This window comes from Astatotilapia calliptera, chromosome 5, assembly GCF_900246225.1.
Source record: "Astatotilapia calliptera chromosome 5, fAstCal1.2, whole genome shotgun sequence".
Lineage (NCBI taxonomy): Eukaryota > Metazoa > Chordata > Actinopteri > Cichliformes > Cichlidae > Astatotilapia > Astatotilapia calliptera.
In genome coordinates, this window is record NC_039306.1 from 13,455,723 (window position 1) to 13,527,811 (window position 72,089).

At 39.0% G+C, this 72,089-nt stretch overlaps 3 protein-coding genes across 4 annotated transcripts in view; 2 read left to right on the plus strand and 1 right to left on the minus strand.

Moving 5' to 3' along the window:
- The first annotated feature begins 5,071 nt into the window (after positions 1-5,071).
- pmepa1 (prostate transmembrane protein, androgen induced 1) lies at positions 5,072-45,393 on the plus strand. Of its 2 annotated transcripts, none has more exons than XM_026167316.1 (5): positions 5,072-5,295; positions 34,310-34,464; positions 36,981-37,034; positions 37,146-37,501; positions 37,889-45,393. In XM_026167316.1, exons 1-5 carry the CDS (start codon positions 5,199-5,201, stop codon positions 38,199-38,201), a joined length of 975 nt encoding a protein of 324 aa, XP_026023101.1. In that variant the 5' UTR covers positions 5,072-5,198; the 3' UTR covers positions 38,202-45,393. The 2 variants fall into 2 exon arrangements, with proteins under 2 accessions (XP_026023101.1, XP_026023102.1); XM_026167317.1 differs by lacking the exon at positions 5,072-5,295 and adding an exon at positions 31,668-32,020.
- A 12,145-nt stretch (positions 45,394-57,538) lies between these two features.
- Positions 57,539-62,913, minus strand: pck1 (phosphoenolpyruvate carboxykinase 1 (soluble)). The gene is made up of 10 exons (XM_026167318.1): positions 62,791-62,913; positions 62,036-62,318; positions 61,328-61,512; positions 60,750-60,953; positions 60,315-60,502; positions 59,998-60,160; positions 59,658-59,882; positions 59,205-59,336; positions 58,984-59,079; positions 57,539-58,735 (listed from the first exon to the last, which is right to left on the minus strand). Exons 2-10 carry the CDS (start codon positions 62,257-62,259, stop codon positions 58,278-58,280), a joined length of 1,875 nt encoding a protein of 624 aa, XP_026023103.1. The 5' UTR covers positions 62,260-62,318; positions 62,791-62,913; the 3' UTR covers positions 57,539-58,277.
- Positions 62,914-71,780: 8,867 nt separating this feature from the next.
- LOC113021661 (rano class II histocompatibility antigen, A beta chain-like) overlaps positions 71,781-72,089 on the plus strand; it is a 9,245-nt gene continuing 8,936 nt past the window's right edge. The window contains exons 1-2 of the mRNA XM_026166361.1: positions 71,781-71,836; positions 72,031-72,089. The exon at positions 72,031-72,089 is cut by the window's right edge and continues 55 nt beyond it. The gene's annotated coding sequence lies outside the window, so the exon portion shown is untranslated. The remainder of the gene's footprint in view (positions 71,837-72,030) is intronic.

Consider the following 72,089-nt stretch of genomic DNA (forward strand, 5'->3'; position numbering starts at 1 on the left):
TTCCATGTGTGTATGCCATTTTGTCTTTCTTAATACTGACAAATGTTTTGTGACTATATTTGGGCTTTCCCAAATTGCCACCTGGCTTTTTAATGTTAATGTCTGTGTGCTGGATGTTGTGTTGTTACTTTTGAAACTTGCAGCCATTTTGATAACTGGTTTGGGAATTATTTCATAATAAAAATATATGAACTCATTGAACACTTACAGATCCTTAATTTTCAGTCCACTTTAGGTCAGACAATGAAAACACATTCACGCAACAGCACTCGTTCTCTAAAATACACAGTCAGCTGCCTGATATTTGTTTGATTGATTGTTAGCACTGTTGCCTCACAGCAAGACGGTCCTGAGTTCAAGTCCACCATCAGGCCGGGTCTTTCTATTTGGAGTTTGCATGTTCTCCCTGTGTTTGCGTGGGTTATCTCCGGGTACTCTGGCTTCCTCCCACAGTCCAAAGACATGGAGTTAGTGGGGATAGGTTAACTGGAAACTCTAAATTGCCCTTAGGTGTGAATGCAGGAGTGAATGTGAGTGCAAGTGGTTGTCTGTGTCTATATGTTAGCCCTGTGACAAACTGGCGACCTGTCCAGGGTGTACCCTGCCTCTCGCCCTAAGACAACTGGGATAGGCTCTAGTTATGGCAGCAATAGCACTAAGGTTTAATTTGAATTCTTTAAAGCTTATTGTCTTTATGCAGATTATTTGTACTGTTATAACAGTACAAAAAAATTAAAAATTTTCTTAAAGCAATTTGAGTCAAATTGCTTTGCTCTTTCCATTCATACAACATGACTTAGTCCCATCTCTGTGCAGCCTTGCCGCTAGTCTTCAGCAGGGGGCAGCAGAGGCCCTACACACTTTTTAACATGGCACATCTAGTTTATTGGCTGGACAGTGATGCTCTGTAATCCTATCAGATTTGATTTAATTAGATGGATAGACTGACCTGGTTTTAGTTTATTATCTAATTTAAGTTGCTTTTCAGTGTCAATATGACACAAAGGATAGTGAGACTGTTTAATTGAATACAGTCCCATATCATATCATGTTAAACATGTTAAAAATCAGTTTACACAAATTACAATGAAAGGGGCACTCCTTTGGGGTGTTTGAGGTATTGAAATTTTGTATATTTCCCTTTTTACTTTACCTTGATTATCTATTATAAATTATGATAGTTTCTCTAATTTGGCTGAGATGACCAATTATTAAGTTAGCTATGATCTCATCTACAAATACATCTTCCGTGCCATTTTCTATCAAGAAGTAGAAAACTTAAATAATTCAACATTTCCAGCATTTTACCACCTGTTTTCCGTTTCAGAGCTTTGGAAAAATGCTGCCTCCTGCTCTGTTCATCTCACTGCTCATATTCACAGCAAACTGTAACATGTTTTAATCTATACATTTTTTGCTGTATTTTTTTTCCTCCTTCAGTTTTTTTTCCCTCTGTACATATTGAGCAATGTATTTTGGGTGATTAAGTTTTTTCTGTCTACATGATTAGGGCTTTGGGGAGTCCAGCTGGGCAATAAAACCACTTTAACATGCAGCTATAAACTTCAGCAGGCGTAATTAGACGCAGTTGACTCAGATGAGACATGCTGTTACAGTCTAGCCTCATTGGTCCCTGGGGCCTGTCAGTCATGGGGGCTGACGTAATGCTGTCTGGCTCTGTCGATCTGCTGCAACACTAATATTCAACATTTTGAATCAACTCTTATTGGACTTTTGGAATGATGAACATTATAAAGGTTATATATATATATATGTGTGTGTGTATATTGATGCACATGCAGTTATATTCCTAATGGGATTTTGCCTGCATGTCAGTTAGGTGAGCTCAAATTTTGGCAACACAGTGTTAAAAAAAAACAGCTTTAAATGGTGTGGGTTTGTGTATTTGTCATTTACAGCTTTACTGAAGTTCATTTTACCCGTATTTTGCCTGTTTCATTAGCGAGAGAAACAGAATGAGGGTAGAAAAACAAGCAGACACAAGAAAGGCTGGAAAGCTGCTGCAGAATCTTTTGAATTTCAGCTGCTGTGGTTTGACATTGAGGGCTAACTCGCTGCTTTTAAAATGAAGTTTGTCCTACAATCACACACTATCTAAAAAAGCTGCAAAAAAGACAGAAATAATGGATCATGAATATTCCTGCTTTTATCTGTTATTGAAATTACTATATCATATCATGTTTCTCTATTTTAATAACATGCATGGAAAACTGTTATTTATCCAAAATTACATTTCTTGATGCATCAACTGATGAAGTTAAAAGTTGATATGTAAGTGATTATGTCTGTTATAAATCCTCAAAATGTGCTTATGATTCTTTTAAAATTAAAGGGCAGGTTTTCATATCGAAATGCTTATATTGCTGGTAACTGTAATACTTGTATCTTTTTTTTTTTTTTTACAAAGTTCTGCTTTAAGCACTGAATGTAAACTGTATAAACTGAGGATTTACTCTGTTCATTTAAACCAGTTTACTGATCTATCCTCAGTCATTTACTTAGTCATTTAGCTTCAGTTCATATCCACATGTAAGTTACCTGCTACTGTATGTCACACCTGTACCATGAAAGGCATTAATCACGTCTTGACACATCACGTCTTACTCGACATAAGGCAGTTTTACCTTCATTTAACTTTAGATCAGTTTAAAATAAGGATAACAAGACAACACAGGTATATGGCAGTGGAATCAATTTCAAGGAGATTTCAACTGCATCACAGTCTTCATCAGTGGATAATTCACAGACTACCATGTATGCTAAGTGGGGCCTTAGTCACATATCGACACATATTTAAGTCTGTTAAAAACTCTGGTAATTGGACTTCAAGTTGTTTGTTTTTGTCAGTGCATTGAATTTTACATTCTGTGAATTTGCAAGCACAAATCAGTAATTCAGTAGGACAAATTATGCAACTTCAGTAGCTTGAATAATTGGCACTCTGCTTATTATCTGTGGCCATAAATTGGTGCACGGTTTTAGAATTGTGTCACTTGACTCAGGGGACGCATGTTGCACACATCCGAGAGCACAAATTAGTCATTTGTACACATGATTTAATTCAAAAGCAGAAATGATGTAATCTGGGAGCACAAATGTGTATGCACAGTCCTCAAGAGTAAATATTAAGTAATTTGCTGGTACATTTTTTAAACATATTGCACATATTTGTAAGGCAGGTTTATCTGTATTGCTCCATTCAGACACAAAGCCATTAAAAGTTCTTTGCAGAGGCAAATAATAAAAAACCCGCAAAAAAAACAGAAAACTGCAGAAAAAAAATAAAAAAGTTCAGATGATAGCAGACGTGATCCTTTTCTCATTTATTTCCAAATGGTAAAGTTTTAAACTCCCAGTTTTCTCAGGTGTTCTGGAAGTTTATTCCACTGCCGAGCAGTATGAAAACTAGAAGTTTGGTTTTTTTATGCTGATCCTGATGGCGAGAGGCTTCAAGAAACATAATATCATCTAAGGCACAAGCAAAATCAAGATGCATCTGGGCCTGAGTCCGTTTAGTACTCTGTAACCGGATTTTAAAATCTAGCCTTTGAAATGCAGAAAGCTGTGTGTTATGGAGCACAGACTACACTAATATGTTCTACTTATTTGGTGTTAGTGAGGATTCAGGCTGCTGTATTTGCATGCAAAAGCACCCAATAGTCTAACCTGCTGAGAATGAAAACCTTGGAAATGTTTTCTGCATAGTTTTAGTAGCAACATTTTTTCCTTGATACCTGCACTTCCATAATGAAAAATGAAAGAAAAAAAAAAGGTTCCATGCAACATTATTTAAGTGACCAACCCTGTGACGAAAAGTTATTTTGAATGGCTGTCTGCTTGTTTTTCCTCGTATATAAGTCAGTGTTCTTAATCAAAGCAGTTTAAAATATGAACAAAATCACATTTATTTAGACAATCACCCTGGTCTGTTAGTTTCTGCTCATTGTCATAATTAAATATAGATGAACAAGTGACTGTGTAATATTTTAATGAAGAACAAATTACAATGAATCCATCACAGTCAAGCTGTTTTCTCTTTTTTATCCTTTGTTTCTGCTGTGAGTCTGATTTAAGAAAAAAGAAGTCTTGCAGATATTTTTTATACTCAAGAATATTTAGATTGTTGCAGCTGTGTATGTCAAATTACTGCTTGGGCAACTCATCTAACAATTGACAATAAAAGCAAAGCATATAATGCTGAAAAATCACAACTTTAATTTACATAGCGTACATACATTTCCATTATCTTAATATTTAAAAGAAAAAAGTTGCACAAGAAGTCGACATATACATGGTGGGAAACATCTTTATGATTAAAAATCATGACAATGACGCGCATAAATGTACAAAATAGAACCCCTTGGTACATTTAAACCACATAAAAATGACAATAAAATGGATCAGTAAAAAAAGATATTTATGATTACAGTATTCATAATATGAAATAAGGGTCATGTGATTCTGCAAGGTTTGCCTCTCTGAGGAAGGCAAATGTGTGATCTTTGCTTTATCTGTGGTTTCCTCCCTGCCTGTACGACCTGGCAGATGAGCCAGAGCGAGGGAGAGAGCGAGGGAGAGCGAGAGAAATCCCTAGAGACAGACTGAGAGAGAGAGAGAGAGAGAGAGAGAGAGAGGGACAGACAGACAGGACCAGACAGACTCCCTCAGCAGTTTAGTCGCCGGTCACTCGGCGCAAAACGCGGATCCTCTAAAGCTGATTTGTTGTAAGGGACTGAAAGTAGCTGAAGTACATTTTTACAACGTTGAAACTACATTTAAAGGCTGCAGCGATACTTCAGCGGCACGCAGATAGATAGATAGATAGATAGATAGATAGATAGATAGATAGATAGATAGATAGATAGATAGATAGATAGATAGATAGATAGATAGATAGATAGATAGATAGATAGATAGATAGATAGATAGATTTTCGTGGAAGAGGAGGAGAAACCTCAGAGAGGAGGAGGAGAGAACCGAGACAGGAGGAGGACCGGAGGGAAAGGAGAGGAGATTGGAGAGAGAGCAGAGAAAAAAGGAGGATTTTTTGGAGGGGAGTTTGTTGTGAGATTTTTATTTTATTTTTTTTAGTCTCCTCTCTCTCTTCCGGTCGCCTCTCCTCCTCCACTCGTCCTCTCTGTCCCGGAGTATTTATGTCTGATTTTAGGAGCATTTAAATGTTAAACTTGATGGGTGTTTTAAACGCCACCGCCGCCAATGTCTCCTGTACTTGTAACTGCAAGCGCTACACCTCCCTCCAGAGCATGGAAATCAGTGAGTAATGACTTTTTTCTGCCTCTACCTCGCTCACTTTTTCCTTTCAAGTGTCTTAAAAATGCGTCTGTGAAGCTTCGCTGCAGGTACTCGGAAGAGTTTCTGTTTCCCTCTGCTCTTTCCACATTATTTCTTTTATTTAAACGACTGGAGTTAAGTCTTCCGTTCTGAGTCAGTTTAGAATCTGCTGTTAGTTTTAATATGTGTCATGGTACTCCCTGCAATTATTAACTGTGGTGAATATTACGTTACCCCTTCTCCTTTTCTAATAACGCCTCATTTTGAACTTAAACCAAAAACCTCAGGCTTCCCCATCTCTTCCTGAAGACTCGGAATGAAAAAGCTCTTCTGTTTGGTTTAATTTATATCACATCATGGCTGTTTCGAGCTGTTTTCTTCGCCATGTCAGCTAACTTTGACAGTTTGGGGTTGCTGTGTTTTTTTTTTGGTCGACTTTCTGAGCCGTTGGCGTTTTCTGTCTGCTTTTGAACTTAACGCTCAGCTGACTTGGGTTTCAGAGAAAACCTGCTCCTTCATTTTGGATTTTGACGGTGAAAGTAAGACTTAAAGTGCGACGAAACTGTCAGGACGTTACCTTGGGGGGACACTGAAAGCTGATGCCCTAGGAATACCTGGGTTTGATCGGTGACAAAGCAGGGGAGTTGGAAGTTTTGTCGTCGCTTCGTCATTCGAGCAAAGCCAGACGGCTGTCTAGCCGCCCGTCTGTGTGCGCGCGTGTGAGAGTGCGCGCGCGTGTGTTTATGTGTGTGGCCGTATCCGGGAAATCCCTGTGTTCCACTGCGTGTGTTTATATTGGCGTATACTTTGTGTCGGAATCTTTGTGTGCTGTTTGGTCTAGCAAGACAGTAAAGCAGCAGCGGTCCCTGCCTGTGTAGATATATATAAAATGTGTTCTTACTATTGCGTCGTAATATTGGAGTTATTAATGACTTAACTGCCCTGTCCATGGGACCCTTCGCCTAGCTGGATCTGACTCCCTGATTCATGTTTGACGACGGTGATTTAGGTCTTTTTAGCTGAGTAAAACTCACAGTCCCAGTATATTTAAATAAAATAAATCGCAGACATGATAACACTGGATCATAGTTCCTGATGCATGAGTATGATCTATAGTTTTTAAATCTTCAAAATATGTAACTAAACCTTTAAAAGAAATGCCATGGATCACAAAGTACAGTATTTGCACAGAAAATATAGAGTACACTGTAGTGCAATCTGTGCTTCATTAAAGTACTTGAGTGAAGTTATGGGGTTCTTCCAGCTGGGGACACCTACTATTAAAACTGCAAACAATCATAATGTTGTGAGGTCATTTAAGACATGAAAGCTGTGTGTGTGTGCATGTGTGTGTCACTCAGACAGCTTCAGACGCAGTTTAGGTTGTTGAAGAAGACAGTGCACACACAGACACTGCAAACAATTTAAGCCTATTGAGGTTTTTTAATGTGACGTCATGCACATGTTGCTCGATATTGGTCTGCCATATTGGATGTGATCCAACTGTCAGTTGCTGAGGGAAAATGTTTTTGTTCCCAAGTGGATGGCATTGGTTCTTGGAGGTTTCTGGCTCTCACTAGGTGAAATTGGTAGCTAAGAAGGCTGGGAATACTGATTTTTCCCTCACGACCAGTGATTACCAGATAGTCATGGACCAATTACCAAGTCTGTATTGGGTGTTATTTACTTACCCTTACCCTATATTATCACAATGATTGTCACAAGTAAAGCAATATATCTCTCTTAATCATGTTTGAGGTTCCAGCAGCAGTTTCAGATAGATGGCCTTTTCCTTTTCCACAGCACCTTTAATGTCTTTTGCTTCACCACTTATCCAAATCTTGTCATGTATGACGAATTAAACATTTAAGATCTAGGGCAAACAAATCTTTGCAGTTTTGCAGGTTTAAACAAGCAAGCTACACACAGAGCGCTTATCTCCACCAAGGTCAGTTTCAAAGAAAATGTTCTGCATTTGTACCAAAACTGAACAGCCTCCATCTTTGCTCATGTTCCACCTCTCCATCAGGTTTCATCAAATTCGGCTTGTGTAATCCTGCTGACACACACAGAAGCCACAGACAACATCTGCATCAACAGACAATAAAAACGAGTTATAGTGAAGAACCAGACAAAGTATAAATCACATCAGTGAAATGGTTATTGATGAAATGATTAAGCATTTGCAAGTTCACCTTCATAATTGGGAAGATGTATTTGTAACAATTGTAAAAATGATTACTTTTAGTTTTCATTCAGTAGATAAATCATACATCCTCTAAAGTGCCAGAAATAGTGATAAAAAGCCAGACGTGACGTTATTAGAAGTCTTATTTGATCTGATAAATAGATCAAAACTAAAAGATATTTATTCGCAATCACATCTGCAGAGCTTAATCCAAATGAGCGATTAGATGATGACGTGATTTGCTGCCTTTTAAAAACTGAAAAGCCTTTTGAGCAATGTGTGAGAGACCTAAACTGAAGCATTAATAAAAAGGCTTAATTTCTCCTGAAAGTGATTTTTCTGGATGGTTGAAGCAATATTTTAACAAGTTTTGTGTTTTTCTCATTTAAAATTTAGAAGCCATGATAATGGAGAACGGTGACTAATGTATTTTGTGCAGAAATGGTTCATGATGGTGTCACCTGTCATTTTTCCATGCTGCCATGTTGAGATGACATAAGTCCCAAGCAGATGCTGTCAGACCAGGTTTCCCAACAATAATCCATATTGAATATACTTTGATTCTGTAAATGCATGATAAATAAAGTTATGTGCAATGCCTTGAAAACATACAAATGGTATACTTGTGACAGTTAGAAAGGTCAGTGTGTCAGTGGCCTCAATGGAGTTACTTTTGTGATGTATAGATTTCAGCAGTATAGTGTAGAAAGTTGTGCACTTACCAAGAAATAACATTTGCTTCATATGCTGCACTTTGCAGATATTTACAATTTATTCTTAATGCACAAAACACCCAAGTTATTCCACAATGCGTGCCTGACAGACAGCTAGACACTCTAATGACATATCCCCTTCCAGCTAGCTCTCATGCTACATAGCTAAGATGACACGATGTGTTCCCTCAACTTTCTGGCTGTTATTATGGTTAGACATATATGAAACACTCCAAACAGCAAGTTTTAGTACAAAATGTAATGTGTGATGGTAGATTTCAGTGCTGGTTCATTCCCAGTGACAGCTAGCTAGCAGCTCTTTAGCAGGTATTACTTGATATAGCATTGTTTGTTGTTTAAGCAGGTAAAAACGTTAAGTGTAAGAAGTATAAGCAGACTATTGTAAATATCAGCAAAATACGGCAGCTAGCATGACAAGCGCATTAAAATGTTCAATCACCAGTTTGGGTTGGTGCACAACTTGACAAAGCACTGTAGTGCCGATCCAAGCTGTAGAAATGCAATAGCTGTAAGTCACATGAAATGTTTTGGTAATATAAATAGGATTTTTTTATTCTTAGAACCAGTCTGCGATCGAAATCTCCCAACTAGAATTCCAAGAAAGTAAGTCCATGTAAGCATGTAGTAATGTTGATAGGGGTTATGGCAATCAAGCCATGTGATAACCATAGTTGCCTCAACTTGTAACAGAGAGGCAAGATAAGAATGCAGACAGAGGCGCATACTCAATTCTTCTGTCTGAAAACAGACGTGATGTTTAGTCTGGAGGACAGGAGGAGGGAAACAGATAAACCAAAGAGGCAGACAGTGAAGAGTACTGAGCAGACTAGAGAGACAGCGGAGAGAGAAGTTAGCAAGAAGAAAATGTCAAAACTTTGGAAAAAGCAAATACGGTGTCTGTAAAAGAAAACGACAGAGGAAGTGAAGGAGAAATAAGAGGAAAAAAGAACGGAACAAAAGACATTCTGGTGAATTTTAGATTGCGTAGGAGTTGACAGACTGAAACTAACGATGCGTTGGCTTTTATTAAAAAACCAAAAACAATATCACATTTAAGCTTGTTCAGCTTTACTGGGCAGTAAGCACCGGAGTGTGACAGGAAAGATGAAAAGCACAGTAGAACAAAGTAAAAGATAATCCCCGTTATGCACTTGATGCGGTGATCAAAGGATGACATGATAGAAAAAGGAGGGGTTCCCTAAATTTTTTACCTCTGAAGATCTTAAAAATAGATCTGAAGAAGAAAGCACAGATTTCATAGCAGACACCTGACATATCTGTTGCTGCATATATTAAGGCTGCCTGGTTCAGTTCACCTCTAAAAAAAACTAAAAAAAAAACCCCATCTTTAGTCATTTCACTTGAGCGGTATAAATCAGAAAGTTTCAGCTTTATCTGTCCAAGTTTTTATATCTCTTTCTGAGATTTATAAAAGACGTTAACATGGTTGTGTTAATTTTGCATTAACCAACACAAATGGTGCATCTAACTAGCAGATAATTAAAATAGTATTTCTTATAGACACTTTGAGACGACCACTGGAAATGAAATTAAGTGAAAAGCAGCTCTCCTAGCTGAGTTCTAAAGACATAATGCATCTCAAACCAATTTGGCATCCCATACCGTGTACCTTCAAAGCTGGATTTGAAGCATTTAAACACTTTTAAGTCACTGAATTTAGATAAAAGCATTCATCTGAGATTTGTGAAAGAGCTGCAGATCCTCTGAGTCACCTCAGATTATCATTTATCTGTCTCGCTTCCTCTCATACGCATCCTTCCTTTGTCTCACAAGTTGTAATTGTAGGGTTTTGTGTACCTGTGCAGTCACACACACACATATGCAAAAACACATCTGTTCTGAGCAGCAGATATTGATAGTCAAAGCACATGACATCAGCATTACTCACAGACTAGCCGTGTGTATGTGGAGAGGGGGAGTGAAGTCATCGCTGGTATCAGCTTGTAAGAATCATTTCCTACCAGTAGCTCAGTTTCGCTATTCATTTGTTACTACATGTCTGGCTGCCTTAACATCAACACGTCCTCAGTCTGACTCTATAGCTGACATAAATGTTATCAATAGTGTGTGTCGAAGTATGTGTGAGTTCAGCTGGAGGGTAGGAGTGTGGGTTTTTTGGTTAACGAATTTGAGAAAAACAGTCATAGAGTTCCTGAGTGGAGAGGAGGATGACGCCAACGTTGGCAGGAGGAAGGACACAATGTGACCACGCATCATGTTCAGTCACAAGGTTGATCCTTGCAACAACCCTTATTTGATCACATTGTACTTTAACCTCTTAGCATCCACCAGATCGCCAGTGAACCTTTTAGTGTTAGGGTTAAATTCCCAACAACGCTTCATAAGGAAATGTTGTTCATCTGGTCGGAGATAAGAGGAGTTGAAATGCATGAAAGACAGTCCAAGATGACATCTTCTGCTTTTTGAAACTATGCTTGTTTAGCATGTTGCTAAAATGCAAGCTAATGTGGTTTGCTGGTGACTTCTTGGCTGTTAACAGGTTCATTGAAGACAGTTCTTGATTTTTTGTTCTTGCATTTAGCAGTGAATTACCTCTACTAAATCTGGTAATGAAACAATGACAACTTGTAATACTAACAGGCTTTAGCTTTCAATATTTGTTCCCTCTACTAACTGTAAGGGTGGCAACATAAGTAATATACAATCTGAAAATCATCAAGACATATTTGCTCCTTTATTTACAGTTATAAATGTCTACACACTAGATCAGACTCTGAACAATATGATTTATAAGCCCACTATACCCATTTTCAGCTCCATATTTTTAATATAATATTCTTTTCAATCCAGTTCAATTTTATTTATGTAGCATTAAATCACAACAACAGCTGCCCTTAGGTGCTTGAAATTGAAAGGATAGCAGAGAGAAACCCCAGAACAATCAGACGTCCCCGTATGAGCAAACACTTGGCGACAGTGAGAAGAAGAAACTCCCTTTTAACAGGAAGAACCAGGCTCAGGGAAGAGCAGCCATCTGCTGTGACTGGTTGGAGGAGACGGCAGGGAGGGAGATAGATGAATAGATTTTCTAAACAAATGAGATTATCATTCTTGGTTTTAGCTTTTTCCCTTTTCTTAAAGCTGACTCTCTGATTGCCCAATCGTATATGAAAGATATGGCCAGCAGGTGAATGGGATTTCAATGTATATGACATTTTCACTTTCAGTGACATCATACAGAGCCATGAGTGGAAGAAATAACTGAAACAGGGTGTTTTAACTTTTGCTGACAGGGATTCCTTGAACAGTTTAATTGAAAATGCTTGTAACAGAGTTGTATGGCAGAAAACAAGGAGCCTAATAGGTCCACTTAAATAAAACATTAGTCCAGAGAATTTCACATTAAAATGATACGGAAGAGGGAGATAATTTCACTAGACTAGCCTAACTATTTAATTGATTTACACTTTCCTGCATTTTAAACAACATATTTTTTCTTAAGGAATTAAATATATGAAGTTTGTGTTGTAAACCAGTAAAAGTGATGACTCTGATTAACCTTAACCACAACCAAAAGAATCCAGTTTTCACTCGTAATTCTGTGACAAGAACATTACTCTCTCCTGATCTTAGTTTGGATAATTGCACCTACTTGCACCAAATTCAACAAGAATACATGTAAGTTTTATGTATAGCGTGACAATCTCACATCTAAAATTCATCCCGTCGTTCTGTCGCTATCATGTGTCACGCTGTTAAAATGAAAGTCCCTCCCACATCCTGTTTGGGCTGCAGCTTCCATGTGGCCCAAGACATGATGTGCATTAAAAAACAGGAAAAAAAGCTTCACTTTTTTTCTCCCATTTCTGCTTTTGACAGATTATTTTTGGCACGAAAGTACATCCTGAGGCAACCTGCATGGAAATCTGTCTTTGATTGTTTTACTGTAAACTGTGGTAGCAACACAGGAATGACGCATAACGCTCCTTTTGACATATCTGTCACCTTTATATTGGCACATTGTTTGGGGGCTGTTGACTGATTATTTCTTCAGAATAATTAAACAGTGTATTATTTCAGGGAAAGGGTTTCAGCAAAGTGCTGAAAATAGAGTTAAATTCTTTCTTCCTTTCTCACTCACTCAGTGAATCATGGAAATTAAATGACTGAGTCTGTTCTGGCTGGCCTCCTAGACTTATTATGTAAACCGCTCTGTCTGGCTGTCTCAGTCCTCTGTGTGAGTGTGCATGTGTGCGCACGCGTTCACATGTGTTAGTCTGCGTTTGTCTGTTAATTTCCTCCCTGTGTGACAGTGTATTTCTGTGTGAGCAGTCAGTTGAGGGGGGATTGAGAAAGAAAAAACAATATAAACAATAATGTTCCTTATTGGACTTTTCTCGCAGCTAAAGAAGATGGGTTGGCGTGGATCAAATTCTGCCTTTTGTGTTTCATTTTTCTGTGACTGACAGCTGGCATCGTCCCAGAAACAGAATCGCTTTAATCCCGTGTACGATATACAGATAGTAATTTGTCTTCAAAAGAATTACCACAAAAAGTTGGCACATCTGCTTCCCCTTTGTTCAGTTTCCGATAACGCACGACTCCTGAGTAACTGGGTTCAGTGTCTTGCTTAAGGGCACAAAGAATAGCATTTCCTATTTACTGCGAATTGGTGAGAAATTGCCTCTTTCCAACGTTTCTCACCTCCTTGCTTGTTTCATCCTTGATTTTTCCATTTCACCTCCTGTCTTGTATTCAATTTCATGCATTTTTTAAAATTCTAGTGGCGGATATGTCAAATTGATTCATTTTCATTAGTGGTTTTTAACAGAGATCAACCATATTTGTATATTTAATATTTATGATATTTAATCATTTGAGGAATAGCCGATGCCCTTTATCAGTTTCTTTTTTGTATTGTTTTTTATTGTTGTTTTTTTTTTAATTTAGTTCCTTTTTTGTTCCCTAGAAGCAGAAAAAGTCTTTTTCATTTTAAAATTTTTCAGGTTTCCATCACATTATCCTTGAAAATTCAGTCAGAGCAAAATGTATGTGACCCAACAACAATATCAGTTACTGACAAAGTTAAATGAGGGTTTTCAGAGATGTTAGAGAGACGCATTGCTCTCAATGAAGTATGGACTGAAATCTATGGGAGGTAAATGGACTGGTGTTTTTATAGTGCTTGCCTACTCTTGCTGAGCACTCAAAGCCCTAAAACACTACAAACCACATTTACCCATTCAAACATCATTCATTTCTATCACTTTAAACACTTACCTATCACACTCACACCATCAATGGATGCATCAGGGGCAATTTGGGGCTTAGTATCTTACCCAAGGACTTGAGGAGATGGTGATCAAACCACTGACCCTTATATTAGTAGACTACTTGCTCTACCTCCCGAGCTGCAACTATATAGGTATCAGGCAGCTTTAACCTCCGGTCAGTTATACTTTGACAGTCTTTTCACAGTAGATATATATATACTTATATTTTGCAAAGTCAATACTAATACCGAGCCTTTTGTAATTTAAAAACCTGCATAAGTAGAGGTTCCTTAGTTGGTGATGGTTCTTTGAAGAACCAGAGAACGTTTAAAAAATTTGAAACAAGTTTTCCAAGAGAAGATAGCGAGAGTTGCCACTAGAAGATGAGTATCAGCCTGCATACTTAATTTCTAATGCAAGAAACGTCCAAATGTGCCTTTTTTTTCCATAGTGGGTGAAAGACCGAAAGTTGAGGCACACAACAATGTGTGCTGCTGGTAAAGTTTCTGGGCAGCCTTTCCTCATAACAGCCATCCCTCAAGAGTCTCTCCATCTAAAGCAATGCATTATCGGGGGCTGTAACATCTTTTTACTGAATTTTAAATGTGAAAATGTGATGCTGTAATCTTATTATAATGCATATATGTGCGCCCTGTCTTCTCTTTAATGGGTGAAGCAGTCTGAATAAAACATTAAAAAACTGTAAAATAATTTGGTTTATATGTTGGTTGGTTTATATCATATATTTTATGTTTATTTCAGCATCTCCTTGTGGGAACATTGTTATGGTCTCTGTTTCCGTTTGTTTCACGTAACGTTAAACATATATATCATCCGTAGGTAAATTAAGAGTCACCAAAAAAAAAGCTTTTGCTTGCGTAGGGTCGAGGATGTATATATATGCATATACACACAAATAAATATGTTTAAAGTAAACATAGTCAGGTTTTACTTTTAAATAATTTTTCTTTTCTTAAAAATTGAATTTTGACTAAGTAGACAAAAAACATTATTAATTCAACAATTACTGGATTAAATAACACACAGTTGCAGATTTAAAGTGTTTTTTTCCTTCATTCTTTGTTTAAATCCTTTCGTTCCTTTTTATTCAGCCTCTCAGCTGTTCATTGTTTCTCGGTCTAGACACCAACAACACACACACAGCTCGAAAAAGTCATCAGCATGTTCTCATCATGCATATATGTAGATGCATGCAGTGTGTGTGTGTGTCTAGGGGTTCTGGGTCAGCAACACTTTGGGGAGTTTGTGTTTGTGTGAGTGTGTGCTTTTTGCATATTATCTGCATACCAGTCAGCATTCAGCTGAGCCTCTTGTAGGCTGTTGGACCCATATTGTCCCATTAATTAGTCTGAAGTCAGAGCCAGCCCTATATGTCTGTCTCTCAGTGTGAATAAATCCATACAGAGACTGTCTGAGGTCCAAGAGGCTGGCTCTATAAATAAAGGCAATGACTGTCTGCCTGCTGTAGGCATAGACTCGCACACAGTAATGTGGAAAAGATTGTCTCTTGTTTTTCGTTAATTACGCTGAGGACGAAAAATAAACCTTTATGACTGTCTGGTCTAAATACTTCAATTGTTGTGTGTCAGTGTAGTTTAAAAAAAAGACTGTTTTCTTATTAATTAGTCTGGGACAGAGGAAGTTGCTAACGTTAATGCCTGATTACGTGTTGAGAAGAAATTAAAGTGTCCCTTGGCTTTTGTTAATTGGTCTGAGTCATAATTTGTCTGTCTGGTCTTTTAAGAGCGTGGTGTCACCTGCTAATGTGGAACAGGTCATGAACGCAGGCTTGTCTGCTGAAAAGAAAATTTAAATTATTATTATTTTATATCTTTAAGAGTTTGTGTTTTTGTCACCTCTGTACACATATGATTGGATGTCTACATGGAATTTAAACGTGATGTCATGTAGAGACTATTCTGAGTGACACGTCAGTAGTTTCATAAGTAAATTGGTGAATCGTTTTCCTTTGTTTTCTCAATTACAAAGTTTCTCCAATTGAATCTGTTCATACTTAAGATCAATGTTTATTTAGTCATTTAGAATCGCACCCCTATGGCATTAATATGGAATCTCTGGTGTTAAATGAATTAGAGTGATACTCAGAATGAAAGTCATCAAAACTGTAGTTTATGAGTCATCTTGTTTAATTAACATTTAGCAATATTTTTGCCTTAAAAGGTTAGTAACTCTCCTGATGGACCATCGGCTTTTTCACATTAACCTAACTTGAAGAAACATGAAAGTAGTTGAGTGATTTCAGACGTTGTGGGAAGAAATATCAAGATTATGTTTAAGTTATGTCAAAGGCCTCCATGAGTAATTCAGTTTGCAGATTTTCATTAGACATTCGGATATTCAGATGTATGCAAATGTTTGCTGTGTCAATGGTGGCATTTTTGCATTTGAAACCAATGTCGTGCTGCATCTGCTGGGAGGCAGTGGGTGAAGTGAAACAGTCTGAGTATCTTTAAGGGTAAAGGTCAAGGGTCAGGTCAGGAGAAGGCAGGGAGGAGGAGGGGTGAAAGGTTCATTGTCACAGCAGAGGGGGTTGGTTTTGGTTGTTTGTGTGCCTTCTCCCATAATATTTCTCCTCACTAACTATATTATGTTAATGAATTCAGTTTTATGTTCCTTGTTTGTTTTTTTTAAGTGCAGATATATTTATGAGACCTTTGATGACTGATTGATTTGTTTCTGTCCACCTGCTGACAAAGCTACCAGTAAATATAACAACTGGACATATTGATGCTGACTGCAGGAAGCCACAGATCAATATAGATAGCCAAGTCTCAGCACAGGGTTGGAGCAGGCTCCAAAAATGAAAAATCTGCATGCTGAAATCAAAAAATTAGAACAAACGAGCGTTTTAAACACACATTTTTTTGACGTCCTTGTCTAAGAAAATATTTGAAACTGCAGTGCTCAATGAAATTATTGCTTAAAATTTAAGGTTAGAAGTCTAAACCATGAGTGTCAAATGCCCAGCCAGCCAGAAGATCCAAAACAACCCACTGGATGGTTTTTCAATGTCTGAAAATTTCAGTGAAGCAGGTCTTAACTTTTGAACTTTTCTCTGGGTTTTTGAAAAAGGAAGCACTGTGCTGACAGTGTCTAAGAATGAATCATGTCGTGAAAGTCTTTCATACTGTATCATTCAAGCCAGATGTCTGAATCATCACCAGTTTTACAGCCTTCTTACTGACAAAGACCTTACGTGTGGCCTGCCCTACCACACCAAAGCAAAGTTGTTAAGCCAGGTAGGCAAAGTGTTTATTTGATTTATGACAGTAGCCTTTGTGGTGACAGTAGCCTGAGTGAATATGGAAGACGGACACATATTATTGAGATTCCACATACTTTTCTGAAGACATCTCAGACTTGAAATGAATGGCTCATATGAAGTCAGAGTGTCTTCTAAAAGAAATGGAAAAATTTAGACAGTGTTTTTTTCATTGCTATTTTTCCTTGATTCACTGATCTAGCCCACTTGAGATTAAATTGGGCTGTATGTGGTTCATGAAAGAGTCAAGACTAAACTTGGATGATTGTCAACTACTGGAGAGCATCTTACAAAAAAGACAAAAGCATAGATGATTTTCACCAAATGTGAAAAAAGAATTTGAGTTACGTAAGTCACCACATACGTATTTTGGCCTTTTGTGTGGATATACCTTACATTATGTTCGGAAGCAATCCGTGATGTAGATTTCACACAAAGACGTTTTGTGCGACATTTACGATGATTTGTCAACCAATCAGCTGCCCTCACTGCTAGACAGAGTCTAGACAATGGACACTTCAGTGTACAAAGCACACACATACACTCCCATTCCCCCCACCCACGCGACACAGACGCTCATGACCGTGGGCTTGACCCCTGTGCGCACACACACTCAGACTTCCAGAGAGAACGCGTCTGCCTCCTTTGCCCTCTGGCTCACAGGAAACAGCTGGGACCACGTCATTTGCATCCTCAAACACACACACACACACACACACACACACACACACACACACACACACACACACACACACACACACACACACACACACACAGAATGCCACCGTGACTCCTCCTAGCTGTTTATATTGCTAATAATTATCATTACATATTCAACCATTCAAACACATAGACACAAACCAAGCTCCACCTAAACGCCAAGTAACCCCCTCACTCTCTGACTGTCACAAACGCACATACATTTACACACGTACACACTGAGTGGATTTCAGTGTGTCTAGACAGAGCAGCAGGCTAGAAAAGCACACAGACAGCCCCTGTACACCGCTTCAGATGCACATTAAGGATGTGATTCTAATGGTTTTAGGGCTAAAAGGTGAGAAAATAAAAGCCCACATGCACATCAAAACAAAGTTATATTACAATCATGCTCTTGCACTGTGGCCAAGTCTACATCCCCACTAAGCTGGCTCAGTCGGAAAACACATCTTTTCCTTTCCACTGTGGCCTTTTGTTCACATTCGATGGTGTTTTTCAAAGCCCAAAGCAGATCTCCTGGTCTACAGAGCAGCTAAACATGTAAATGTTGGCCTCAGATTTTTGATCATTGGAAAAATCGAAAAGTTGATCATGGGGAAAAGTATGCAACCTAAGCCTGCTTATGGTGGAATCTATTCGCTTTTTTAGAAAGGGGTTATAAGGAGTAAGGGGTTTACCTTTAAACTAATGTGCTCTGAGAATAGAATAGAACTAAACTTACTGTTGGTCAAACAAACAAGCAGCCTCAGTGCTCTTCAGTCAGTTTTTTATAGCTATGTCTGCACTACTACAGACTGCAGAAAGAAAAAGAGCTTTAAATGGCTGGAGACTTCGCAGAGTGCATTTCAATGCATTTAAATATTTAATGTTTAAACTGTAAAAAAACAAGCAGAGGAAAAAGTGAATTTCGAACACAAACATATCCCCAAATAAATAATGATGCAAATAACGGTGCAATGGTTTGCTAACATCCTATGATCAAGGGTGTGTTCAGGGGGTCACATAGGGTGGCACTGGCCCATCTCAAAAATTTCACCACTTTGCAAAAGAGTTCAATGGAAAACAAATTTCAGGCTCCTTTGCAGCACTAATTTTCACTTAATGCTATTTGTATAAGGGCGCGCAGACCTGCACATTAACATGAAGACTCTGCCTAATGTTTCTCCAAATTTCTGCTCAGTGTTTATTTCTGATAAAATATTATGATAATGGCATTGCATTATATAGATTCTTCAAAACTATATAAGATGAAAACGCTGTAGGAGAATTTTTCAGCAGAAGAAGAAAGCTTTTTGAAATTTTATTTTTGGTCAGATTTAGCAAATATTTGACTGTTTCATGTTTCTGTATTTGCAGTTTTTATGTCTCGGCAACAATAAAGGTAATAATACTACTTCGAATGCTATCGAGATGAGCTGTTGAGATGGCTGTCGAGTTTTAAGACTTGCTTTTGGAAGGACTTAGATAGTTCTGCTGCCCACAAGTGGCAGAAAAATCTGTGAACGGAGCTTCCAGCATCTGTGGTGTCTCAGCCTGACAGCTGTTTTTGTTTTACGTAAACATACCAAATTTTAGTCCATTAAAGTCTTTGTGACGGCCTTGATTGTGCTCTTCATGTAAGCATGGGGACCACAAGACTTGATGATGATGGGTAGGAATGAGAAAACAGGAAATTTAAAAGAAAACAACATGTTGCCTTCATCGGATGTACATGTCTGATGAAGGTTTGTTCTTTTTACTATTTTTAGCCATGACTCAGTGTCCAGCCGCTCCATGGCATCAGACTTAAATTTGTATTTGGCTACCCCACACAAAGTCCACAAGACCTTTTGGAGTCAGTTGAAGTGAAAATTCAACTTGAAAGGTTTAAGGAACTTCTTAGAAGTTGTTTTTTTGTTTGTCTCCTAAATGCACCACAGTATGGAAGGAGTCTTCTTACAGGAGACAAACTTTGAAATAGCTAGTTTCTTTAAAAAAGACAAACAATTCCCATCACACCTGCACTGACAGATTCTTGGCTACATCAGAAACACGATCGCTGCTCACATTGTGTCCACTAGCTTCCCACACCTTCCTCAGTGAGGAGACGGTAGACTTTGCCAGCTGGCATGCACAGCTTAATGTGAGGCCCATATCATTTTGTGCTCTGGAGGCATGGAGCCAGTTTCCCAGCTTGTTTGCCATCCATCCATTAAGCTTTCACAACACACACCCTCTTATGGTAAACATTTCTGACCCTGATGATACGGAGAAACATCAACAGCATTAAAACACTGTCGGCTGTAAGTACAGGGAAAATATCATTGCTCTCTCGCAGACAGATTTCCACGTGTATGTTGGGTTTTTGCCAGATGTCTTTTGCAATAAACGTTAGAGTTCTACATGTCTACCACAAAATATTCAGACGGTAAAATATTTTCACCCTTTATTCCCCCCCACCCCCCGCTCCTGCTCATTCTTTCCTTTTTATACTTTCCATGCAGTTCTTTGTTTCAGCTTTGTTGCAGTCATGCTGTTTGGGTTTCTGCAGAAAATTGTTTTGTCTAAACTAGAGGTTATCTCATCTCTAGCACACAGACACATACACACACGCAAAGGCACAAAAGCAAAGGCGTGTTGATTCATGTGGAGGATAAAGAAAGGACATGAGCTGATTAGAGGTGAGTCTTTAAGAAAGAAAGTGCCCTCTCAGAGCCAGGTGTTTTTGAACGTTTTAGCCACCGGGCTCTGAGAGGGCACTTTCTTTCTTAAAGACTCACCTCTAATCAGCTCTCGTGAGGCAGGTGAGGCTTCGGTTTCTTGCTCAACGGCACCTGAATAATAAAGGAAGCATTCAGGTATTCACTTGTTGCTATTGTTGGATTGCAGTTTATAAAGAGAGTGAGGGTGGCGGTGTTGGTCAAGGGAGGGTAAGAATGTGTTTAGTCATCAAATGGTTCAGTATTTCCTTAATGGAGCATGTTAATGTAAACAGAGATCATCAAATGTAGCATTTACATTATTATTCCACCATCATCATAGGTATTGGCATCTGTTACAATTCTTCAATGAAATAAAAGGAGCGACTGCCTGGGAGGGGAATTGCTACTAACTTAAGAAAATTAGCAAAATGTGTGTTAGGATAGGCTTTCTGGTTTTTAATACAACCACAAATAGTCTGGTTGCACTTCAAAACCACAAAAAAGTCTTAGAAGATACTAAGGAAAATAGTACAACTTTTCCAAATGACTTATTCTTGAAGCATAGATCGTGAAACCTTAAACTTCAACAGGTTGCTGCTTGTGAAATGACAGCGTTTGCTTATTATGTTTTTTAAATTCTAAAAGCAAACCAAATATGTTTGGAATTTGGACTTCGTCGCTATGATCCTGAGCAGATAAATGAGTAAAGCGCCAAATCACAACAACAGTCGCCTCAAGGCGCTTTTTATTGTAAGGTAGACCCTACAATAGTAAAATTGTTCATTATTGAGAAAAAAATATATAATGAAAGTTAGAATTAAGAGCCTTCTGAGCAAACCTACTCCTTATTTCGAGTCTTTGTTTGGCCTCCACCTCTTCAGCTGTTAGTGTGTAACTTGTAACTGTGTAACAGGTGTGTCGTTTTTAAAAGAGATTAATTATGAACACAGCTTCCTAGCAAGTCTTTAAAAGAAAGAGCTGTAAAATTTGTGAATTCATCAATACAAGTGATCTATTTTAGATTATGTTTAGTCATCCAATTCATCACTGATATCAAAATATTTAATAGTAGAGCTTTTAGTGGGGATTGGTACTTGAATCACATGGCATCCAGTCTGAGCACAACAGATTTTCGTGCACAGTAAATCATTAACATTGTTCTCAGTGTTTGCTTGTGTTCCGCACACACTCACTGTAGCCGCAGACAGAAGTGCTTTTAATTCATTAACCATTGTTTATTAATGTGGAATTGATTTTCCCATGCAGACACACAAAAACGCACACAGGGTCAGACAGACATTGTTTTGTCTAGCCAGGTGTGTGTGTGCGCGTGTGTGTGTGTGTGTGCATGAAAGGACTGGCTGAGCGAGTTTTGATTTGGCAGCTGGAGACGAATGCCTGGCTCACACACACACACACACATACATATATTTGCCTCGTTTTGCAGGCTTGATCGCAAACTCATTACCTCTATAACTGCTTTTAGCTTATCTTAGGCACACACACCTGCAGAACACAACAGGTTTGTCCTTGAATATTTATTACACTAAATTCATACCTCCTTAGTGACCCTTTATCACTGAAACACCACTAATTTTTCTCAGTATTATTTCTTTTATATTCTTCTAAATGCATAAAAATTCACTATTAGTGGGCTATTGTGATACATTTAATGCTATGAGTCATTTTTAACAAGTTTTTGGAGCATGGCTTAAAACAGTTCTCTATTGAGGATACGCAAGTAAAATAATTTATAACTGTTTTGTCAGATAAAAGCAAACTTTTGGTTTCTTTCAGCTTTTGGACGTAGCTCAAAATGTCTTAGATGTTAGAAACCCATTTAGTGACTTAGCACACTTACAAATTCTTGCTCACTAAAGTGACCGACTAAGATTAAACTAATAGTAGCTGGAAAAAATCAGTAACATCTCATCAAAATTAAAAAAAAAAATCAGCCCAATTTCCCCAATCCATGTATACAGGATGCATCTTAATACTACTTAGAGTAGAGAGTTGGGTGTTCGTCTTGTAATTGGAAGGTTGCCGGTTCCAGACCCGGCTCGGACAGTCTCGGTCGTTGTGTCCTTGGGCAAGACACTTCACCTGCCGCCTACTGGTGTTGGCCAGAAGGGCCGATGGCGCGATATGGCAGCCTTGCTTCTGTCAGTCTGCCCCAGGACAGCTGTGGCTACAACTGTAGCTGCCTCCACCAGTGTGTGAATGTGAGAGTGAATGAATAGTGGAATTGTAAAGTGCTTTGAGGGGTCCCGAAAAACGCTATATAAATGCAATCTATTATTATTACTTAATGCATTAAATCGTGACATTGAAATTCATTATTAACATTAATTTAAATCAAACAACAGGAAATTAATCAACGACTGTTTGGATAATTGAAGTCATTTCTGGCCAATAACATGAAACATTTGACAGATCTGTGCCAGTTTTTACATTAACGGAATTTCTTTATTCTTCAAACTGTTAATCAGACACCGCTAGACATTTGACAATGCTGTCTGGAGTCTAGGAAAATGTGACAGCGATTCTTTTTCTAATGTTTTATAGAACAAATATTTGGTTAATAAGCAGAAATAATCTCAGAAGAGTCATTAGCTGGAGCTATGAAAGAAATATCGTGCACTGGCACATTTATCATATTGAATCACGTCCTCTTGTGATAAGTTATCAACACACTGGTGCCAAATACTTAACATTTTTATTAAAGCATTCAGGAGATCTAAACGGGCTACCCTGCCAGTCTTAGGTCACTTAAAGACTCCTTATGGTGGAGCGTATAAAATGAATGAGGGTAAAGTGAAGAGAGGGGTGTCACTGTACTGTGATGTGTTACTGTAAACAACCTAATGTAATAATATCATATTGAAAACTGATCCTTGGCTCTCAGCCCCTAGTGTATGCCAGTTATAATATGCATGATATCCGTACTGTTCTTTTATGACAGAAATAATAATTGTGTATACTAAAATGAAATCGTGATTATTTAACTATTGGCTTTACAAACACACACATTCATTAACAGGGGACGTGGTGGGAACACTGGGTTATCATGTTGAAAGCTGGGCCCAGACTGTGGGTCCAAGTGAGGCCTGTGGCTCGGCACAGATGTGGAGAGTGAGGGAGAGCTGTCCTGACGTGAAGTGGGCCTGGCAAGAGACCATTAGCAATGTGGAGAGGCAACTGTAGGCAATCATTAATGATCCAACCATTAATGAGCCCTCTGCAGGTTTATCCATGCAAAGTGTGTTTCAACTTTTTAATTCCCACTAGAAAGATTTTGTTGATCAAAGGCTGATTTTCAGTTATTTGAAATAGAGTTGAACCAGTAACTGATTTTTTTAAAGAAGGTCAAAAAGTGCACAGCTACAAAGAAAAGAGGAGCGCTGAATTTTTAAAAAATGAATGAGGGACAATAATTATTTTATCCATGTAAGCTTGTAGATGTAGAATACAGAAAAGACTAGTCATGCACAAAAGTAAATGTAACAATATAACAGTAAAGGTTGGTGTAATTTTGCTGTAATAGTACTGCTAAAGGGCACTTTGGCAAAAATTTGCCACTGCTGACAGAAGGAATTGAACCAGTAACTTTGTTAGCTAACCTGATGACCTGTAAATGTGTGTCTGTGTGCGCGCAGCCACTGATTGCACGCTGCTAATGATTATTATTATGTCTAGTGTCACTTTGGATCAGGTCCACTATAAACACACACACACGAATGTGACCTGCCCCGTGACTTTCTTGTCTCTTTCTCATTCAAATGAACACCGTGTGTGTTTGTGAACGAAGGTCTATCTGTGTGCGTGCGCGTCTGCGTGTGCGGGGGTGCGAGACGACAGGGGTAGTCTAGCTCCTTCTGGCTAGAATTATAATGAGCAACACACACATACACTCGCGCGCGCACACACAAACACAGAGCCAGACAAGCAGCTGATAATGAGGTTTGATTTTCATATGTTTCAGACAGAATGCTCTGCAGGTCAGCTAGTACACAGAGGAGCAGTGTGTGTGTGTGTGTGTGTGTGTGTGTGTGTGTGTGTGTGTGTGTGTGTGTGTGTGAGAACACTGAGTGAATGATTTCCGGTCTCCTTGTTGGACTTTACATACTGTCACTTTTTCCATTGTTAACATTGATGGCATTGCGTGTCCAGTACAGTACGAGGTGTGTTGTTTGCGTTTGTCTGTGCCTTGTTTCCATTTCGCTGATGTTTCTGATGTCAGCACAGCAGGGATTCTATTTAATTTTTATTCATTTCCTTTATCATCCCACAGCTCAGCCAGACTCCTGCAAACCAGAAAAAACAAATATTCTTAAGACATGCAGAAACATAACTGTAACTGTGTGGTCAGGATAATGTCTTTTATACAGTTTTACATTTTTTACTGTAATAATTTTGGTGAAAACAGTGCAATTGCTATAACAGAATTAACGATAAAAAATGAGTTATTTCTGTAAAACCTTTGGACAACAGATGCCAAACACAAGACAACTATAATAAATACCGCCCACATGCTGATGAGAGCTAGTCAAACAAACAGCATGGTTATATCTTTTTAATAGCAACTTCAAAACATGGCCAACTTCAGAAAACAGACATACGCATACATATCACAGAGAGTAAAACAAAGTCAAGCCAAAAAGCAAATTATTTACAATTACAAAAATGCATTAGTGGTATTGAAATTGCATTTTTAAAAATAAAATGTAAGTAAGCTAATGTACAGTACTGTAGCTCAGTATATTCACCACCTGTCACGAAAGTAATTCTTCTTCCAGTATTTTTACAAGAAACCTCAAAAAGCTGTGAACTCGTAGAACTTTAATCAGCTGTGTTGCAATTGTTTTAGGTGAAAACAGCATAAAACATGAAAGCACCAAACTTACTGATTAGTGCGACCTGCTCAATGAGACGTTTCAGTACTATAGCTTTTAATGCTATCCAAACACATTTACTTTTTTCTAATAATAATCCTTATTATTATTATTCAGTTTTATTAAAGTTGTCATTGGTTCTTGTTAAAAAACAAAGACTTTTGTATTTTATCATTCGTATTTAAAAAAAACTGAGTCAAATGTGTTATTAGGGTGGACTCTGAAAGGTCATTAAAGTCTGAAGGTCAAAGTGTCAAAGGTCACAGCACCTGTATTGTATTGGTGAGAGCTGGCAGCATGCTTTATGTGTTTCATGGTCAGGATATTTAGTTTACTCAGAGTCAGTGACCTACTCTCTGCTAGAGTTAGCATAGCTAGCGTTCCAGATGGGACTTGCAATTTAACATGGGAGTTCCCTGGATTAACACTCTAAATTTAGACTAATGCTTCTCTGTCCTTCTTCCACTCCAGCACTCATCTATTCCATACACCCAGTTCTTACACCTATTACATATCCTCCAGTTCTACTTTATTTTGTCTTGTTGTAAAATGTCTGCACTGAACATTTAGATAAGGTGGTTACTTACGTGGTGAAATAATGCTCTTTATCACAATGGCAGTGATGGCTGTTTTGTTTTTTTCCCTTATCCATTTAGTTTTAAAATTTGATATATAGACTGTGATATCGGTATTTGTTTTATTATTATTATTACAGTACAGTGGTTTGACATAGTTAACCTCTGTACTGATTTGCATGCATTCATTTTTTTTGTTTTTACAGGGAAAGAATCTCCATTTGAGATGGATTCAGGTACATATGTCAGCACATTTTGCTTGCTGTTACCTCTAACTTCTTCCTGGGTTCAAACCCGGGCAGGGCCTTTCACTCATTTGCACCTTCTCTCCGTACTTGCACGTATTTCTCTGGGAGCTCCGGTTTCTTCCACCATCTAAAACAATGCCCTAGCCAGCAGGATCTGGTCCTCATTTGCAAAGTAGGCTTTGGGTAATGTAAAATTACACACTGTGCAAGTGGATCATGTAAAGTTACAGTTCTGGTTTTACATTTTGTCAGAGCAAAGACTAATGAAAGATGAGAATCAGAAATGGGATGACGGTTAGAGAAAGATGAGGAAGGATGATAACTTACCCCTTCAAACATGCACACACACACACACACACACACACACACACACACACACACACACACACACACACACACACACACACACACACACACACATTTCTGTCTCTATTTTCCCACTGTTGAATCAAGCAGTGGGAGTTTTATGGACCAAAGTTCCCACACTTGTTGGCTGCACCATGACTATGACTTCCAAAGTCAATGGGAAGAGACAGTGTGTATCATTTTGTGTGTCTTTCTTGTATGTATGTGTGGGTGTTTGTGCAAACCTCCCTTACACACACACACACACACACACACACACACACACACACACACACACACACACACACACACACACACACACACATATACCACCACCCATTGCCCCCTATAGCCTTTCTCATGGAAATTGGCAGGCAAAATTGTGTGAACCTATGACCTATAACTCTGCCTCTCACACTCACACACATATAGGAGCTTGCACAAACACTCTCTCTCTCTCACACACACACACACATACACACACACACACACAGCTGTCTGTGCTATTTCTGACTACCCAGACTGTCGAGTCATCTGAGGACTGAGAAAGGGGGGAGGAATTAGCGAGCTCTTTTCTCTCTCTTCTTCCCTTTCTCCCTTTCTACTCTTTTCATCATTGATTTTTTTTTACATTTTCTTTTCTGGTTGCCTTCCTTCCTCCCTTTTTAAGCTTTTCAACCTCATATTTTCCATCTCCTTTGCTAATATATTTCATGTCCTGCCTTCTTTTCTGCCTCCCTTCACATTCCCTGCTTTGCACTCTTCAACTTCTTCCCTTCCCTTCCACTCCCTCCTTCCTTCCCACCATATTTTCTTCCTCCCTGTCTTCCTTTCTCCTACCACCCCTCCCTCAATTCTCCTGCCCTCCCCACTCTCTCTCTCTGTCTGCACTCTCAGAGCCATCTGACTCGGCAATGACCGCTTGTGACCTTTAGTTGAATGCAGGAGGAGGAGGAGAAGGAGGCAGATAGACTGAGAGCAGGCAGCGGATGACAAATGAGCTAATTGCTTTAGATTAACCATGGAGTGTCTGCCTGCCTGCCAGGCTTACGGCCTCCTCCTGTCTAGACAACACCACAGAGGGAGGGAAGCGATCAGCAATCTCTCTCATGCAACAATTCTGAGAAGTGAAAATGTTTCTTTAGCATTGCACAAGGAAAATTAAAGGAACTTCAAACGGCTATTTAGAATTGTTCTTCCTTGAAGATAAGGCACTGGGAAGACACAGGTCTGAACCTTGATCTTTCAAAAAGAAAATATGCTGAATTTTAGTGCAACACTGTAAATCCTGCATAATTCAACCTGACACCATTTTTTTTGTTTCAGTCCTGATAAACCAGAAAGCACCACAGACTTTCTGTTTAGTCTCTAAGCTGATGTAAGCTGTGCAATCAGACTCAGGATGAAATGAGAGATGTCAGGCTTTTATTTTGATGATCAGTTTTTACACAAACCATCTTTTTCTGAGATTATCTTTAATATGCTGCAAATTCTTTTTGGCATAATCAAATTCATAAAAACAAAAAATGAAATGTAACTCTCAACTGTTTTAAGTTCAGTCATAAAGTCAAACTTTGACTTCTTCAACTTTTCAGTTTTTTATCACTTTGAAAATATATGCACGTTTTAAAATCGTGCACTAATTTTCAGTGTCTGATCGCTACAATGTTGCAATGAAGCATAGCTAATAGGCCTAGAATAGCAAGACGTGCTGCTGCAGAAGCCTTGAGGCAAATAACAGCAAAACAACTAATGGAGACGAGTTGGAGATGCTTTTATTGCATTAAAATGATTAAAACAATTACACAATACAATTATATATTAGAAGGCATCTGTCATAGATTAAGGAAAGACGGCAGCTATGATAAACTCAAATGGCGTCATTAGAAAAAATATTCCTGCATAAAAGATAAGGGGTCATAAATGAATCCTCTCAGTTATTTTGGTTGCTTGTCTAATCTGGCTGAAGGTTAAGCACCTGCACTGATTCAATTAGTCAGTCAACTGAAGATAATTTGAAACTGGATGAGCCATTTAAGTCATTTTTAATCACCATCACACATGTGACAATTTTTTTAGTAAACTGCAGATTAGAACAAACAGGTGAGCTGAAAATATCGCCTTAACTATTCAAGGATTAAATAAAAATTATTTTGCACAATACAGTTGCACCCCAGATGGCTAATGAATTAGTAAGAGATTTTTTTAGACTCCATTTGTGTGAAATACAATGAAGGTTAGGGGTAGAGAAGTCGTCTTTTGGATCACAGTCCACTGTCCATTATTTAAAGACAAAAAATAAAAGAGTTTGATGAAGTCAACAAGGGTAGCAGTGTCTTTTGAAATTTATCTGGGGCAGAGGGATTTCTTTGACTTATAACCTTAGCAATTGTCAATGCAGCGTGGGCTGAGGCTTAATAAACCCATGAATGCGGTTTTCTGTTTGCATTTGGCACAAATACTCGGCGGTGCACATTTTTGTCTGCCAGGAAGAAATCAAATACACTAAAGCTTGATCATTGTTTGCCTATTTGTTTTATATTTCTTTTCTTGTCTCTTTGAATGCACACATATGAGCATGTAGCTGAGATTTTGGAGCCTCTGCGGTTTGCACAAACCTGCTTTTTGTAGCATACCACAGACACAGTGTTATTATGTATCTTCGCTGGAGCATGTTTTAGCCTCAAGGATGTTTTTCAGTGGTGCATCTGCACAACACATTTGCTTTAAAAATAATTTTGGCATACCAAAAAGGCTTCTGCGATTGAAAGAGAAGAGAAATAAGGATGAAGAATAAGATGACAGAGAGAAAAGAGAAGAAGAGGGAATGGGGAAAATGAGGTGGAATGGCTGCGCATTTTAAATCTCCACAGGGTGGGGGAAAAACATGCCCTAAATTCTGCAAAAAATAAAATAAAATCTCTCTGCAAAATTGTGCACCTTAAAATGAGCGGCATAAGTGGATTAAAACACAGTTAGCATGCAGAATGGAAGGAGTGAGCTAAACGCAGCATTATTGACACTGGAGAGAAAAGAGAGAATCAAAATAAGAGCAGAAAAGAAAGGGAAGGGAGGAGAGCTGCTGGCCGACCTGCTGGCCTCGCAGTTTTGGGAGCTCTGTGTTCAGGGGAACTGACAGAGTATGTGTTTATAGCAATAGTAGGAATTTTTTATTGAATGATGACGCATCAATTTGCAAAAGCCGAAAGGAAACAGGATAACAAACATTAAAACGTCAGCGAAAGGCACTCCAGAGTGGCTCAAACTTGTGCCTGTAAATGCAGCTTTCAAACATTCGGTCCACGGGCCAGAACCCCTGGTGTGTCGATGCCAAAATATTACAAGGATGTGGAAATATCTGGAAGCTTAAAAGTATTTTTTTTTTTATCTCTACAAGTTGTCTAAACTGTAAAAAAGTAAAAAAAAACAAAAAAACAAATCTGTAGTTCCAAAATACTTGTAGATCTACTTTAATCTATCACTTATAGTCTGCTCTTCATGTGTTTTGTAAAGAATGGTTTAATAAATGTGGTTTTACTTATTTAGACTAAAAGCAACGGAGAAGGTGGACATGTTTACTTCTTATTATTAATATTGTTAATTTAATATGCGTGGGTTTTGCTGTTGGGGCCCACTTTACATCAGATTTGGCTATATATGTACTTTTACCAAAATGAGTCAAACAAGCCTAGTGTCACTACAAAGCTATAAATATGTCAATAGAAGTGCTATAAATATAATATTAAGATGACCAGTTTTGAGATATCCAGTAGGAAGCAAACAACTAAATTAGCACATAAAAAAAGGTGTGTAAGTGCCAGAATGCAACAGTATGGCTTTATGTGCTAAATCCACTTTTAATTTTTGAACAATGTTGCCATGAAATGTTCAAACCTCGGACAGAAAGGAGAAAAAAAAGGACTGAAAGGAAGGACGGAAAGATATCAAAGGGAGAAATTAAGGGACGTACTGTAGCAGACATGGGAGGAAAGGAACACAGACACCCACATGAGCAAACATAAACAGACTAAAATTATTATCTGTAAACAGTCACATTGCCTGTTAAAGCGAACTGTTGTTATTGTCAAAGGCAAAAAAGGAACAGAGAGGCACTTAAACATACAGCGATGCCAGTCTCGCCATCTGTGTGAAGCCACCCAGACTGTGTGTGTGTGTGTGTGTGCGCGTGTCTGTGGGCTCACTGCCTGCTGACAGCTTGTTCTTTCAGCTGGTGCTAAACTCCCACAACTTTTCTTTCCCTCCCTTTCCTTTCCCTTCGCAACATACCGTACACAGCACAGTGGCCTCTTTGGTAACTATAAACCTTCCAAGCCGTCTTTTCTGCATTCACAACGTCAACAGGAACTCTGACGTTATGTAACAGGGCTGCATGGTAGTGCAGTGGTTAGCAATGTCACCTCATACCAAGAACGATCCTGGGTTCGGACCAACCTGGCTTTCCGAGTTCACCCTGTGGATGTGTGGGTTACATCCAGGTGCTCTGGTTTCTGCCCAAAGAACTTAGAGACAGAGAGAAGATGCAGACGTGACAGTAGCTGATCTTCTGTGATGGACCGAAAAACCACGACTGTACATGTGGGTCCAATCCACTTGAATCCACTTATGTAATTAGGCCCCACAACCCCTGACATTGGCTGGTAATTTAAAAAAAAAAAATTATTATAACATTTTCCAAGTAATATGAGGGAAAAGGGGCTTCATTAGTGTGAGGTTAAATATTCTCATGGTTTGCCTTTTGCTTAGTTTTCTTAGCATTTTGGATAAAAGTGTTATTTTGTGGGAGACAACATATTGGGCTTTGTCCTGGAGGGATGGTGTTGCCTTACAGCTAAATTTAGGTCTGGATATTTATGGACGGTGACACAATTTTCCATATTTTGCATCTGTACACCAGCAAAAATAGATTTGAGAGTCAAAGAGGGATGAATTACAACATTTGCAGGGAATCATTTCATACACGATCTCTTCATATAATATTTAAAAAGCTGCGCTCTTGTTCTTGACCCCTGCCGCACCATACCGTGCCATGACAGACCATACCAGACCACAACGATCCTTTCAATGATGAAGCAGTCAGTACTAACTATTGTATTCTGCTTGTAAGAGTTTAATTGCCTCAGTGTTTGAATGTCCTAATGAGCAGAGAAGTTCAAACTTCAAACTCAGCTCCCCCTCCCTTCTCCATGTCTCTCTCTCTATCTCATCATTATTCTCTCCATCCCACTGACCCATCTGTCTCCTCTCCCAGACGCTCCCACCACTCCCCCTCTTTTTCTCTCCCCTCTCCCTCTGTCTCTTTCTCTGCCTCCCCTCCTCCCTCACACTGACCCCTTTTGTTCACAGCTATTGGGTTTTGGTGGCGAGGGAGGGCAGAAGAAAGGGTCTGGTCAGCTGTTTCCTCGATATGTGCGCCTGTGTGTGTCTGGACAGTGTGGGAATGTGTGTGAGAAAAAGTTGCAGACAAAGCTTACTCCAGGCTCAGAGTGTGTGTGACGGCCGGTGAGGACACACATGGTGTTGGAGCATCCACGGGATATGAAGCTTGGAAAGTTTTGTTTTACTTTCTTTTATTTTTGTTGTTTTGGTTTAGCGTTGGTTTCTTCCTTTTCCCTCAGTAGCAGATCTTCGGGATCTGTCCTCTGGAAATCAACCTTTTTTTTTGTGAGGCTTGTTGAGTGACGAGACTATGCAACCTTCATCACAGAGTCACAACCATGACAACTGTGTTCAGACACAGTTGTGCGGTGAGTTTCTTATCTGAGATGAAAAGATGGATGTTATCAGATTCCTTTGTATGCACTAGAGTCTGATTTATTTTTAAGCAAGCACGCTTTAGTCTTTAAGTTCATTTTTCCTTTTAAATGCATGCGAATCAGCATATTTTCAGATAGTTGTAGATAGTTACATATGTATATATCTAAATTGTCAATTAAAGTTTTTCTTACATGTGGGAGTTTGCAGGTTTACTATGTGCGTCACTGCATATTAAAAATCTTGGAAATTTGGACAGTTGGTCAAGTGAAATGGCATTTAAATGCATCATCTCAGCCAACTTTGGGTTATCTTGTTGTGGAAATCCTTTTAATCCCAGGAAGTCTGCAGCTGCAAGTCTTACAGAAGTTTGTCCTAAGTGGTCTTCTGACCACGTTCCCTGAAGTTCTTTGGGGTCCTCTTGTGTATATAGACCAGCGGTCCCCAACCCATGGGCCTCGGACCAGTACCGGTCCGTGAGTCGTTTGGTGCCGGGCCGCGATAGTTGAGGCTCAGGTGTGAAATGTATGGTTTTCAGGGTTTTTTATTGGTTTTCAGCGTTATTTTGTTATCGTTTTTATCGTTAACTCGGTTTTCCTGGGTCTTTTCAGGTGTGTTATGAATAAATCTTCTTTTTTTTCGGTACCGGTACTAGTTTCATTTTGTTGTATTTATCCGCCACACCTTAAGCCCGGTCCGTGAAAATAATGTCGGGCATAAACCGGTCCGTGGCGCAAAAAAGGTTGGGGACCGCTGATATAGACCATACGTGCTAAGCATAAGTGCCTAACAGAAGGGGAAGAATGATGCTTTTAATCATGGTTAAAATAAAATGTTCGATTTGTTTTGTTAAAAAACTGGTGCTTAGTTCCCAGAAACTAGTATATGTTTTAACTTTGGCTGTTCACTTCTATTGATTCTTTAAAACTCTGCTTCTCTATCAAACAGTTCTGCGCATCTCTGAAACTTTCTTTGTTTGCTTTAATATGTCAGTGTAGCCTGTGAGCTAATATAAATAAATGTGATAAAAAGTAATACGTGAATGAATCCAGCGATACAGGAGTCATCTGACTCTATACTTCTTCATCTTCTGTGATGGTTTACTGGTAAGAGGAACTCAAGACTGTGAGAACCGGTGTGGACTGTGAGAAAAACAGAATGCAGTGTGTGTGGGCAGGGGGTGTGCGGGGGAGGGTTGGTTTGTTGTCTGCTAGTTACTTTATGCTCTTGTGTCTGACTTGGCCCTGACCTCTGCCTGCTCCCTGTGAAAAAAACAAAACAAAAACAAAGTGTGAGAAAAAAGCCTCCGTTTCTGTGTGTGTGGATAATGGCAGTGCTGATGATGGGGGAGGTGGAGCAGGGTTAAGGGGTATTTAAAGCAGGCTGTCTCTCAACAAAGGTGGCCCTGTCTGTCAGCCTGGCCTCGGCTGGCTGTGTGTGTGTGTGTGTGTGTGTGTGTGTGTGTGTGTGTGTGTGTGTGTGTGTGTGTGTGTGTGTGTGTGTGTGTGTGAAACACCCTGACCTGACATGAAGACTATATCTTTCTCTGTTTTTTCTTCTAATAACATCAATTATACCAGCCTGCTTTAAATGTGTGTTTTTGTATTTGTTGAAGTCATTTTTAACCACGAATTTGATGAAGCACTCCAAGTAGTACTAAAAAAGATGATGAACTCATATATTTTACACAGTAATTATTGGGTATATGTTGCAATACTGTTTTATGTACTTTAGCTCTCTCCATGTTGTTTGACCTCAACTACCAACATCCCCAATGATTAAATGGACAATACTATTTTTCAAATCCAGCCATGAGTTATTTTGTTATTATTATCATTAGTATTTCAGTTGAATAACTAAATCAGGATGTACAACAGTGTTTTGTTTCTGTGAAAGCCCTGAACTTTTGAAATGTGTATTTTTTGTTGCTTGGAATGAAACTAGAGAGCCGTGATCTGTTATTGCCCTAAAACGTAATAAGAGGATGGTGATTATGTTATCTGAGGCAACTATACAGGGGATGAGGCCTTTGGCCATCTAAAAAGTCTCTGACAATGATTGAATTTTCCAATAAATAAATAAATAGAAATATTAGATCTTCAAATATAATGCAAAATAGGCAGATGTCATCATACACTTTTCATGTCCTTGCAAGGCCTGACCTAACGGTGTTAATGTGACTGTACCATCATCAGGGTTATTGTACAAAGAGCCACAGAGGACTGTTTTCTGCTTTCTTGAGACTCGTACTTATGTCAGTCTTTGTTTCTCTGTCACTGCAGCCCAGCTGGAGTTCGTCCAGATTCTGGTGATCGTAATAGTCATGATGGTGATGGTGGTGGTCATCACCTGTCTTCTCAACCACTACCGCCTATCAGCACGCTCCCTTCTCTCCAGGCACACCCCTACACGCAGGAGACACCTGCCACTGGCCAACGTAAGTCAGACTTATGCCAGGACTGCATGATGATGTGTTGCCCAAGCTATGCACTTACAGTAGCTCATTCATTATGTGTGCAAGACTTTTTATTCAGTTGGGTTTACATACATGTTGCTGCTAAAAAGGTAACACAGTTCTGACACACCGAGCAAAGAAGAGAAAATGTATTTTAACGCCTGTAGTTCACTGTTTTCTTTCATTTCAAAGAAATTCATTTTATTCAACCTCAATACACCAAAATGTGCACTTGTATCCAGACTATAGAATAGAATAGAATAGAATAGAATAGAATAGAATAGAATAGAATAGCCCTTTATTGTCATTGTACATGTACAATGAAATTATGGGTGCTTTGTGCAGGAATTAAATATAAATGATAAGACAGGAGGAATAAATAACAAGCAGGAGAAACATTTACAAAACAGTAGAAAGGCAGACATTGGAGAACAAAGTGCTTGAAAGTAGTGCAAAGGGCTCGGTCAGAGTATAGAGTCCATGTGTGAGTCGCCTGAGTGATGAGAGTTACTCAGACCATGGCTCAGATTGGTGAGATGAGTGACAACTTTGCTTACCTACTGCATCACTACACCGCTCATTTTTCCATAGTGCCTTTACATAGCTTAAACATACACGTGTTTCTGTGTCAGAGACAGATAAAGTCGGTTTGAATATGTGCAGCAAACAGAAAATGAAAAGTTGTAAATGGTGGCAGATATTATGTAAGATGCATGAATTCATTAATTGAAGAAATAAAATAGCACAGTCTGTTTAAGACATGGAATAAAGTTAGTGTCTCGACAGGTGAAATTTTATTTTCCAGTAAAGCTATCCAACTTTGCAAGGTTATGAACAAGATATATGTAGGAAGAAAGAGAGAGAGAGAGAGTTAAAGAAATATATGAAAAATGAACGAAATGATTTATAAAGACAAATAGATAAAACATATAACAAACCCCTCAACCACACTGACCTTTTATAGTTACAGTCATTCATCTTTATAAACAGACTTCCTGGAGGAAGTTAGCATCTGTTTCAGACAGTTTCACAATAAAAGCAGTTTCAGAGGCGTGCCAACTGGCCGCATGTGATCACAGTGATTAAACTGTGCTGCAGGCTAACGCTAACGCACTGACTCATTTCTTCATTAAGGGCCATGGCGACTTGCCGATGTCTATTTGAAGAACACGCACCGACTTACACCTGAGGCTTCCTCAAACATATGACTTCACTAGTGCTGCCTGAATCACCTTCCACTGAATCACTGTCTGTGTGTGTATCTGTGTGGCTTCAGTTTCAGTTTAAAATATGAGTAAAGAATGAAGCACAAACATGCACATACACACACATAGAGCTCCTTATAAGCTCAGGGGAGTCATAGTGTCCTAGTTAATTTGGATTAGCAAACAGACATGGTGACACACATGCAGCCAGACAAGCAGGCAAGAAAACTGTCACCAGAGAGAGTATATTTTTTTTTTTTACAAAAGTTGGAAAAGTTCCTCTTAGACTTTTTTTTAAAGAAGCAAAGAACTACTTTTGTCTTCTCCTCACTACAAGCGGTGACACCGAAGGCATCGAGACACCCTCTAAAAATCAGCTTGAGCTCAGAGTATTGTTCAATCCATTATAGATTCATGTACACTCTTAATTTCAACGTTTTAAGTCATACTTGTGTTGGGCAATGTTGTACCAAACTATATGTGCTGCTGATTTTAAATGAGCACAGAAATTTTTTTTACTTTGTTAACTGAATGTGAAGCTTACAGTGTCAAATTATGCACATACATTACACAATACAGCTCATATATTAACTGTAGGAAAAGGTCAAACACAGGTAAAAGGTACAACGTTTTACTGGAGAAGACAGTATTAGGCAGTATAACCTAGATTTAAAAATACTTTAATAGCAGGAATCATAGTTAGCTTCACACTTTTGCACAGACAGGTTTATATAAACAGAGTCCTCTAATAAATAACACGCTCTCATCCATCCGTCCATCCAGTAAAGTTTGAGCAAACAATAAGAAGTGTATCAGTACCAAGTCTCATGTTCTATGTTTGGGGAAAGGCGATCGCAGTGGAAAGTCTTTGTGACAGTGTTTAAAACAAGAACTAATATATGACAGGAAGTTACAACCACTCATTTCTAAAAATTACACAGCGGTGTTGAAATCATTATTAGCAGCAGTGTATATTCCCGTTCTAGTATCTATGTCTTAACCAGCTCAATTTTATTGAAATTTGAACTATTACAAATCAGAGGAATAAATTATACTTTTAAATAGTGCTAAATGTGGTTTGAGGTCAGCCAGCAGATTAGTGGCTAATGCGCCAACCACAAGACCTGCTTCCCTGCCTACTGAGTGTTTACACCATGCAGACATTCTCATGCTCTTCTTCTCCACATTTTCTTTTGCTTACTGCTGTTCTTTGCTAATAGAGATGCAAACTGCGAAAAAATTAAAGAATTATTTTTATTATTTAATTACATAAATTGACTTTTTTGCACACAGGAGGGAAGTCTGTGGTCCTCTGAGGGAACAGGCACAAACAGTGGTCTAAATGAGGTGAGTGCTGCTTCAACCAGTGGTGGTCTTCGAGTTTGATTTAGTACAAAATTCATTTAAACCAACATTAGTTAGAGGCACAGCAGTAATTAAATATCTCTCCTCACACAGCACCAGGTGTATAACACCCACCCCCCGGAGAGAGGGGGCTCTTCCTATATACAGCGGGAAGTACAGCACAGCCACTCCCAGCCTCCGCTGCAGCCCCAGCGCTTCCAGCACACATACGCCCCGAGTCGCTTTCAGCCAACTTATCCCTACCTGCCTCAGAGCCTCATCGATCTTCCCCCCACCATCTCCCTCTCAGATGGAGAGGAGCCCCCGCCGTACCAGGGGCCCTGCACCCTGCAGCTCAGAGACCCCGAGCAGCAGATGGAGCTGAACCGCGAGTCGGTCAGAGCGCCACCCAACCGAACAGTATTCGACTCCCACCCTCTCGATCCATCCAACTCCTGTCTGCAGGCCAGGTAACAATGAGCAAGTCTGTGGTCCGTTATTGTGTTTTGGATCACTCACTTGTCGTTGTGTTGACTAATTCCTGTGTTAAGGATTTTTATCAGAGACTTATCCAGCTTATAAAAGGCGTCATAGAAATGTTTATGTTCTTTGTACCGACTTTGTACTAACTGTGACTAGATGTACTGCACAGTAAAGGAGAAAGAGACTAAGAGCTTTAGACATCCTCTCTTCACAGCCTAATGTTTAATTATGTTTCATTTTCTGTAATTATGATGCATTATAAGGTTTTAAATGCAGAAATTTGATTAGCTGAAAACCTACAACAAATCATTTTTTATCTGCCATCATCTTGTCTTCATCAGTGTTATTTATTCATTCATTTATTTTGCTCTCAGACTGCAGGCCCCCCCTCCAAGTGTCCATTCAGGCATCAGTGTGTTGGAAGCCCAGGAGGCTTTGTCCAGGCATCAGAAGCAGGGCTCTCGAGTGGAAGGAGCTCCTCCAGCCTACAGCGAGGTGATTGGGCACTACTACCACCCAACATCTGTAACCTCCAGCCATAACAATCGGACTGTGATATCCTCACAAGCACCACCTGCCTCGCTCATACAAGGCCTGCTCCGACCTCCGCATCAACAGCAAGGAAGTGTGGACAACAGGAACACAAGGAATACAAAGGAGAAATCCCAGAAACCCCAGCAGGTGTGACAGTGCTGCTCTCTGCTTCCAGTGAGAAAACCGGGATTACATCTGCTCACCACTGGAGTAATGACCAGTGGAGAATGATGAAAAGTCACGAAGTTGTTAAAATCCACTCTGAAGGGTTTAAGAGCTGGTTAGTTTTAGTTGTTGCAGGTCAGTTTTGCAGTTTCCCCACTGGCTTCTCTGGGTAAGATAACCCAGAACCACATTGCTCCTGCAGAGCACAGTCGCATGAACATCTGGCACATCCTGTTCTGCAGCTTCCTACTTCATGTCTTCTGATGAACCATTGATGTCAGAAAAGAGAGGAAGATTTAGAAGGGAATGAGATGGAAGCAGATGATTCTTTCCCTTAACAAGTCCTCCTCATCTCTCTTCTGTCAGACTGATGTGCGTAATCACCTTTCACAATGAATATTTACTTGGTCTGTTTTTTCCGTTGAACTTTTTCTTTATCTTATTCACACATCCATGAAAATTCCTATCCAAGCAAATGGCGAAATGTTACAATCTTTTTGGTTCTTCCATTTGTAGGATTTCTTTTTTTTAAATGTGATAATCCCCCACCACCACGCTGCTTCTGTCCATTTAGTCCATATTCAAAACTCCACTTCTGCACCAGGCTTTAGCCACATCGCTGGGACATTTTAGCACACTCGCTTATTCCGCGAGTTGTAGCACAAGGCTAAAAGTTCTGCCTTACATTTCCTAAGCGATGCAGGAGTTGCCACTGAAATGGTTGTTTCTTTTTTTTCCTTTTTAAAAAAAATGTATGTTCTTTTTTTTAAAGAACGCTTGCACAAAGTTCAAGACTGTTCACCGGAAAAAAGAATAATCCGCAATATGATCGAAAAGAGACAGAAAGTAGGGAAAGTTTGGGTATTTTTCTATACTTGATGGATTCCTATGAGTACATTTTTTGTGTTGCTTTTGTTTAATGTTTTTTTTTTTTTATTTGTTGTCTAGTTTTAGAAAAAAAAGATACAAACATCAGTAATCGGTTGGGGTGCCAACTTTTCACCTTTTGCAACGTACATGTTGACGTGTATATACGTCACACATGGAGCATATATACAGACACATGTATGCAAACCTAGAGTGAAAAGCACGAATTTAAAGTTATTTATATAATTGCTGAAAAGAATTGCACTATTTTTTAGTATGCGCCAATGGAACGTTTTTGGGACTTTTATTTTGAAGGAGCTCTGTCTATTGCGGCATAAAAACAAGAGAGAAGCAAGAACATGGTGAGTGAGGCTCAGACCGAGCGGTGCACAGCAGCTGCTATCATGATAAATGTAAGGGGAGGTTCTGACTTTGGCCCAACGGACTCGGATTAACCGTTACTGTACCATTGATAAAAATGAATAAATAATCGTTGGTTTATGCAAATGTCTGAGTCCCACGAGCCAGCCACAAGTCAGCATCCAACCTGTGGGTCCAATCAGAAAGTCTTAACTCTCTCTCATCCTATTGGCCGAATCATTAGCCAATCCCAAAGCTGGCTATTACTACCTCGACTAAACAAGCGAAGCACATTAGAGTTTATTCATGTTAACCAGACACAACAAATGTCTGGACTAATCGAGACAGTCTAATGTAACAATAGATGTTAACTAGAGTAGGATGTCGTAGACTTAGTTTTTAATCCTGTTATTTTATTTGAATGTCAGATATTTTTATTCATTGGATGAGAAGAGAGAAAACAAACCAATGACACCCCCCTTGTAGTGTATTACTCAGGAAGGAAGCCAGTCGCCCAGCAGGTCCTGAATATCTGATGCACTGACTGTGCACCACTTTGGTCACCCATACACCCAAAAGACCAAATTTTCTGGTCACGTACCTCTGGTTCCTTTGAATTATAGATTCTCTCCCACGTTTTCAACCCATGTATACACTCTGCTCTCTAAGTTTTTCTCTCTTGCAGGCCACTCTGAGCACTTTATTGCACCAGGAAAGAGACAACAATCTTCTGTCAGCCAGCGCCGACCAACCAACCAATAAAGCTTAAACACAACGGTAGAACCTTTTAGGTTTTTAGATTCAGATTTAGATTCTCCAACTACTAGTGATGCGCTTTTAAAGAGATGCAAAGAGTTGTGGACCAAAGCTTTTAACATTTACTGGAATAAAAAACAACTTTATTTATCATTTTGAGATTGAAGAACTTTAAGACATACAGACTTTAAATCCTCAACTATCCTTCCACAGGTCTCCATAAAACCAGCTGAACATGTGCTTTAACAAATATATTCTATAATTAGGAGAAATTTTTTAATTTTCTTGTTTATAAACTCATTCTTTTAAGCTTTGGACTCAAACTCTTTGAGTGTTGAATGCAGCACAAGGCTGGTTGTTGAAACTAGACACACTGAAGTGTTGAAAAGTGGCACGAGTGTTAATAGCAGCCCGTCTTGTGTCATCTCATTAAGAGTGCAGAATTAATAGAGTTGCATTAGGTAGCTGATTGAGCTACTTGATCACTATTTGTAGTTTTTGTATTTAAAGCTGCTGCTTGATCCAGACAAAATCAGCGCCCTCTAGTGTCCAGCCTTTATACAACAGCGCCCTCTTCAGGGACTGAACCAAACTGTAGCCAAATCTCCTGAGAGACAGTCTGAAGGCTAAAACAATACATTTTATAATCTCATATGGTGAATCTTTCATTTTTTGTCTGTACTTTCCTTCCATGGTGAGTCACAGCAGCATCTATCAACTATCGTGATAAAAAGAATTCAATCTGCTGAACTTGTTCCCCAGTATAAACCTTGTTTACAGGGACAGTTTGGCCCAAAGGTAAATTTATGTATTTTCCCAATTTTTTTGTATTCATTCCTATCCAACTGGATTGTGTTGAACTGGTGTGTGAATTGCCCAGTTCTGGAGAAATCAGCTACAGCGATGCCTGTGTTCTCTTTAATATAATGTAAGTAAATGGCAATTTCTGCTTGGGGTGTTTAAAGTGCCAAAATGTGAAAAAGACGGCAGCAGTTTCTCTTTCCAGAAATTGTGACCTGTTTATTCAAAAAATAAAAAATTTAAAAATCCACAAACCTTACAGTGAGCCATTTCATGCAGGAACTCTTTAGTTCGTACCGATCCGCAATTTTGAAAAATGTCCATGTGCAGAAGAAAGCAACCATGTGCGTGTGATGAAAGGCTCTTGCTGGTGGGAGATTGAATGGATGTCCCTCATTTGACCTGTAACATCAGGTAGCTGCACAGGTGCGAGGGTGTCTTTTGGTTTGAAGAAGATATTTCCTGCATGAAACTGCTCACAAAAATGTTGGTGGATGTTTTTTGATTAACAGCTTCACAATTTTTGAAAGAGGCATTGCTGCAGAATATTTCAGATGTAATTTTTGCTGCTTTGAGCTCTTCATAGTAAATGCCATTCAGTTCTATTCCATTAAATAGAACGGTGACATTTCCACATCCAAAAACTTCAAAAATGAGTGTCTCACAAAAAAAACCCCATAGAAAACTGTGTAAATTTGATATTAATGTAAATTCTTATTTAAGTTGCTGGATACAAACTAAACATTTACAGCTTGATAGATGGATTGGATGTGTTTATGCTAGTCTTGTTTCTTGTCATTTTATCATCGCAATGATGCAGTCTTGTGTTCTATAGCAAACTATAACATTTCAAATCATAAAACAGATTGAAAAGACTCTTCTAACTGATTAGAAAAGTCTTTGATGATGTTAGAAAGATCTTCAAAATATCTTGTAGCATTACTCGGCAAACTACTAAATCTGAAAACACTGAATTCCTCTCAAAAAGTAAAGACAAAAAGTGAGAAAAAAGATTCGCCCTCCCATCATCTTTTAAGTCTGTAGCTCTCTGTAGCCCCAAAAGAAAGATGATTGGCTCATTTAAAAAAAAATTATTGTAATAATAATAATAATAATCTTTGATCTTGTAATGAGGTTAGCAGCCTGGTTCTCAGTCCTAAGGTACTTTGAACTATTTTTCTGTTTCATACTTGTTTTTGAACAGAGTTGTTTCCTTAAATGGTTTCCTTTCCTGCACCAGAGGGCCTGCAGCGGGTATGAGAAGGCTGGCCAGGCTCTGACCACAAATATTAGTGATAGGAACTTAAAAAATGTATAAGGAAGTTGGAAAAATGTGTAGAATCAATCTCTTATTTCAGGGGAAAACCCGGGCTGGCTGACAATACAAAATAAGACAGGAGGAGAAAGAGGGAAAAGTCATTTGGAGGCTGACAGGAAGAACAGATCACACATTTCTACACAGCTGCTAATACCCTAGCGCTGCCTACATCTAAAGACTGGTGTGTTTACATGCAGTTGTACTTGTTCACCAGTGTTTGTGAGCTTTTCTTTAACTCTCAATTCTATTTATTTATGTTTCTTTTTAAAATTCAGTTCGATTTGAGTCACATAAAAGAGAGATATTAAACCAATCAATGCTCAGATCACATAGTTTTTGTTGCTTTAATCCATCGTGGAGATACTGAAAGTGTTAGGAGATCACTGTATGTGTGTGCGTGCGTGTGTGCAATTAATGTACACCCACCTGCCCTGGGAAAGACCTCCAGCTGTCTAGACAAAAACTAAACACATAAAGGCACACACAGAGCAGACTAAACAAACTCACCGAAGAACCAAACGCCTCACACACACACAGACACACACACACACACAATAAACACACACGCACACACACTGAGGTTTTTGTTATTGCGGACCACACAAGGTAGCAAAAACATTTATTTCACACACCTTGATTGCCTCTCCCCTCCCTCTCCCTCTTCCTGTCTGAACGAGCTCTTCCTGTTCCCTAGAGATGGCCGCTGTCCAATGACAGAGCTCCTTTCAGAACCGGCCCTCGCTGCCGCTGGGTCAGCGGTCTTTGAGTCTCCTTGGAAACGTTCGTTGTTTGTTATTGTTGCTATGTCGTACAAGTGTGCCTGCCTGCGCTGAGACGGGCAAAATGTGAGTGGCTAGTTTGGGCTGTCAATCATCCCAGGCCACACTGTCTCAGATGATGACGATGAATAGATGATGGTGATGAGATTGTTGCTGTTGGTGATGATGATGATGGTGATGAAGATAGATGTTTTTGGTAGTGACACCGCAAAGATCGTTGCAATACACCTACTATTTGCCTTTTTGATTATATTAGTCATATTTTAACGTAGTGTGCTAAATGTCAGTTTTTTTTTTATTGTTGTTGTTGTTGTTGTTGTTGTTGTTGTTGTTGCTGATGATGTTTATTCACTTGAGAACAAAAAGATTTAACTTCAATTCAAAAGTTCATATCATTAAAAAATGTGTTTGTTTGTTTTTTTCATTTGTAAACATCGAGAGTGTAAAACTACCTAACACACAAAAACTGCAGATTTCTGGGGAGGATGTGTAAATACAAGAAAATGTACTTCTGCTTTTAAGTGCCCTTTTTTAAAGTTTAAAGTTGTCAGTGTGCAGCTGTCTGAAGAGCAAATCGGTGCGATTGGTGCGGGGATCGACGCCACAGATCCCCATCAACATCCCTTGAGATGAGCTTATGTTAAAGCTAGCTAAAGTTCCCTTTTATTGGAACCTTTTTGAGCACATTTGTATCACGCACTTATAAGTTCCAAGTATAAATCTTCATGTAAGCACCTAGTCCTCGTAACCCACTAATCATTGCGTCTCCTTACTCGACCCAGTGTCTAGATGTGTGCCTTCTGGTGTCCAGCATGATCGGAGACTTACACTTAAAAAAATCCTTTACTGTTGCCTTTCAACGTAAAACCTCGGACAGCACAAAATCTTAACACGTTACAGCCGTGACGTATGGAAGCCCAGTCAGGCCAAGAAAAAAAAATGGAGGGGAAAAAAAACAGTCAGTGTTTCTAAGCTAAAATGGACCAAAAGTCCTTAAAATACTACAAACAAATAACATGTGGAAAAGCAGATATCTGCAAATCCTGTGTGGTTGCTTCTATTGTTTTTATGTTATCATTCCAACTTCTCTTCCCTTTTCTTTTTCCTGGTAAAGCTGGACTTCTATAATCACGACATTAGAAGCTAAATTTGTGAAAACAAATTACTGTTGCTATTGCTGCTCTATATGTTTGGAACTATAACTAAAAACAGCTGAAATTAATGCTTTTCTTCAGAAATTTAATGAGACGCAGTATTTGCTTTTAACATTTCTGACTGCTTGCAAAGAATCACATACCACACAGTCCAGATTCATATGTGACATTATTTAAGACATCTCCAAAGACGAAACCACTGTAAAGAAAAAAACGTTCAGTCAAGCTTGAACTTTTTGTTTTCGATTTTGGGGAAAAATCTTTTTTTTTCCTCCAGTTTTTGCTACATGTTTGATCAGTTTTAAAAGAAAGGATGATTTAAGTAACACAAGTAGACTGGCGGACGGCATACAAGCAAACCATTTTCTCCCTTCATATTTCTGTATCATCGCATTTTTCTCTGCTTGCTCTGCTCTTTTAATCAGCGCTGTGTGGCGCCTTTCCTCTGACAATGTCGAAGAAAAAGTATACAAAAGCACTCTTGTTCGCAGTTATGTTATGTGTTCATATTTAAATAAGCCTCTGTATCTTACACCGCAGTGACTATTGTAGAAGTCTTCCACCTGTCCTTGAGTTTTATCCTGCAAGCATGTAAACTGTGGGGCTTGTACAATAGACCAGTTTGTTCTGGTAAGGATTCCTACGTGCAGCTGGTGCAGATGTTTTAGAAAAGCATGATAAAATGCTGCGATTGTGTCCAGGGAAGTAAAACTGCACACAAGTAATCAGCAGCTTTGGAGTGAAATCTTCACTCAGGACCAGATGTCAGATAAAAATGTGGGAACTCCGATCTGTTCTCTGCAATGCTGGGTTTCCCATCACTCAAACGTAGCACCGGGTTCATAAAAAGAATGAACATGGAGCTGAGGGTTTAACTTCAATCTGTTATCTGTCACAGCATGGCTCATGCACTTATATAGAGGCCTGCTTATTCTCAGTGATAATAACTGCTTATTTGTGTATTAAGACAGTTTATTTTAATTTATATTGGATGGTCTATGTGTTGCTGGGTTTGCTATGTTGTTATTTTCTTTTCTGTTACAAACACAAGACAATGGTTTATTGTTGTTGTCACAGAACATGAATCAGACACATTTCAGTTAGCCTTCGATTTAAAAAAACAAATAAAAAGTTTTATAAATTCACCCGAGTCTCGTCTGCTTATTTATTTTGTATTTAGTAATTGTTGGAGGCTTTCCTTTTTTTGTTTTTGCAAGAAAGGAGCCTTTGACACACATTCATTCATCCACCACACAGACACACACACACATGCGCAGACACTTTGTACACATACAAGATTTGGTTTGTATGCACATTTCAAAAAGCTGCTGGTACATCCCTTAGATTAGCTCCTGTTCCATGCTGATGTGATAGCATCATGCAGCAGATCTGTTGACTGTACTTTGATTCAGGCTGAAGCATTGATCTGACAGAAGGTACTCTGCAACATGGATGATTGGTTTTGTGATATTTAAACTCAAATATGACCCTACTGTCATCATGTGGCATCCAAATTATCATAACTTTTAAATGTTGTGTGACTCTTGAAACACATTTTATTTTCATCTGCAGAGTTAAGTTGCTGTAAATATTTATCCAGCAGATGGCGCACTTGAATTAGAGTTCAAGGCTCAATGGCCACATCATGGTTATGATTGTTAGATTTACTTCATTTCTAGTTATTAGTGTTTAACGGGTCAGTGTTCACTGATCTGGTCCACCAGGGAGACTCAGGCCTTTTGATTGTGTTGTTTGTATTTGTTGAAAATACATGAAAGCACAGAAAGGAGGAAGTGTGTCAGACTTTTTGTAAAAATGTTATTTTTTGGACTTTGCATATTAGTAAAAACGTGAGATACTCTGAACATGCTGTGTCTGCTGCATGATGGCACTGTGAAAATATGTTGTAAATAAAATGCCTGTGCAGGTTTTAAGACAGTTTAACGGTTGGGTTTCCTCACTTTGGTGCTCTGCTGTTTTACATTCACTATCCTTGCTATTAAGGTTTTCATTTGGGTCTTTTAAATTAAGCTGCAGAAAGCGCCCTGAGTGTTTTGGCTGGAAATGTGTTTGTCTGTTTTCAGTTTTTAAAAAGTACCAGTGTCAGGATCACCAAAGCCAGGAAGGCCTGATGGCGGATGAGAATTTCCTGCGGAAGACCACCTTGCCTGTTGAGGTGGCTCCGACGGGCCTTTTGCACTCTCCATTATAAAGAAAACAAAAACATGACAAAACAAGTAAACAAACAAAATATGCATTCATTCCTCAAATTAACTTGAGCCCCTAAATTAACTTGAAGGCTCAAAATGAACATTTTTGTCATTGCCATCTTGATGTTTTAAAACCAAATGCACAACTGAATATCTTTTTGCAACCTGAAAAGTGATCCTTGCTGACCAATAGAAAGAATGCAGTTTTAAGGCATCCACCATGCATGGTTAGACTATAAACATTTGTAATTATTTACAATGTCATCAATCATTCAGACATTTATGTAATACAAGTAGCAATAACACACATTCAGAAACGCCTGTCTACAAGTAAGACACGCTTTGAGACTTGATCTCAAAAACTGTGAGACTTGACATGAACATATCTGTATTTACATGCTTCACCTGTGCATGTTTGAAATTAATTTAAAAAAATGTTTGGATAAAACATTTCAAAATTTTTTTATTTAAATTGTGTAATGTGAAACCACTGCAGAGGTACCTTAAATCTGCATTCATTTCTGTTAGGCCCTGTTAGTACTCTTGTGGCATTGTGTATTAACTGAAGGCTTTTAGAACAGCAAGATAGGAAGGGGTTACAATTGTCCAGCCTTGAAGTGACAAATGCATGGATCAATTTTCCAATGTCACTCTTGGACAGGATGTTTCTAAGTTTTTGAACATTGCTCTAATGATAGAAAGCAATCTTACATATTTCCTTGAAGGACATATCCTGGTCAAAACTGATGAGAAAATACTCCTCACAGTTTTACTGACGAATAAGGTAATGTCATCTAGGGTGAGCATTTGGTTGGACACCATGTTTCTAAGATTTCATGGCCAAATACAATAACCTAGACTGATTTGATGCTTGAATTTATCTGAATTTAATTAAGACCCACTTGGTCTTGTTGTTTGAAAGCCTAACTTAGATGCACAGGAGGACTTGAGACTTGATTGGGTGAGGCTAAAATGAGGGTAAACTTGAAAATGCACTAAACTTGTCACAGTCGACATTAAAGGCTCAGCTCTGCCCTTTGATCTGTGGCTGTCAGCTGTCAGCCTCTTGATCATTGAGTGACTTCCAGCCTGATGAACCTGAACCAGTTACTGAACAGATTCCAATGACTCAACAACTTACATTAGATTACACTCTTTTCTGTTCCTGCCAAGTTTCTACATCAGCTCTCACCTCATACTGCAGGGTCATCCATTCTCCTATCTCTCTTTCTCTTTCTACTATCTGTCTTGCTACACACTTGGCAGTCAGCCTACTGAACAAACACTATTCAGTTTGTTTTATGGCCTACGAGAGCAGAAAAAGGTTGAATGAGTTACGGGTGCATCGTAAAATGAAGATGGAACAATGAATGAGGTGATGAAGAAATGAGGGTTGATTACTGAAAGTCATTCCAGGGATCATGTAAGGATCATTTGAGTGAATTCACAAAACTATTTTCTCCTTTCTTCTTTCGTCGTTTATAGCAAGTCATTTAAAAAACATCAAAGATCAATTTCTGACAGGAGGCATAAATTTATTTTTGATCTTTCTCCTGTTTTTTCTTTTTTCCCTATGGTACAACTTGTCGAACGAGGGTGGAAAAAGCAGCAGAGTTGCAGTGATGTGAAAAAGGGAAAAGCTGCACTATATTCTTATACCAACTTATTTGAACTTATTTAGGCACTTTAACACCTCAACAAAGAAACTTTGAAATCTGTGTGCAGAATTTAGCAGAAGGGAGTTCAAGTTGTCAACTTTGCCTTGGCATCCTCTCGTTTATGTTCAAAAGACTAATGTAGCTTATTAAATGTAGCTTATTTGCTACAAGGTCTGATGTCGATGTCGATGTCGAGGTGTGGAGATGCTCTTCTGTGTATCCTGGTTTTTACAAGTGGTTAGATAGCATCTACAGATGCTGTCAATGCAGAAATTAACTACTGAATTCACTATAAAGGACCACTGAAAAGAATTAAAGCTGTCACAAATTATGAGGCTTAAAAGACATCCTTGGGTCTGAGGGTTAAAGAAATGACTCACACACAATGCCTGGAAGGCATGAACTGAAATTTAAAGTACTGTACTGTAAAACATGATATCTTGAACCAAGAAAACAGCATTTGAATACCTTATCGTCATCCATCTAAGCAAATCAAATTTTCATGATGGAGTCTACAAATGAAACTGGGGAGGTATTGTGGGCAGATGTTGCATGCGAACTGGACATTTCAGCAAAACGTAGAGTCATCGGAATTCCCTGTGAGCACGGACCAATCACTGCGCAGAGGCATTCCTGCTGACGTCTAACAGAGAGGGTGAGTGGCCCAGCAGTGATGTCACTGTGTCATCTGTGCAGCCACCAAACAAGAACACACACAAAACTGATAAGGCCTCACCTCCGCTCTGATGCTGCTACTTGTCATTGTGTAACTGTATTTTTTGTCACTCTGGCTCAGTTTCTATCACATTTTTAATGTTTTCTATTTGGTATATCCATTAACATTGGACAATTGATAAATATTTTTATTGTTATTTACAGAGGTGTGGACTCGAGTCACATGACTTGGACTCGAGTCAGACTCGAGTCATTAATTTTATGACTTTAGACTTGACTTGAAAAAATGTTCTAAGACTTGTGACTTGACTTGGACTTTTACACCAATGACTTGGGACTTGAATTGGACTTGAACCTGTTTACTTGAAAAGACTTGATATTTTACCCCAAATATAAAATTTAACACGCATATTATATAGAGATTGAAAATGTGACGTCATTCACGGGTAGAACCGCAAAGGATTCTGGGAACTCGTGGCAAGAGGTACTAGCGCACACAGACTTTCAATTGAAATCAGTTATACAGCGATAAAAAGAAACACAAAAATGTCAAGAAGCTGTTGTATTATTAACTGCAATAGCCGGTCGCATGACAGCCACGGGAAGCCGACGGGTAAAGAGATCGGTTGTTATCGGATTACGTCGTTGAAGAGAAATTGTTCGAGCCATGTTTCCGAAGTAACAAAGACGCGACGGATGGCCTGGATCGCAGCCATTCAAAGACCAAATATAACGTCCCAGAACACTCCAGCTCACAGGTTAGTCTGCTCCAAGCATTTACACAAAGGTCAGTGTTTTTTAGTAGTTAATACGTCATTTTCATAACATAATTGGTGATATAGGTTACAAGCAAGTCTGGCGCTGAACAGAAATTGTCGCGCTATGCTCCTTTATTTATTGTGCATAAATAGTGAATTGTCCTGACAATATTGCGTTTCGCTTCTGTTATTATGGTACATTGACAAAAACATACTTTTATTCACAGGATAAAACGGGTTTTTTTGTATCACTAATTGCCCAGTACGATTACAGCATACAATATTATTGTCACTGCTACATTTCTGTGATGCTACCAGAAATTATTTCCACTACTAATTAATTATCGTTGAGCTCAAAGGTCCTATTAATAAACGGTTAAGGAATGTGTATTTATGACGACAATTTGTGAGACTGGTAAACTTATGATACGTACGATGGTCTTTCGTTCTACACGGTGCATTTCAAGGTCCTGTACCCATCCGTCGGTAAACTGTACCTGGGCTTGTTGCAGTGACCGGAAGTTACTAAACTTCATGAGTGTATGCACTCACTCCAAGAACCGTATGATTATAAATATGCATATAAATATGCTACGATGAGATAGCTGACTTCATCTAACTAGCAAATGTTGTCCAGGCTACGTTGGTGATGCAGTTTTTTTTAATGTGTATGATATTTTTGTCATGCGATTTTAAAGCCGGTCCTACAAGCGCATCCAAGAATAACATGCAGCTTATCTCAGAACTGTCCGTGAAAATTATTCTTGGAGCTAGGTTTAATTGAGCTGCATTTTAAAGAGGTGCAATTTCACAATTTGTGTATATTTTCTAAGTTCACTATTTTGTCATGTGTTGAGAAAAACACAGATTTAAAAATTACATGGTCTAATATTTACATTTAGCATATAACTGCAACATGCTTTTTTTTCGTTTTTTTGAATGACTCGAAAGGACTTGAAATTCAAAGTTTCAGACTTGTGACTTGACTCGGACTTTTACACCAGTGACTTGAGACTCGACTCTGACTTGCCTGACATTACTTGAGACTTGACTTGAGACTTGAGGATAAAGACTTGAGACTTACTTGAGACTTGCAAAACAATGACTTGGTCCCACCTCTGGTTATTTATATTTTATATACAGATCCTGTGGTTAAAAAGGGAAGTTTAATTCTGTTTTTCAAAACCTAATATTTTCACTAAATCTTTTTAGCAGACACTTACTGGAGGGAAAATCCTGTGTGTGTGTGTGTGTGTGTGTGTGTGTGTGTGTGTGTGTGTGTTTTCATATCCTTGAGGGGACATCTAATTGATATAATGCTTTCACTAGCTGTTCACCCTAACCCTATCTATAACTCTATGACTACTGCAACCCTGACACTAAAGCCACATTTTGAGTCTCAAAAATGTCTTCAAACTAGCGGGGATGTGGATTTTGTCCCCATAAGGATTGTTATTCCCCACAAGTATAGTAAACTTTCAATTGTTTCATCCCCACAAAGATATAAAAACATAGCATGGGCACACACCCGACTGTGTGTTTGTGTGCTTGCAGCAATCAGTTCAACGGAGCTATTTATGTCTTGTTTTTGGACATGTATGGAGCTTGTCAGTACAGAGGAATAAGGTAAAAACTTCCAGCAGGTGAACTGAACAGAACTGATCCTCATTATGACATATTAGCTAGAAAGACAATTAATGTGAATATCACTATGACACTAACCACCACCCCACATTTGATTGCACACGAAGTCTACTGACATCGGCCTCTCCCAGCAGGACAGTGTGCCCTGACACACTATAAATAAATAAATAAATAAATACGTAAGTACTCCTTAGTGAATTTTCGGACCTGGCAATTTTTTCCTGAGCCTGGTTCTGCCAGAGGTTTCTTCCTGTTAAAAGGGAGTTTTTCCTTCCCACTGTCACCAAAGTGCTTGTTCATGGGGGTCATATGATTGGTTTGTTGGGTTTTTCTCTGTATGTATAATTATAGGGTCTACCTTACAATGTAAAGTGCCTTGAGGTGACTGTTGTTGTGATTTGGCGCTTTATATAAATAAAATTGAATTGAAATGAATTTAATACTGCTTTTCACTACCATATACATTTACCTTATTCTGTGAACTTCATCTGCCCACATCCATCAGTGAGCCTAAAATATGTTGTTGGCTTGTGGAGAGAAAATTAAAAGTGAAACCCAGAACCTTCATGAACCTTCTTGATGGGAGGTGACAGGGTTAGGCATCATTCCATCATGAAACCCAGTGAGTCTAACTGTGGGTCTTAGTTCAGATGTGAAGCAAAGTTTCAAACTCTTTTCTTTGTTTTTCTTTTTGTGTCTGCAGTGAAGTTGAAACACTGACAATAAGCTAGCCCTCCATAGCAGACTGTTAGTGGCTCATCCACAGTCTCCTGGAGAATCTCAGCTGGCTTTTACTTCACATTTACAGCATCGTCTATTCTCCTCTGTTTGTGTCACCTGGCAAAATTTTGTGTCAGTCTGCGTCTTTGCAGAACTTTATTTATTCATGCCATGCAAAAACTCTGCAAGCTGCAGGTTTAAAGTTAACAAACCAAACAACAAACAACTCTGACTACAAATTTAATATGCACTGTAAAGTTTTTTAACATATCAGCAAACTATGTGGAACATTTTTCATCATGAAATGCATTTTAAATCTGTCATATTTACACATTTAATTAACAAGGGAGACCAAAGAGAAAACCAAACGTTTCAATGTACATCAGAGTTGATATTTGCACAAAATAGCTTGAGGCTTGGGGCAACCGTGGCTCAGGGGGTTGGGAAGCGCATCTGTAACCGGAAGGTCGCCGGTTCGATCCCTGGGCTCTCTGTCCTGGTCGTTGTGTGGGCAAGACACTTTACCCTACCGCCTACTGGTGTTGGCCAGAGGGGTTGATGGTGCGATATGGCAGCCTCGCTTCTGTCAGTCTGCCCCAGGGCAGCTGTGGCTACAGCTGTAGCATGCCTCCACCAGTGTGTGAGAGTGAATGAATAGTGGCATTGTAAAGCGCTTCGGGTGCCTTGAAAAGTGCTATATAAATCCAATCCATTATTGTCTGTTTCTGCTGTGTACTAAAAAAGCACATTTAAATGTCATTCATTATTTTTGTGCAGCCTTATTGTATGGTTGACCCAAAATCAATCATTGCCTTACATGTATAAAATAATATTAAAATAATATTAAAAGCATGGACATGGATAGGCCACAATAATGCACTTTATAGATGTAAAAATAGCTTCCATAGTCTAGAACATTAGATAAGAGCTTTGCTCAAAAACAGATTCAGACATACAGTCGAAGTATGCCTCTGTGTGGTTTCGAGGTAATTATTTCCTCAGATTAGACTGCTGAAAAAACAGAATATACAACTTGTCCGGTCCTGGCAGAACTTAAGGAATAAATCATTGTCTCAAAGAAGATGAATCGCTAACAACACAATCAGACAAACAATCCTGTTTATGCCAAAATTATGTTACATAAGATGTTTTTGTGCATGGTGCAGAACTTTTTTTCCAATTGAAAAACATGGCTGAGTTCACTGTAAGGTAACGAAACTGACACTTTCCTTAAACCTCATATAATACAAAATATAAAACAATTTAAAGAAAAAAAGGCAGGTTTATAAGAATGAGTGTGAAAGTGATTTTAATGGGGAAAAAAAGCTGCACTTCAATATTAATAAAAAAATAACTGCAATGCAACATCCATTTGGTATCTTTTGTGAATCCCTCACAGCTCGCATAAACATTTTGGATTCTTCTTTGGACACTGAAAGAGTAAAATGCTAAATTATCATCTAACACTTGCATGCCTGGTTGACAATGTGGAGTCATAAACTGAAGGGGTTCAACACACAGACACTAGAATTTAGTTCACCAAAACTGAGCCTTTGACCTGTGGCAGTTCACTATATGAACTGTCAGATAACCGACACATTCAGGCGATCAATCAGTGATTTGATTTTGTGGTGGCTAAGCCTATTAGATACATCAGCTACTAACTATCCCTTTTGGTTCCAGCCTCGAGTGATCATTATAAAAACTGCAGTAATTAGCATTTCTGCATTGTCGTGATTTCTGCCCGTTGAGGTTGCTGGTTGTGTTATTACCAGGTCCTGGTGCAGGAACATTGTAGGCCAAAAGAGTAAATAGTCATGTGTCTGTTAACCTGTGTGTCCTGTGTACATTTGTTGTACATTTACAGGAGTTGTATGGACTTCACATCCAATCATCCTGCAGTTAGTTAGCTGGATTCTGATGGGAATTCTTTATGGAAACTTGTTGTTTCTTCTTTAGATAATAACACCTTGATTTAACTTAAAAAGTGAATTGAAGTGGTGCTAATCTTTTTAGCAGTAAACTTTAACAATCTGTATGATTTAATTGAACTGCAGCCTGAATAAAAATGTTTACCTGTTTACCTGCAAATCCACTTTGGTTGCTGGAAATGCTACAACAAAAACTTTCCCCAGTAACCTATTTTGTGTTTATTTAATGTCTAAGTGCTCATACGTGGAGATAAGTGGGACATTTTGCAATGACTCTTCTGGATGATCTGTCACTGATTATGAGTCTTTACTGGTTAACCAGCCTCTGGTGGAAAACGTATTTCTGTTACTTGTCTCTTTATGTTCTTAGAAACATTATTTCAGTCAAAGATAGTGTCAAAAACAAGTTAGTGATGATTAACTACAGTTCATGTCATTATCTTCATATCTTACACAACAGCTCCAGTGTACCATGGGACAAAAACATTTGAGATGATGATGATGATGATGAGATAGCCTTTATTTGTCAGTTGCAGGTCTTTTGCCCACACAGCCACAGTCCAGGCAACCTGATTGCGGTACAGATTGTCTTGTTGTCTACATGATGTTTTGCATGTAGCAACATTCGTGTTAAAAACAGGATTAGCTTGCTTTTTGTGAGGTCATAGCAAGAGACTGACTATAGTCGGGGGTGCACATAAGTGGTCCGCAGGTGCGCATTCACTGTCAAAATAAAAGACGCGCAACAAGTTGCAACGCGCGTTTGCGTACATAAGATTTTCTGGAGGAGGACAGACATTTGTTTAGAACTCTTAAAGATGTCGAAGAAGCAAGCTCCTTTACACAGCCTCCAAATAAATGTCAGAAGGAGTCCGAACCTCAAAAGAAGCGCATATTCTCGGAAAAGTGGTTGCAGGAGGTGAGCTGGCTTCAAACAAATGATGAACGCAGAGAGATGTGGTGCAGAATATGCCGTGAAAATCCCACTCTAGCGGACAAAAACAGTGCCTTTTATATGTACGCAAACGCGCGTTGCAACTTCTTATCTGGTGCGCGTCTTTTATTTTGACAGCGAATGCGCACCTGCGGACCACTTATGTGCACCCCTGACTATAGTGTATACAGTGGGCTATATTATGTAACTGTGTCTGTAACTGTGATAAAGCACTGTATAAAACACACGATACCAATATAAAATCAGCAACTGAATTTAAGCTTTTTTTTATTTGACTACAGAAATTCTAAAAAGAAAAAAAGAAAGAAAAAAAAGCAGATGTTCAGATACCCCCCTGTGAGTAGCACTTGGTGATGGTGGGGAAGAAGAATCCCATTGTCATGGTTCCGAGTCATTTGACCCCGCATTTTGGGTTTTCTTGTGTTTTTGTCATTTTGTATCATGATTTATGTTTAAGATAAGATAAGACACCAAGACAAGACATGCAAGACATAAATGTAACAATTCAACCACTACTATTACTATGTAAGTAATAGATATCTATGAGTATAGAAATGTACACGCACACACACACGTACTAACTAAATATACATATGTATGTACCTGCACACGTCCATACATATAAAAAGGTGCATTATGCATGAAGTGTGTGATGTCCACAATGTCCAGTGACTCATGATGTCATGACTGAGGAGTTATAGAGTCTAACTGCTGTTGGGATGAATGATCTGTGAAAGCACTCCTTCCTGCAGCGAGGGTGTTTCTGTCTGTGACTAAAGGAGCTGCTCAGCATACTAACAGGCTCATGCAGAGGCTGATGTGGGTTGTTCATGATGGGTGTCATCCTCCTCTCACCCACAGCCTTCACAGACTCCAGAGGACATCCCAGCACGGAGCTAGACCTCCACACCAGTTTGTCAGTCCTGCTGACACTCATTCATCAGGCTCAAGAAAAGAGCAGCACAGAGAGACCACAAACAATACACAACTGCATACAGAACAGACAAAAATTAATGACATGACACAGTGGCATATACATTGAAAAGAGTGGGGGGGAAAAAATTTGCTCAACACATCATTGGAAGTCACCAACAGCCTGAGCTTTGGCAGCTAAAACTAAATGCTACTACAGGGTCACCTGTCATGTTTACATATTTTAATCCTAACCTTAACTGAAAAGAGACAAAAAAAAAAAATCAGGATTAAATATCATTGGATTTAGTTGAACAATAAAACAAGGACCTTCTTGTAAGTATCCTCGACCAGCTGATCTACAGTGGAGGGAAATACATATTGATTCCAAATTGAACTCATTGTTTTAGCCACTTAGAATTCTGTGGTAGGTTTATTTTAATAGTAAATGATAGAATGTCAACAAAATATTCAGGATTAGAGATGTAAGAGTTACAAATGAATGCTAATTTATGTAAGATAAATAATTCTTTGATCTTGTACTGACCAGCATGAACTGAAACAAAAGTAAACTGTTCAATAAAAGTTTAATTGGCAGCAACTTCAGCATTAACAGCCAACACTGACAGTTAATTGCACCAGTTCTATGAATAGCACCCAGAACCTCTGACCTGTTTACATCTTGAATGCTGCAAAAACAAAAAGCCACCTAAGAATATCGGCAAGAAGACTGCTAAACTTCACACACTCTTATAGTCTAATAGACATATCCACAAGAAGCATAGTAAAAAAAAACAAAAAAACAATCATATCTGTTGGTCTGATTAATCACAAATGGAACAAAGATGAAATTACTATCAATAATAATTAGTGTGGGGCAACTTGCAAGATTTCCTCTGTTGTTATAGATATCAGAGCAGCTCTGAGGACAGTTACCAAGAAAAATATTTGTAATACATTGTGCTGTGATGGTTTGAAATCCCGGAGGACCCATGTTCAGGCCTTGAGAGAGTGTGATGTGGTAGACGAGGCCAAAATTGAGCAATTTTTGCATCAATTTACTGGTTGCATTTGCTGAAGATGACACAGAGAATACTATCCCAAAACAAGGAGATGGAAACTTTAGGCTTTGGGAATGTGTTTGTGCCAGAAGAACAGGGTGACTGCATGACATTAATCACTCAGCCAAGGACTGAAAGTGACTCATGAATAGGTCTTCCAGCAAGACAATAACCCAAATCATACAGGAAGAAGTACAGTAAAGTCATGGAGCACCTTAACCACTGTCTGGGTCTTAGTCCAACAGAAAACCTATAGAGAGAAATGAAGCTCTGTGGTTTCCAAGCAACAACCTTTGAACTAAAAGATTATGAGAAGATCTGAAAAGAGGAGAGGTAGATGTATGCAAACCGCAGGACAAACTGCATGAAATATTTGACAGCTTTGCTTGCCAAGAAAGAGTATTCCACCAAGTGTAAAGTCTTATTTTAAATAGCAGTGTCAAAGATGCATTATATAATCATGTTTTCTTTGTTTTGGCATTCTTAGTATTTGAAAGACTGATTTCAGATATTTTAGCACAAACTAAGACTATTTTTAGATTATTGCTGTTTACAGATATATAGATACATGTAGTTTAGTTGAAGTTTAGTTTTGACTTTTAACTCAATTAAATGCTCATTATTTATTCCTAGCAGGTGTATATGACGTGATGGAGGTGTTGTATCAGCTTGATATAATAATGCTTGATTTTATTCTTTTCAACACTTACAAAATAAAACAATAATAACAAAACCAGATCTGTGAAAAATGAAACAGAACGACGAGTAAGTTTAAATACTTTTATTGTTGTTTCACCTCATTGGGGGCTTAGATTACAACACAAGAGAACCAGGTGATACTAAGTCAGTATAAAAATAAATTAAGGCAAAAATAATACAAAATTCCCTTTTGTGAGACCTGAGCTAACGTAGACTCTGTCTCTGTCATATAATTCGATACGACAATGACAGTAAGATGTGCATTCACAATAAGTTATTATTAAATAGAAGACTTCTGACAATAGGACAATACATTGGAACAACAGAAGAAAAAATATTGCTACTACAAATGAAGATGAAGATGCATGGAAATGTAGCAGTCGTTACTGATATTATCTCGCTGAGATAGTTCTAATGAGCATGGTCAGGAAGGTTTATCTTTACTATTCCTACAGTTTCATGATTTACATTCTCCATGATTTGCATGGATTTTTTGTAATGAACAGCCCAAGCAGATTATAGAATGTCACAGTGGTAATAACCAAATGCTGTAAGGAAAACTGCTCATTTTCTTAAGGATATAAAGGCCTTACTATAAATTAAGACTACGTCAAAGAGATAATCTAGCTATTCATACTATGTTCTATGATTTTAAGATGTTGTTTCCCAGTTACTTAATTTAATTTCCAGAATGTCTTACATGTTATTCTATTATTGCCAACACTGTAGTCTAGAATTACAGACAAATAGTCTGGAGAATTAACCCTACAATTGTTCACAGCTGCTAACATGTGGCTTTTTCCTCTTCACATTTGCTTCACCCTCTGCTGCAGGAGAGCCAGTTGCTGGGCTACCTCATTGGGCAGGTCAGCGTTCACCTGTGTGGTGAAGTATTTCCTGATCTCATCCACCTCCCTCTGCCAGAATTCCTGATCCAGGGAGAACAGCTCATCCAGGTCCACATGTCCCTGAAGGCCCTGGAGATTTAGGGAGTCTCTACAAGGCAGGTAGCCCACTGCTGATGGCATGGCGCCCTCCTCGCCATTCACCCGTCTGAACATCCAGTCCAGAACGCGGATATTTTCACCAAACCCGGGCCAAAGAAAGCCGGCAGTGGGGCTCTTGCGGAACCAGTTGACATGGAAGATCTTAGGAAGCTTGGCACCGGGGCGATCAGCCATGCTCAGCCAGTGAGAGAGATACTGGCCAAAGTTGTAGCCAAAGAAGGGGCGCATAGCGAAGGGGTCATGCATTATTACTTTGCCTGGAAGAAAAAGTAATTAGAGAGTTGTCAGTACACTGTATGTTAACGTGAATGACATTCATGTGTTATTTGTTGTCATTCAAGAATTCTGAAAGTGGTTTTTTCTTTGCAGAATTTCAGATTAAATTGTCGCTAGTCTAAAACAATTTGTAGAATATTAGGCAAAAGTCAAAATGATCATCTAAGAAACTCCTTAAACATCCACTGATTGTCTTTCATACCAAAAAAGGACACTATCGTATGCTGACCTTTGTGTTCGGCTGCAGCAGTGGCCTCTGACCTCATGGCAGCGCCAACAAACACACCATGCTGCCAGTCAAAAGCTTCATACACAAGGGGAACACCTGAAAATAAGCAGATTCATTATCCAGTTATTTTCTGAGAAGTATTTATGTATTATTTTTATTTCATGTATTTAATCAAAGGGCAACTGGTGTATTCATTTCCATCTTTTGTAGTCTCTTCTCACCTTCTGGTCTACGCCCACCAAAAATGATGGCCTCTATTGGCACTCCCTCTGGAGACTCCCACTGTGGGTCAATAATGGGACACTGTCTTGCCGGAGTGCAAAAACGAGAATTGGGATGAGCACAGGGCTCGCCTACGAAGAAGAAGAAGAAAAAAGAAAGAAACTAAGAACTTTTTACTTTTATGACACTCACACACTTCTTCTCAGTTTTAAAGTATATGATCTTTCTGTTATTTATCCCTATTTTTTATAATATAATCTTGTACTCTGAAATTATTTGGGTCTAACAATTAAAGATTAAAAGCTTTTTTTCTTGTTATGAGACATTTGAAAATTGCTTTCGTTACACTTCTGTTTCCACCTTAAATACTGGTTTTAAATCTTAGACATCTTGTAGTCTTGCTTCTTTTTCTTCTTTTGTGAGCTGTTGCTTAAAATCAAAGAGCTGCTTACCATCTTCTGAGCGCCAAGGTTTGTTCTTCCAGGATGTGATGGTAACTCTCTCGGGCAGTGACTGGTCCATTCCCTCCCAGTACACACCACCGTCACTTGTCTCTGCAACATTTGTGAATATGGTGTTCTTGATGATTGTTGCCATTGCATTGGGGTTGGTCTTGGCTGAGGTGCCGGGTGCAACGCCAAAAAAGCCATTCTCTGGGTTAATGGCTCTGAGGTTTCCTACAACCAGGGTGAACACACAAATTAGAAATGTTAAAGTCCGCTGTACTGGATTTATGACATTTTTGACATTTGTACATCCTTGAAGACCTTTAAAAAGACATCCTTCCTTTACCTTGGTCATCAAACTTCATCCATGCAATGTCATCTCCCACACATTCAACCTTCCAACCAGGCAGCGTGGGGCAGAGCATGGCCAGGTTTGTTTTTCCACAGGCGCTGGGGAAGGCTGCTGCCATGTACTTCTTCTCTCCAGCAGGGTTGGTGACGCCCAGGATCTGAACACAGGAAATATTTGAGATAAGATAAGATAAAACTTTATTAATCCCTCGGGTGGGTTCCTCTGGGAAATTCGGAAATTTAGTTTGATGAAAATGAACAGAATGTGGATGAATCCAAAATTTAAGTGACAGTCTCATTTTCATTTCTTACCAGCATATGTTCGGCCAGCCAGCCTTCCTCTTTAGCAATGCGTGAGGCAATGCGAAGGGCAAAACACTTCTTTCCCAGCAAAGAGTTTCCTCCGTAACCACTTCCAAATGAGATAATTTGTCGGCGGTCTGGGATGTGAGCGACTAGTGTCAGCTCAGGGTTGCAGGGCCAGTTATTCACCAGAGGCTCTGAAAGACAAATTAGTACATTTGTTCATTTCAGTGGTCTATTAGCAGTTTTGTGGCAAAAGCGCTATTGTGTAACTAAAATATAAGTGAAAATATTATTGAGCAACAGTAATCAGAGGAGTAACTGATTCATACTCATAGTAAAACAGTAGCAATATCCAGTAGTCCTCCATATTGCTACTGTGCCCCCCCCCCCCCCCCCCCCCGTATAGCTGCAAGAGAATGAGTCGATCAGTTTTTGACATACTTTTGAGTGGCAGAGGACAGCCGACAGAGTGCAGACAGCGGACAAATTCTCCAGTCCCCAGGGCGGTCAGAACAGCTTTCCCCATACGAGTCATCACCCTCATACTGGCCACCACGTAGGGAGAGTCTGTCAGCTGTACTCCAATCTTAGAGAGAGGGGAACCTACTGGACCCATGCTGAAGGGAATCACGTACATGGTCCTACCTGAGGATAGATACAGACAGGGATGTTCTTATTATTATGTTATTTCAATATTATTTTAAGGTTTTTGGTATTTGAGACATTCAGACAGTCAGGAAAAGAAGAAAATTTGCCTCCAGCTCATTTAAACACTTTAAAGGCAGTGTAACTTGTAAAAATAATCTCCGATAGTGTTTCTTCTTTCTAAAAAGTACCTGCTGCACTGTGGATATACTTGTCTAGATTCTCAATGCGGTCCCGGAAAGGGGAAAAAATGTATTCATTTAGTCAGTGAGTGTACTATTGATGAGTGAAAACTTTTGATTTCTCAAGTTTTTCTAGTCCTATATTTGAGTTAAGAACTGATAGCATTTATGAAACACGTTCGTCTCTGGTACCTCTCATGCAGCCGGGGAACCGCTGAGCCATGGCTTTGTCGAACTCTTCTGGGGGCATCCAGCGGCCCAGCTGGCTGATTCCACCTCCTAGTGGAGTGGGCACTGTGTCCTTCTGTTCCTGGGTAACAATAACTGTCTTACTCTCCACACGAGCCACATCCCTCGGGTCCGTTCTGGCCAACCAGCTGCAGGAAGAGGGAGAAGAAAAGGAAGTGCACAAATATTGAAAACTTTAGGACTTTTGTTTTAAATTTTAATTTGTTGTACTTTATTTTAAAGTAGGCAACGATTTTAAAATCTCCTAAAGCAGCCACAAATCAATATAATAATAATCAATATGTCTTCTTGATATCAGCTGGTAAAATTGAATGGTGTGATTGAGCTACCTAGACCTACTGGTTTGTCAAGAAGTAGAAATTTTCCAGGCATGTTTTATATTTAAACAGCTGCTGATGACAGAATGATGTGTGTTGTAATTATCAACAGCAACAACCCTGGGCATCTCCCAGCTGCACCAAAGCACCACTGTCCCAGCTACAAAAACAATCCAAGCTATATTCAAGAAATTTAAAGCTATCGTTAGCAATAATTTCTTCTGTTTTTCAATTTGAAACCCTCACTCACATAAAAAAATAACTAACTAAATAACTAAATAAGTCTCTTAAAAAAAGAAAGCCTTCCATAAACCACTGAGTGTAACAAACATACCAGTTCTCATATTTGGTGAGCTTCTTGATCATCCCCTGTTCCTCCAGCTGGGTCAGGATGGCAAGGTTCTCCTCGTCTGAGCCATCACAGATGTGAATGGACTCTGGCTGGCACAGGGTCATATTGGTCTCCAAAAACTCCCTTACAGCTGGACTGAGGGCACTGAGATCACCCTGCAGGATCCTGGGACCACTCTGGTTCTGGGACGGGATCTGAGGAGGCATGGTGAAGGTTCTGGAGAGAGCGTGAGCTGATAGACTGAGGGGAAAAGGTGACAGGAAGTCTGGAAAGAAAGATTTAAGTGGGGGTGTGAAAAGGAAAGGGGAAAAAGGAAGATGGTAGAAGAATGTTGGAATTGAATAATATGGGTGAATAATATGGTGACAAGGAAGAGGAAAAATATAAAAGGAGGATAAAGTTTTGGAAATAAAGACAAAAATGAGGACAGACCAAGAAGAATGAAAAAAAAAAAAGAATGAAGCAGAAAAATGGTCAAGGTGGAGTAAAATTTGGGATAAAAGAGAGTCATGGGGGGGGAAAAGAATTTTAAAAAAGTCAGTTTTGTGCATACATATTCTCAAAAAAAAAGTGCTCCACTGCTGCAACATCAAGAAATCAAACTCTGGGTGATGCAACAGCATCCTTGTGCAGATACCTCTCATTCTGCAGTGATCCTCACATTACTTTGCCTCATATTATTTTACCCTCCTCACTTTAAACATGAGCCCCACTGAAAAGAAAGAGCAGTAGGTTACCTTCAGTAGTTTGCCTGGAGTGCAGAGCCTTTAGCTTGGTCTCATCTGCTGAGGTGTCCCTGTTGCCTGTTTGCAGGAGAGTTGAGGACTGTTTCTCCTTCTTGGTCAGTTGTATCTCCTATGGAGAGCTTTGTCCTTTTTATACCCTGGGACGTCTCGCAAGACAAGGGAGGGAGTGGGGAGGGGTGGTTTAGAATGGGGGAGGGAGAGGGTGAGGAGGTGTGTCAGGAAGGGTGGTGGTGGTGGGGGGGTGGCCCTTGCGTTAGCTGGGTGAACCTGTTGTTCCCTGCAGATGTGAAAAACACAGTGTGCAACAGGCTGCTGGTGAATCATTACTCAGCAGCAGCACGTAATGTCGTCTTTGAATAACCGGTTCCCTCCGCCGCTGATCGCTGATAGCTGGCTCAGATATGAAAGAGAGGCAGGTAGCTATGCTTTCACTGCTGTGGCTGTCTCTCCCTCTGTCTCTCTTTCTGAGTAACACATGTTTTTGGAGGGAAAACTCAAGGGGAGACCGCCTGGACAAATGCATTTTTCTTTTAGAATGATAACAGTTCGTCTCTTACCATCCAATCAAAAAGAAGGCTGAGACAATAGCACAAGATTTCAATCTTAAAATTCTGAAATAAACAGTAATATATGCTCACATAGTTTTCAGCATTTTGTAGTGTAAAATAGACTTTTGCCCTGAAGCAGCAAAGCAAATCCAATTGATATAGTCTCTGATTCAGGCTGCCGCTGCCAGTGTGGTAACCTCCTGTGACGATTGCAGCAGTTGAACTTTGGCCTACTTTACTCAATGATGTAAGTTCAGGGTTCAGTGTTGCCAGAACTATGTGTGACGGGGGCTCCTTGGCTGGCCTCCTTTTATTGGCTGTCAGGCGAAGGCTTGCCTTTGTGGGATCAATGGTGGGTCACTGGAACATGCGCCCGTGTGCGCAGTTCAGAGGAACTGCTGAATAAAGTCATCAACACTTAATGATAAGAGGTAAAAGCACATGTTGGAGATAAGCTCAAGGCATTTGTAAAAGTTGTAGCAACAGTTAAAGAAGTAATAAAGGCATATGTTTCAGCATAATTTTAATGACTGTCCAATTGCCACATGACAGAACGGCAGCTCTCCATGAGCTGGAGGGTTTTCTTCATTCTGCTACTTAAGACACTGGTATGCTACATGTCTTTAGGAATAAACTGCGTTTTAATGCACCCTCTTTTTCAAGTTAAGTTTACTTTTGAGCTTTAGTAACAAAAAGAGGTTTAAAAACATATGATCAAAACCAGAGTTGCACAAATGAATGCAAATTAAACTAAATTATTCAAAGGTCAAAAGTCGTTATTTGTAAAGGAAGGGAACAAATCTGAAAAATTGTGAAATATCTGAGAAGCAACTGTGACTGTGTAACATGTGGGAAATGGGAGAAGCTTTGTTTTGTTAATAATAATAATATATTCTTTTAAAGTATTGAATATTCTAGTCCATTAGTAATTTTTCAGCTAAGGTTTTCTAATATTTCATTAAAGTGTGGTAAACAACGCAAAATGGACAGATCACAAATCAAAGAAAAATCACTGATATACTTTTACTTATTACTTATTACTTATACATGTGGCAGACGTTTCAAATGATGAGGAGCTATAACAGCTTGTTTCAAACAGAGGATGAACTGAGGGGCTACAGTAAATCATACAAAACAGCATAAACATATAAATTTGGAAACGATAGGGCGCATTCAAATTAAGGGATGTGGGAAAGTATCAGCAAAGGTCCACTACAAGTACAGTTTCTGGAATTGATTTCTCCAAATCAAATTTCAGTGAGCCCTCATTCCCTATGGATGAGGGCATTATTGTCCTGGAAAAGACCACTCCCATCAGTATAGATGTGTTTGCAAATGTTATTACTCAGAACCACTTTGCATTGATTTGCACAGTTCCTTTCCTGTAAGGCAGGGGTGTCAAACATAAACTGAGATCTACTGTTAAAATTGCACTTCTTTATATTATTTAAAGACATCTCATGTAGTTACACACTGACAGAAAGTAGAGTTTCACTCAGCTTGATTATTCTGAATCCAAAATGAATGATGTTAAAACGACCCAATGGCACATAGGACAACTTTGTACAACAGGTCTCATTATCCTCATTGCCAGCCAGGAGTGAGATTTGGAAAAAAATATTGCATTTTTACTTTAATTTAATATAATCTATGAATTATAACAAAATTTTAGCTTGAAGTAGAAAAACAACATCTCTGAAATGTCTGCATCTGTATTAGACTGACTAACAAAAAGCACCAGAAGGCTCTACAGTAACTGTGCTACAGTTCAAAAAGGTAACAGTTGGTAGGCAATGATATAGCTTGGTCACAGTACAGGGACAAGCTTAATAACAGTGACAATAAGACTGGCTTGGATTGTTTGCAGTGTACACAGGTTCAGCTTGTATAAGTGTGCAGTCTCATAGGAGTTTAATCCTGTGAATAATTAATAACAGCTTATGAGTCTAAAGCTTGTAAAACCACCTTTAGCACCAATGATTAGAAGTAATAATTTTCTTCATGACTTTAGCAGTCTCTCACAACACTGAATTCTGAAGTTTGTGGGCATTCATTTCTGCACGGCTCTTTTAAGGTCCAGACACAGCATTCTGTTGTAGATTTGCTGGTCTTCTTCGGATTGTTGTCCTAACTAAACATTAGCTGTTGGACAGATGGTCTCAGATTTGATTTTCTGCAATACTTCATGGTTGACTCAATGACCACAAGGGGCTATGATTTCTATGTAGTATGGCTACAGATCTTGCCCCAATCTTCACCTTTTCGCCACCCTACTGACAGATGCTGGTGGTGATACGCTAATATGCTATTATTTTTGTGGCTGTGCATTATGTCCAAACCTGTCCACTTTGATCCAAAAGATATTGTTCCAGAACCTTTGCAAACTGCAGATTGGTAATACATTTAAACAAGATGTATTTGTTTAATATTTGTTAATTTGTAATATTATGAACGTTAACATGACCTGTAAGGTTTGAGGTGTAGCTCTTGGGTTTTTTGCAGTTTGACCATTAAGCATTGCACCATCTGACCTTGATCAGTTAATCAAGCACATTTGATTAGCTCTACAGACCCTATAGAGTCCTGTGAAAAATTATTGCAACAATTTGTTAAACTAATAAAGTATAATTGTACTTGTACTGGTAGTAGCTCTAGTATTAACCCACTTTCCTCCTACAGAAGGAGTACCATCATCATTGATAGGAAAAGGCAAGTAGTAGTGGTTATAGCAATTGTAGCTAAACTTAGTACTTGTTGTAGTACTGATAGGAGTGGAGTGCTACTTTTAGTGTAGATATTGTCTCTAAATATAACTGAATGCATGATAGTGTTGCAATTAAGGGGGGATATTTTCCTGAACATGGTTTGTGGAGCCAAGTGGACAAATGTCAGTACATCTGAGCAGTTATATAGAAACAGCAGTGAACAGGAGTAACCTCACACAGGGTCCGACTGAAGGTTGAAGACAACAAGATGTAATAAAAAGGAAACTCCTCGACAATGGCCCTTAAAGTTGTGTAACACCTGCAGCTCAAGTGTTTCATGAACAATATGTTCAGTTATTCAAGAACTGTCAGCTGTCATAAAACAAAAATACCCAGAGGATCTTCAACTTTAATGACGCTCATATTATCAGCACAGCTCAAACCGAATGGAATCTGAACAAAACTGCAGCAACGGGATGTAAGTGAATGGAAGCTAATATTGTCAGATCTTAACAAAACTACATTTTGAACTAATTAAACACAACTCTACTGCATAATATGTTTCTCCTGAGTATTTGTTAACATGTTCATGCTGCGAACTTAAAAAAATGATAATGTGTCAGAACTGCTTCCAGCTTGTGCTATATGCTCCAATAGGTCAAGAAAATCATTTAATGCTGCTTTAACATAATGCAAACAAACATTCATGCATCTTATCTTTTGTATGTGAACAGATGACAGATACTTCTTTAGGATGATAAGTTGTCACCTTGCAACGGGAGCGAAAACTAGTTCATTTACACATCAAGAAATCAATGAGGAACCTGTTTATTCATTTGAAGTGATTTAGGTTTGGGGCTAAATGTTTTCCAGGTCCCTTGTATATATTTGGCTCCTCCTCCATGTTGCCAGATGTTTGCAGTGGGTGATAGGTGCTGCTGCAGGCCTGCAAGTTTGGCATCTTTTATTTCAAAGCTATGGTGTTGTCAGTGTGGAGTTTGGCTTTGTCTTGCTAAAAGCTCACCTTTACAGAAAAATATGTCATCTGGATTTTTGAAGCAGTTATTGCTTTCAAAATATCTTTCTATATAATTTTGTATTAATGGGACCTTCACAGATGTGGAAGTTACCCATACCACCTGTAATAATACACTTCCATATCATCACAGATGCTGGCTTTTCAACTGTGTGCTGGTAACAAGCTTGATGAGCCCTCTCCTCATTAGCTCAGAGGACATGGTGTCAAAAATAACTTCAGATTTTAATTGCTCAGAATAATTTTACCCTTTTCCAAGTCCATTCGGACTGAGCTCAGACCCAGAGTAGATGGCAGCTTTGCTGGATTGTGTCTATGTATGTATTTTTCTTTGCATGGTAGACTTTAATTTGCACTTTGGGCAATAGTGACAAGCTACCCGCTGACAGTGGTCTTCACATGTCTTCCTGAACCCATTGCAGTGCTTTCCTTTACTATTTATTCTGTCAAATAATTTTTAAATATAAGATTTAAATCTTCATTCTATTTCAAACAGTATCCAGAATTATTTTTGTCTTGAGGGGAAGGTCCCAGCTCTTAGGGCAAATGTGACCTCAGAATTTATCTTTGAGGAAAAATTCTCAATACAATAAACAATAGTTTAGTGTAAACTGAAGATGTCCTTTAATACACTACAGATCCCAACCTACCTAAGAGGGCAAAGCTTTCTAAAGCTTTTATCTCCTGATGTATTATTATAGATACAGGGATACCTTCACTGTCAAAATAGTCATTCAATTCAATTCAATTCAATTCCATTTTATTTATATAGCGCCAAATCACAACAAAAGTCGCCTCAAGGCGCTTTATATTGTACAGTATATCCTATAATAATAGATACAGAGAAAAACCCAACAATTATATGACCCCCTATGAACAAGCACTTTGGCGACAGTGGGAAGGAAAAACTCCCTTTTAACAGGAAGAAACCTCCGGCAGAACCAGGCTCAGGGAGGGGCGGCCATCTGCTGCGACCGGTTGGGGTGAGAGAAGGAAGACAGGATAAAGACATGCTGTGGAAGAGAGACAGATGTTAATAACAGGTACGATTCAATGCAGAGAGGTCTGTTAACACATAGTGAGCGAGAAAGGTGACTGGAAAGGAAAAACTCAATGCATCATGGGAATCCCCCCGGCAGCCTACGTCTATTGCAGCATAACTAAGGGAGGATTCAGGGTCACCTGGTTCAGCCCTAACTATATGCTTTAGCAAAAAGGAAAGTTTTAAGCCTAATCTTAAAAGTAGAGATAGTGTCTGTCTCCCGAATCCAAACTGGGAGCTGGTTCCACAGAAGAGGGGCCTGAAAACTGAAGGCTCTGCCTCCCATTCTACTTTTAAATACTCTGGGAACAACAAGTAGGCCTGCTTTGCCTGCACTGAGGAACAAATTGCAGTCATAAAAACTGCAATTTGTTTCTCACTGATTATGAAGCACTTCATTGAACACATTAGTCAAACAAGTCTAATTAACCAATAAATGTATATAAATACTCGAATTTTAGACAGATGAATTTTAAATACTGCAGAGTGGAATATCATAAATGGAAACTGCCACAGTGAGATGAGAAAAGCTTCAGGCAATGGCCATTTATGATTCATGACTAGCTGGTTCCATCACATCGAGGTAAACTTTACCATTAACAGCTTGGCTCAAGATGATTAATCCCTTCCTTATGAAGGAAAAAAAACTCTGTATATGGCTGGTCTAGGTTTCCAGCATTTAATAGCTACGAGTGCTGCTGCACTGACATTTATAGACTGTCACAATTCACCACTGGTTTATACAGTGACAAACATGGTAGGTTTAAGTGAGTAATGTGAGTAATGTCAGAACTTACAATACCTTTGGAGTGACATAGAGACAGAGACAGAGAGAGAGAGAGAGAGAGAGAGAGAAAGAGAGAGAGAAGCAGTCTGTTTATGAGCTTTCTGGGACAAGAACACTGATAGTGCTGCACCGACTGTATTCATCAATAACAGCGACTTGGTGAACAGCTGACACTGTTATTTTTCAGAGGTCTCTGTGTGTCTCTGACCAGTGCCTGTACAATGTTTTAAATAAATGAGAGACCTTTATTTTCTAACTCATTTCCTCACCTTGCAAAACAAATGCATGTTCAGCAGATCACCGTTTCACTTTACAGTACCTGGTTTCTGTTTTTGCTCAAGTTAGAAGCCAGCAACAAAACTTGGGTGGAAAGGATGAAAAGGCTGTGATTGTGGAAAATTTCTTTCTTTATAATCAAAAACTCAGATGTTTTGTGCCACTATCAGCATGAGGTGGCTGGGTTGCTTACAAGTGCAAACATCACTGAACACAATGTCTTTGAGCTATTATGTCATCATCTATGCAACAAGAGTATACAGTGTATATATCATGGAAACATTCACTAACAGGGAAAATTGGCACAAACAGATATGCTATCTCCAGTTTTGCCTGTGGTGTGGTTGGCAGCGTGCTAACTGGTGAAGACAGTCAACACCTCATATCAGATATCCTGCTCACATTTGCCATGTGTTCCACCAAAATGAGAGACTGCAGGTTGTTTAGGTGCTTTTCTACTATTAGCAAAGATCTACACTAACAAAGCAAAAATAAATTAATAAATGTCCCAGTTTTTAACTCTAGCCCTGCAGTAGACTGGGTGTTCCCTGCCTTTCGATCTATGGAAACTGAGAGGCCTCCAACCCTGAATAACACAAGGGGTTAGAAAAACAGCTGGCTGGTTTAACTAATATATGTGTGTGTATATATATATATAGTTAATATATGTCACTGAGTGGTGAGAGAATGAAAGTGATTGAATAGTTTTATCTGTAAAGAAAGAAGGTCCAGATAAGGCAGGATGGATTTATGAGCTACAGACAGCTAATCAGTTGAAAAGACCAGTGACTTAAAGATCAAATCAAATACCTTCTGATGGCTGAGCACTGCAGCATTGCTGCAGGAATAGCAAATGAGCTAAAAAGAGAAAATGAACAAAAACTGCAAAGACCAAAGTGAAAAAGGTGAGTTTTCCTAATAAACATAGCTTACAAAAAGACACATTTACATAGTATTACTACTCGTCCTGCAGTGCAGATATCAGAAGTATTTAGCTGAAATCAGGTACCAAGTAGAATGACCTAAATCAAGCATTTTGATTGCTGGGAATGATGTTTGTATATTTCTGGTGATCAACAAAATGTCTTTTCTGTCTTTTCACCAAAGAGACTACAAAAAAGATACATAATAAATCATTTGTAAAACGCAAGAAAGACCTTTGCAAGTTAAAATTTCTAAAAGGATCTGTTGGGTGGCATGTGTCAAAGGTGTGTCAAAGGTGTGTCAGAGCGTCACCAGAGTGACAGCAGCCGATAGAAAACAGACTGAAATGTGTCATTCAGGCTCAGTCTGAACTGTTCAGTGCGTGAGTCGAACTCTACAGCAAACAGCAGCTGCATCAGAGGGGGTTAAAGTACCAAGTGCACTGACGTAAAGGCACACACCCGATAGCACTGGGGGTCTTTGTTGAGAAAACACTATTTGTCAAAGGTGCAGTAATGAGTGACAACAGAGAAGATTTTGGAAAATATATTCAAATTAAATGGTCATTTCCAGGTATAGAGAAAAGGCCTTCTGTAATGCCTCCTGTATGACTTTGTATTATTTTTGTATGAATTTGTAGTGAGGGTGTCAAGCATACTGGCCTCAGACCAGAGTCAAGCAGCTACAGGGTTGATTTCAGCCCATTGGATGGCTTAGCAAAGTGGGACCCTGTCCTGGACCTCTGATTTACTTCTTTGGAATTATGAGATACTTATGTTCAAGTTCTTGAGTGCCTTTAAACTTCGTTATTTCTATTTCTTGGTCCTTGTTTGATTATGTTAGTTCCTCTTTTCCCTGTCCAGTCTGTGCCAGTCTCATCTTTGTCTTGCACAATGTATCCCTTCCTGTTCCCATAATTATCTGTGTTTTATCCTTCTGTCTCCCCCTCTTTCCCGTCTCTGTCTTAAGTTTGTATGTCTTAGTCACTTCCTATTTTATTTTGACAGTTCCTTGTCTTGTGTGAATCACGCTCAGTTTTGTTTCCCCTGTTTCGTCAGTTAGATTTTGTTCAGCTGAGTTCACAGGTGTGTTCACACTGCCCACAATTCCCTCCTGTGTATATATTATCTGCTTTCGGTTCTTTGTAGTCTCCACTCAGATGGTGTGTGAATGGCTGTCTATTAAGCCTTAAGTCAGTTTTGATATTTCGATATTACATCATCATTTCGAAAATTAAATGTTGTCTTTACATACTTTAATATTTATTTTGATTTTATAGTAAACTGCTATTAAGGTCATTTAATTGTTGCATTTTATTTCAGCTGTTGGGCCTTGAATCTTTCCTCCTTGATGGTGTGGTGGATGCCATAAGCTGCTGCTGCTGCTTATTTTTGGTGTCTCCTTTCAGAATCAGGCTGTGTAATACTAACTGTGTTAGTGCAGATGGTTGCATGTGGCTGTCCGGGCAGAACACATTTAGGACTGAACACCCTGCTCTTTCTCTGTCTCCCTCCATTACTTCTCCACTTCTTCTTACTTTTTTAGACCACACAATACTGCGCATTCAAGCGGCCACTCACTTAGCTTAACCTTTAGCTGTCTTGTTACAAATTCTGTTAGCAAATATGATTTCCCACTGCATTTCTTTTGTTCTGGTATAAGGCTGGCAGAGTCTGTAATTGCAAAAAGGAGAAAAAAAAGACATTGCATTCTCAAAAGGTAAGAGAGATGATTGTTGCAGTACTGTAAATTTAGCTGCAGTGATGAAAAAAAGGTTATTTGTTTCATTAGAAATCTCCCACTTTGTGATGTTAGCTGTCTTATAAGTTCATGACTTTGAATGATAAGTTCATTCAAAGTTACAATCAGAAAAATCACCATGATTTTTTTATGTCGTTTAATTTTCGTCTTAGAAATTTCCAGTTAACCTAATCCCACTAACTGCGTGTCTTTGTACTACGGGAGGAAGCCT

Bases quoted from the DNA above. Each gene is read 5' to 3' on its own strand.
- pmepa1 (XM_026167316.1), top strand. From the start codon at position 5,199: ATGTTAAACTTGATGGGTGTTTTAAACGCCACCGCCGCCAATGTCTCC. The intron at 34,465-36,980 runs GTAAGTCAGACT...TTTTGCACACAG, and splicing joins GACACCTGCCACTGGCCAAC to GAGGGAAGTCTGTGGTCCTC. The intron at 37,035-37,145 runs GTGAGTGCTGCT...CTCCTCACACAG, and splicing joins CAAACAGTGGTCTAAATGAG to CACCAGGTGTATAACACCCA.
- pck1 (XM_026167318.1), bottom strand. From the start codon at position 62,259: ATGCCTCCTCAGATCCCGTCCCAGAACCAGAGTGGTCCCAGGATCCTG. The intron at 60,503-60,749 runs GTATGTCAAAAA...TTTGTCTTTCAG, and splicing joins CTGTCCTCTGCCACTCAAAA to AGCCTCTGGTGAATAACTGG. The intron at 59,883-59,997 runs GTAAAGGAAGGA...CCCTGGTTGTAG, and splicing joins GATGAAGTTTGATGACCAAG to GAAACCTCAGAGCCATTAAC.